The sequence below is a fragment of the Dendropsophus ebraccatus genome, chromosome 12, assembly GCF_027789765.1.
Source record: "Dendropsophus ebraccatus isolate aDenEbr1 chromosome 12, aDenEbr1.pat, whole genome shotgun sequence".
Classification (NCBI taxonomy): Eukaryota; Metazoa; Chordata; class Amphibia; order Anura; family Hylidae; genus Dendropsophus; species Dendropsophus ebraccatus.
Window position 1 is genome coordinate 86,471,646 of NC_091465.1, and position 72,089 is coordinate 86,543,734.

Sequence of the window (72,089 nt, forward strand, 5' to 3'; positions counted from 1 at the left end):
TTTGTGTTTTCTCTGAAAACTCATGTTTATTTGTCAAATGAGTTGCAGAATAAATAGAAATCTAAGAAATAATTTTTATTTGAAATAATAATTTTCTACTTTACTTTGGTCAGAGAACGCTCCCTTTGTAGCAATTACACCATTGCAGGCCTTTGGCATTCTAGCTGGTAATCTGCTGAGGTAATCTGGAGAAATGTCACCCCCCCCCCACACACACACACACACACACAAGTGTGATTGGCTTTATGGGCACTTTGTGTACCATACGGTCCAGCTGCTCCCACAACAGCTCATTGGGTTGAGATGTGGTGACTGCACTGGCCGCTCCATTACAGATATATTACTGGCTGTCTGCTTCTTTCCTAAATAGTCGTTTCATCATTTTGAGGTCATTGTCCTGTTGTAGGATGAAATTGGCTCCAACCAAGCGCTGCCCACTGGGTATGGCATGGCGGTGCAGAGTGATGGCCTTCCTTATTCAAAAACCCTTTTACCCTGTACAAATCTCCCACCTTACCAGCACCAACCCCCGGCCATCACATGACCTCCACCATGTATAACAGATGGCGTCAGGCATTCTTCCAGCATCTTTTCATTTCTTCTGCGTCTCACAAACCTTCTTCTTTGTCATCCAAACACCTCAAACTTGGATTCATCCGTCCACAACACTTTTTTCCAGTCTTCCTCAGTCCAATGTCTGTGTTCTTTTGCCCATCTTAATCTTTTTCTTTTATTGGCCAGTCTCAGATATGGCTTTTTCTTTGCCACTCTGCCCTGAAGCCCAAAATCCGGCAGCCGCCTCTTCACTGTAGACGCTGACACTGGCATTTTGCAGGTACTATGTATTGAAGCTGCCAGTTGAGGACCTGTCAGGTGTCTGGGGACTCTACTGTCCTTGTCTTGTTGCTGAGTTGTGCAGCCGGGCCTCCCACTACTTTGGTTAGAACCTGTTGGTGCTGTCCTCTGAAGGGAGTAGTACACACCGCTGTAGGAAATCTTTAGTCTCTTGGCAATTTATTTTACATGGAATAACCTTTATTTCTCAGAATAATAGACTGTCGAGTTTCACATGAAAGTTCCTTATTTCTGGCCATTTTGTGAGTTTACTTTAACCAACTAATGCTGCGTTTACACAAAACGATAATTGGCCCGATCGTACGATTAACGATGTCAGAGTAACGATTTTTTTTTCACAACGGTCAGCATTTAGACTGTACGATATATCGTACGGAAATTCGCTCTGCAATCGTTTTCCGATTGCTTAAGCCTATCCCACACATTGGTTAAATCGGCAAACGACTGTTTACACGGAACAATCTGCGAATTTTTTGCGAACAACGAACGACGATTTTAGAACATGTTGTAAGATCAAAATGAACGATTTCTCGTTCGTCGTTTGATCGTTCACAGCGTTTACACGTACGATTATCGTGCAAATTCGCATGATAATCGTTTCGTGTAAACGCAGCATTATGTAATGCTCCAAATTCTCAACAAGCTCAAAGGAAGGTCAGTTTTATAGCTTCTCTAACCAGCAAAACTGTTCTCAGCTGTGCTAACATACATTACTTGCACAAGGGTTTTCTAAATATCCAACAGCCTTCTTACACAGTTAGCAAACACATTGTACCATTAGAAGACTGCAGTGATGGTTGTTGGAGATGGGCCTCTATACACCTAAGTAGATATTGCATTAATAACTAGGCTTGATCGAACATCGGGAAAAGCTAGGTTTGATCGAACTCGAACCTAGCTGGACCTTCCGTATTTGATTGCTGATGTCTTTGCGGTCCGTGCAGAAGGAGGAGACATCCTGGGGACCGCCTTGAATTCCAGGATTCAGCCTGTTACCTAGGCTGAATTCCAGGCGATCCCGGGGCTGTCTCCTCCTTCTGCACAGACCATGAAGACATCAGCAATTAAATGCAGAAGGTCCGGCTAGGTTCCAGTTTGATCAAACCTAGCTTTTTCCGATGTTCGATCAAGCCTATTAATAACCAGACGTTTGCACCTAGAATAGTCATTTACCACATTAGCTATGTATATGGTGGATTTCTGATTAATGTTATTCATTTCAATGCTTCATTGAAAAAAACTGATCTTTACTTTAAAAAAATAAGGAAATTGCTAAGTGACCCCAAACTTTTAAACTGAAGTGTATGTTTACAGATGGAAAAAAAATGAAACACATCAAGAAAAGAACCTGCGAAACATGGAGGAGGCTCTGTTATGTGCTGGGACACTGTCCCTACTGTGAGACATAGAGGAGGCTGTTATGTGCTGGGACACTGTCCCTACTGTGAGACAGGGAGGAGGCTCTATTATGTGCTGGGACACTGTCCCTACTGTGAAACAGGAAGGAGGCTCTGTTATGTGCTGGGACACTGTCCCTACTGTGAGACATAGAGGAGGCTGTTATGTGCTGGGACACTGTCCCTACTGTGAGACAGGGAGGAGGCTCTATTATGTGCTGGGACACTGTCCCTACTGTGAAACAGGAAGGAGGCTCTGTTATGTGCTGGGACACTGTCCCTACTGTGAGACAGTGGGAAGGAGGCTCTGTTATGTGCTGGGATACTGTCCCTACTGTGAGACAGTGGGAAGGAGGCTCTGTTATGTGCTGGGATACTGTCCCTACTGTGAGACAGTGGGAAGGAGGCTCTGTTATGTGCTGGGATACTGTCCCTACTGTGAAACAGGGAGGAGGCTCTATTATGGGCTGGGACACTGTCCCTACTGTGAAACAGGAAGGAGGCTCTGTTATGTGCTGGGACACTGTCCCTACTGTGGGACACTGTCCCTACTGTGGGACATAGAGGAGGCTCTGTTATGGGCTGGGGCTGCTTTGCTGTATCTGGCACAGGGGGTCTTGAATCTGTGCAGGGTACAATGAAGTCTCGAGACTATCAAGGGATTTTAGAGAGAAATGTGCTGCCCATTGTCAGAAAGCTTGGTCTTCTGGTGCGTTTACACAGACAAATTTATCTGACAGATTTTGGAAGCCAAAGCCAGGAATGGATTTGAGAAGAGAAGAAATCTCAGGGTACTATTACACGGAACGATAATCGGCCGAATTGGCCCGATTATCGCTCTGTGTAATAAATGCAACGATCAGCCGATGACAACGATCATCGGCTGATCATTGATATAGGTTAGACCCTATTTTTGTCGGGCGTTGACCGCGCATCGCTACGTGTAATAGCGGTGCGTGGCCGGCGACTAACGATATACATTACCCATCCACGTTCCAGGGCTTCTCCTGCCGTCCGCTTCTCCCGGGGTCCCGTGCGCGCTCTAGCTTCACAGCGGCCTGTCAGCTGATAGGCCGCTCAGCCAATCACAGGCCGCAGCGGTCCCGGCCTGTGATTGGCTGAGCGGCCTACCAGCTGACAGGACGCTGTGAAGCTAGAGCGCGCACGGGACCCCGGGAGAAGCGGACGGCAGGAGCAGCCCTGGAACGTGGATGGGTAATGTATGCCAGTTTAGCAAGGGCTGCAAGGACATCGGTAACGATGTCCTTGCAGCTCTTGTCAAACGATTATCGGACCGTGTAATAAAGCCAGTAAACGAGCAACGATCTAGCCCTGCTCGGCCCGTGTAATACCACCCTTAGTCTTTCCTTTATGACCTGTTCTCTGTTTATAGTCTGTTCCTGGTTTTGAATGAAAAAAATCTGTCAGATAAATCTCTGTGTAAACACAACGCACCATTGGTCACAGGTCATGGGTCTTGCACCAGGAAACCGACCCAAAACAAACAGCTAAAAACATCCAAGAATGGCTAAAAGGAAAACATTATTCCTGACATAAATCCTATGAAATATGCCATCTGGAAAAGGCCCCTTCACAAGACAACTGGAGAGGAGTGGGCACACATACCTGTAGGGAGGGGGAGAAGTCTCTGACACTTACAGAAATTGTTTGATTGCCTCAAAAGGTTGTACTACAAAATGTTAAGTTAAGGCCGCCATCATTTCTATCATGAGTTTTATTTTTTAAATTCTGTTGACGTATTGTTAAAAAACAATGTCTGACTTCCATTGGCTTATTTTCCTAGAATTTTTATTTATTACTTTTGTAAGATTCAAGTTATTTCTGTGCCCATTGTGGGTTTTTTCTTTAATTAGACAATTTTTGTCCATGTGTGTACATCTTAAAGAAGTTTTGCTTGCTTTTTGCCCTTGTCTTGATCCTGGTACTGAATGAATATTTTCTGAAACTTGATGACTTCTCCCTGTAAGTAGACAGAGCTCTCTACATCCGAAAGATGGGAACTGCTTTGCTGATCTTTCTGCAGAACTGGAAGTTCTATCTCTTGATTCGGCTTATATGAGGAAGCCAACTTGGGCATGAACCCTGCATGGTACGTAGGCAGAAAACATAAGCATGGTTCTCTACAGCAGTGCTTCTCAATTCCAGTCCTCAGGCCTCACCAACAGGTCATGTTTTGAGGATTTCCTTAGAATTTCACAGGTGATATAATTATACTCAATGCATCAGGTATTATCACAGGTGTCCTTTGTATGGGATATCCTCAAAACATGACAATGTTGGTGAGGCCTGAGGACTGAAATTGAGAAGCACTGCTCTACAGGGCAAGGTTTGGAACTGTAGGAACTTTAGCATTGAAGACAATTTTGGAGACACCATCCTTGAGAATACACTTTCCTTGTACTGTGTCTTTTAAAGGTCTACAAGATGTCTACTCCTTGCTCAGATAGACTATTGTTCAGCAAGACTATACGTTCATGTTCAAAGCTATCAATTGCAGACAGGAGCGATCTGGATGGAATCATCCTGACTTGCTGAGAAGATCCTTGTGAGCTGGAAGCCTGATGACCTTGTTGCTCAATGTGAAAGTAAACCACATCCAATGGCTTTGTCAACTCTTCCTCAGCACTCCCGGGAGGAGCTGGGTTGGGCAGAACACATAGAGGAACGCTCCTGTCCAACTAAAGGAAAGACCGTCCAGGTTGTCTTCAGCCTGTATCATTCTCCCACATTCAGGAGGGGGGCCCAGGGGAGAAGGTAAGGATACTATTACACCAAGCAATCTTTCGACGACTAACAATTAACGATCTTAAACGACCGCTAAGGCAAACAACCCGAAATCGGTTGCCTAATTATGTGGAACGATTGTTAATTATGATCGATCTTGCGGTCGTTTAGTCGTCGATATTGCGTACATTTCAGCTGCAAATTCTTATTCCACCGAACGATCAAACAATAAAAATAGGTCCGGATCCTATTAATCGTTGCCTGCTATTACATGAAACGATTACCGTGTAATACCAGCCTTAGAGCGTGTGTCCTTCTGCTTAACCTCTTATATAGTGCAATGTGTAAGTGACCCAATGTTTAATTACATGCTGCAACAAAAAAAAAAAAAAAAAGGGTTAACAAGCAGAAGACAAAGAGATCTCTGCTTCACTGCACTGATAACCTCTGACCTCTGTTCTCCAGCTGCAAAGCAGGAAAGGAAAATGTGCAGAGCTCCCTGCAGAGGTCAGGGGTTATCAGTGTACCAGCAGTAAAGCAAATATCTCTGTCTTCTGAACTTTGTGTCGTTTACACACTACAGTACCAGTACCATCACAGAGCATAGACTGTATGTATATGGTGCTTTGTGTTGTGCGTAGGGGAGGGGGCCCCTTAAATTTTTTTTGCTATGGGGCCCCGTGAACCTGGCTACGCCCCTGTCTCCTCCGTTTAGCACAGCAAAGTCTGGAAAGTTATACCCCTGTCCCATGTTTTGCGGGTGGCACCTATTGTGAGGAAGGAGCTGAGATACAACTGGATTGGAGGTTTTATTTAAGATGAACCTTCCTGATGGCGGATGTCACCCAAGCATCTGAGGATGCCTTCTCCCATGTGTCTGCACAAGGCTCAGACTGGAGTAGGATAAACCTTGATCCGCTCCACCTGTATACATACAAATGGATATATGAAATGGCAAATGCAAGATGATTCTTCGATGGATTATCTTCTCCTCATTGTATGAGCCGTAAGGCTTGATGGGCAGCATTAGGCAAGGGAATAGAAGGTGAAGAAAAGGTCAGCACATCAATGTGATTGTCACACAGGAAATCTCTTGCTGTCTTCATACATGACATATTATCAGCTCATCTCTTGGAACTCCATCCTCAATAACATGGGACAGATCCGCAGAGCCTTGGCACCTAGGGTGGACGCAGTGGCCCTCTTGGCAGGTGACTTGGTAGCCACATGTGCTTTTTCACACAGAGAATCAGTGTCAGGTAATAAAGAGGAAGGCTTCTTGGAAAGATGCGCAGCTGCCAGATCCACCTTAGGCGGTAGCTCCCATTCTGCTGAGACATCAGGATGGAACTTGTATGTCGCTCTAAGCCAGAAGAGCAGTCACTATGAGACACACATATGATACATCAGAGGTGACACAAGATGGCGCTGGTGAGCTGTACAAAGGGTTTATTTGTTGGTGAGCAGATTTCCCCTCCTGAAAAATATCAGACAACTGCTCCTTACACCACCCCAGAACAAGCTGGCCTAAAACTGATCCTCATAGTCAGACAAGCAGGAGGCACACAGGCCTGGTCCCTGGGTACCAGGGAGTAACTGCGGACATTGTGTTCAGCCTTTCTCTTCCTCAGTGGACTGGACATCTGAGGAGAGAAAGACGCAAAGTCAGTAAGAAAACCAGACGTGTCCTGGATGGTTCCTGCCTTCAGATACCTTGTGCAGCAAAAGGAACCTCTGCCAGAGCACAGCCGCTATCTCCCAGTGACGCTACCAGGATAGAGCGAGCGGCACCTGCTGTCCCATACACAGACTGGTACACTCACCTGAATATATCTATATCATAAAAATCAAAGTCTGTCTGTCTGTCCTTCTGTCTGTCTGTCTGTCTGTCCTTCTGTCTGTCTGTCTGTCTGTCCTTCTGTCTGTCTGTCTGTCCTTCTGTCTGTCTGTCTGTCTGTCCTTCTGTCTGTCTGTCTGTCTGTCTGTCCTCTATAGACTTCCAAACGCCTAAACCGTTTGACCCCAAATTAGGCCCACAGATACATTGGGTGCCCGGGAAGGTTATTGCGAAGGTCCGGTCCCCGCCAGATGTACAGGAGGGGAGGGGGAGGGGAAAGAGCGGCGCCCCATAGAGATGAATGGGAAAATCTCCTCACTGCAAACACAGGTGACATAATTAGCTGCAGCAGACACGGCAGTTGGAGCCTTAGCAACCAATAGGATTACTGCTTTCATTTTCATAGGGAGCAATGGTTGCTAGGGAAGCTGCCTCACAACATCCACAGTAATAACTGGTAGATCCCCTACTCCATCTATACAGTACATGTATACAGGACCCCCTACTCCATCTATACAGTACATGTATATACAGGGCCCCCTACTCCATCTATACAGTACATGTATATACAGGGCCCCCTACTCCATCCATACAGTACATGTATACAGGACCCCCTACTCCATCTATACAGTACATGTATATACAGGACCTCCTACTCCATCTATACAGTACATGTATATACAGGACCCCCTACTCCATCTATACTGTTCATGTATATACAGGACCCCCTACTCCATCTATACAGTACATGTATATACAGGACCCCCTACTCCATCTATACAGTACATGTATATACAGGACCCCCTACTCCATCTATACAGTACATGTATATACAGGACCCCCTACTCCATCTATACAGTACATGTATATACAGGACCCCCTACTCCATCTATACAGTACATGTATATACAGGACCCCCTACTCCATCTATACAGTACATGTATACAGGACCCCCTACTCCATCTATACAGTACATATATATACAGGACCCCCCTACTCTATCTATACAGTACATGTATATACAGGGCCCCCTACTCCATCCATACAGTACATGTATATACAGGACCCCCTACTCCATCTATACAGTACATGTATACAGGGCCCCCTACTCCATCTATACAGTATATGTATACAGGACCCCCTACTCCATCTATACAGTACATGTATACAGAGCCCCCTACTCCATCTATACAGTACATGTATACAGAGCCCCCTACTCCATCTATACAGTACATGTATACAGAGCCCCCTACTACATCTATTCAGTACGTGTATACAGGACCCCCTACTCCATCTATACAGTACATGTATACAGGACCCCCTACTCGATCTATACAGTACATGTATACAGGGCCCCCTACTCCATCTATACAGTACATGTATACAGGGCCCCCTACTCCATCTATACAGTACATGTATATACAGGACCCCCTACTCAATCTATACAGTACATGTATACAGGGCCCCCTACTCCATCTATACAGTACATGTATACAGGACCCCCTACTCCATCTATACAGTACATGTGTACAGGGCCCCCTACTCCATCTGTACAGTACATGTATACAGGACCCCCTACTCCATCTGTACAGTACATGTATACAGGACCCCCTACTCCATCTGTACAGTACATGTATACAGGACCGCCTACTCCATTTGTACAGTACATGTATACAGGACCGCCTACTCCATCTGTACAGTACATGTATACAGGACCGCCTACTCCATCTATACAGTACATGTATACAGGAGCCCCTACTCCATCTATACAGTACATGTATACAGGAGCCCCTACTCCATCTATACAGTACATGTATACAGGAGCCCCTACTCCATCTATACAGTACATGTATACAGGAGCCCCTACTCCATCTATACAGTACATGTATACAGGGCCCCCTACTCCCATCTATACAGTACATGTATACAGGATCCTTCTCCATCTATACAGTACATGTATACAGGGCGCCCTACTCCATCTATACAGTACATGTATACAGGGCAGTATTACCAGCTGCTGCTGCTTCCCTAAGCACTAAACCTGAGGACGCCCCATCCTCACTCACCAATTAGCATCATGATAGATTGGTAGATAATAGCTCCAGAGGTCACATTTAACACCACCATATCAGACCTGATCAATACCACCATACTGTGAATGGATAACACCGCTATACCAGACCTGGCCAATACTGCCACACTGTGACTGGATAACACTACCATACCAGACCTGACCAATACCACCATACTGTGACTGGATAAGACCGCCATACCAGACCTGACCAATACCACCATACTGTGACTGGATAACACTACCAGACCTGACCAATACCACCATACTGTGAATGGATAACACCGCTATACCAGACCTGACCAATACCGCCACACTGTGACTGGATAATACTACCATACCAGACCAATACCACCATACTGTGACTGGATAACACCGCCATACAAGACCTGACCAATACCGCCATACTGTGAATGGATAACACCGCTATACCAGACCTGACCAATACCGCCACACTGTGACTGGATAACACTACCATACCAGACCTGACCAATACCGCCACACTGTGACTGAATAACACTGCCATACCAGACCAATACCGCCATACTGTGACTGGATAACACTGCCATACCAGACCTGACCAATACCACCATACTGTGACTGGATAACACCGCTATACCAGACCTGACCAATACCGCCATACTGTGACTGGATAACAACGCCATACCAGACCAATACCGCCATACTGTGACTGGATAACACTGCCATACCAGACCTGACCAATACCACCATACTGTGACTGGATAACACCGCTATACCAGACCTGACCAATACCGCCATACTGTGAATGGATTAATAATGGGAGATTATCCCCTATGCCTATAAATTCCCAGCAGACTAAAACTTAGCTTTTATTATGAACTTTAAAATGTTCTACCATGTGCTCAATCTTACAGTGGTGATTAAGCGATTTAAAATAGGCCAAGGTGTTGGTTACCTGTAGGCTCCGGTAGATTAACTACACATATATGCAGTAGACAAGTGGTTAACATTAGCAGCACCTCGGCCGTTGGTGCTAGACTGATGAACTTATTGTTCTATCGACTTGACAGTTACTTAGTGACGGGTGATAAGCACAAAACACACCCGTCACTCTAACCACTTATATTGAAAGAGAGGATTCCTGCAGCATCCAAATGCAAATGATGTGATTTATTCACATATCCGGGTACACAGAAGCAACGTTTCTTCTGTGTACCCGGATATGTGAATAAATCACATCATTTGCATTTGGATGCTGCAGGAATCCTCTCTTTCAGTGTTACTATTACCCACAGTGAGGATAGTGGGTTTTCCACCCTGCATCCGCCTTCTGTTTAAGCCGCTTGGGTGCAAACACCAAAAGGTGCTGTTGGACTTTCTTCTAATCTAACCACTTATATGTCTCTGTATAATTCTACTCCGGTAGTCACCAAGGAGCTACATTAGTTAGTCCCATCCGGGATTAGAGCCAGTACGCTCACTAAATGCGATTTTGTATACGCATATGCGAAGCCCACACCAACCACCCAGGTCTACATAAGAAACACTGTCTGCCTGTAACCTAACATGTTTCGCTGACAACTCGTCAGTTTTTTCAAAGAAATGGCAATTGCCATCCGGTGACTACCGGAGTAGAATTATACAGAGACATATAAGTGGTTAGAGTGACGGGTGTGTTTTGTGCTTATCACCCGTCACTAAGTAACTGTCAAGTCGATAGAACAATAAGTTCATCAGTCTAGCACCAACGGCCGAGGTGCTGCTAATGTTAACCACTTGTCTACTGCATATATGTGTAGTTAGTCTACCGGAGCCTACAGGTAACCAACACCTTGGCCTATTTTAAATCACTTAATCACCACTGTAAGATTGAGCACATGGTAGAACATTTTAAAGTTCATAATAAAAGCTAAGTTTTAGTCCGCGGGGAATTTATAGGCATAGGGGATAATCTCCCATTATTAGTACAATAAACGTGCCTCCTGACTGGGCTGGGATCCCCCCTCCCCATACTGTGACTGGATAACACTGCCATACCAGACCTGACCAATACCGCCATACTGTGACTGGATAACACTGCCATACCAGACCTGACCAATACCGCCATACCGTGACTGGATAACACCGCTATACCACACCTGACCAATACCACCATACCATGACTGGGTAACACTGCCACACCAGACCTTACCAATACTACCATACCCCCCTTCGAAAAGACACTAGGTTTTCTGGCAAGTCTGAACAGGAGGTGGAAGACTAGTAAAGAAAAAAATTTTAAAGTTGTTTCCTTCCCCTTGCTCCCTGGTGCTGCGCCCATGCAAGGTGCTGCCCTAGGCAGACCACGAGTGCCTAATGCTAAATACGACCCTGCAGGTACACAGGACACTACAGGTATACAGGACCCCAAACTATACACTACAGGTATACAGGACCTCCACCAACTCTATACTACAGGTATACAGGACCTACACCGACTATATACTTCAGGTATACAGGACCCCAAACTATACACTACAGGATGCAGAACCTCCACCAACTATATACTACAGGTATACAGCACCCCCACCAACTCTATACTACAGGTATAGAGGATCCAAAACTATACACTACAGGTATACAGGAACTTCACCAACTATATACGACAGGTATACAGGACCCCAAACTATACACTACAGGTATACAGCACCTCCACCAACTCTATACTACAGGTATACAGGACCCTCAAACTATATAGTACAGGTATACAGGACCCCCGAACTATATACTACAGAACACTACAGTTATACAGGACCCCAAAACTATACACTACAGGTATACAGGACCTCCACCAACTATACACTACAGGTATACAGGACCCCAAAAGTATACACTACAGGTATAAAGGACCTCCATCAACTATATACTACAGGTATACAGGAATCCAAAACTATACACTACAGGTATACAGCACCCCCACCAACTCTATATTACAGGTATACATGACCCCAAACTATACACTACAGGTATACAGGACCCCAAAACTATATACACTACAGGTATACAGGAACTTCACCAAATATATATTACAGGTATACAGGACCCTCAAACTATACACAACAGGTATACAGGACCCCCGAACTATATACTTCAGGAATATAAGATCTCCACCAACTCTATACTACAGGTATACAGCACCTCCACCAACTCTATACTACAGGTATACAGGACCCCCACTAACTCTATACTACAGGTTTAAAGGATCCCAAACTATACACAACAGGTATACAGGAGCCCCGAACTATATACTTCAGGTATATAAGATCTCCACCAACTCTATACTACAGGTATACAGCACCTCCACCAACTCTATACTACAGGTATACAGGATCCCCACCAACTCTATACTACAGGTTTAAAGGATCCCAAACTATACACAACAGGTATACAGGACCCTCGAACTATATACTTCAGGTATATAAGATCTCCACCAACTCTATACTACAGGTGCACAGCACCTCCACCAACTCTATACTACAGGTATTCAGGACCCCCACCAACTCTACACTACAGGTATAAAGAACCCCAAACTATACACTACAGGTATACAGGAATCCAAAACTATACACTACAGGTATACAGCACCCCCACCAACTGTATATTACAGGTATACAGGACCCCAAACTATACACTACAGGTATACAGGACCCCAAAACTATACACTACAGGTATACAGTAAGTCCACCAAATATATATTACAGGTATACAGGGCCCTCAAACTATACACAACAGGTATACAGGACCCCCGAACTATATACTTCAGGTATACAAAATCTCCACCAACTCTATACTACAGGTATACAGGACCCCCACCAACTCTATACTACAGGTTTAAAGGATCCCAAACTATACACTACAGGTATACAGGACCTCCATCAACTATATACTACAGGTATACAGGACCCCAAAACTATACACTACAGGTATACAGGACCCCCAAACTTTACACTACAGGTATACAAGACCTCTACCAACCATAAACTACAGGTACACAGGACCCCCAAGCTGTACACTACAGGTATCCAGGACCCCCACTACAGGTATACAAGACCTCCACCAACTAAACACTACAGGTATCCAGGACCCTCAAACTATAAACTACAGGTATAAAAGACCTCCACCAACTATACATTACAGGTATACAGCACCTTCACCAACTATATATTACAGGTAAACAGGACCCAAAACTATACAGTACAGGTATACAGGACCTCTAACATCTATACACAGCAGGTATACAGTACTTCACAAACTATACAGTACAGGTACACAGCCCCCCCCCCCCCCATTATACACTACTGGTAGACAGGACCTCCCTCAACTATACACTACAGGTATACAACCCCCCCCATTACACACTACAGGTATACAGGACCCCCTCAACTATACACTGCAGGTATACAGGATGGATGTTTGAAGTTTTTAGTTTATTTCTAATGTACATAAGCTACAATTTATATAAACAGTGCAGAATTGTCGGGTATATAGGGGCATATAGGGCTACTGGTGATTTCCCCTTAAATAAAAAAAAAAGGACATAGATTGGCCTCCTGGGCACCTTAGAATAAATCTAATTAACACACTGAAACTTTATACCCGAGCAGCGCCAGGTACATTTTCTAGTATTATATATAATACAGGAGTGCTGTAGGTGCCATACCGAGCAGGTACATAGCCAAGGAGGGAGCGTGGTTTACAGCTATAAATGTGTAATGCCCCAGGGACCAGGAGAATACGAGGTAGCACCTGACTCCATAACCCTTCATATTCTAGAAGGCGTAAATCATCCCATAAATCTCCACCAGCTACAGATCCACTGGGGACGGGGCTTTATGTAAGACTGGTGCACTTGTATATGTACTTGATAAGTTCCCACCAATATATCTATTAGGAGCTTTAGAGAGGCCAGAGGTGTAATAATCTGCAGGATATATCACTGTGAGGGTCTGTTCACATTATGGAAGTTTCAACTGTTTGACCCTTTGTGACCTACAATTTCTTTTGCTCTGATTATATCCACATCACAGTCTCTTTCATATATTGTCTGTAAGCCGTTCTGATCTACTTCATCTTTCCACATTGGATTGAGTAGAATCAACGCAAGTGGTCGACTATGGACGTTGCCGGATGACTAGTTGAACTTCTCTCTTGAGTTTCTGTTTCTAGTCCTAAAATTGGGACATGTTTCTCTTTATGTTATACCTCATAACGGGAATAGTTGATCACATCACATCTAAGTTTGTGATATCTTTATAGTACTTTAAAAATTTTCAATAAAAATTATTGAACAGGATTTTCAAATCTGTCAATGTCAATTCTGTGGCTGGATGGCGGATTACGCGTGAGACATCCTATTGGGATGGACAGAACTTCAGAAAAAATTCCATATTGTGAACAGACCCTATGTGTCAGGGGGTAAAGGAGCAATGTTCTGCAGATCTGTAGAGAGGTCAGTGGTGTAATAATCTGTAGGAAATATGGCTGTCTCAGGAGGTGGAGCAATGTTCTGCAGATCAATAGAGAGGTCAGTGGTGTAATATTCTGTAAGATATATCGCTGTATGTGTCAGAAGGTGGAACCATGTGTCAGGAGGTGGTCCATAGAGAGCTCAGTGGTGTAATATTCTGCAGGATATATAGAGGTATGTGTCAGGAGGTGGAGCAATGTTCTGCAGGTCTGTAGAGAGGTCAGTGGTGTAATATTCTGCAGGATATACAGCCGTATGTGTCAGGAGGTGGAGCAATGCTCTGCAGGTCCGTAGAGAGCTCAGTGGTGTAATATTCTGCAGGATATATAGAGGTATGTGTCAGGAGGTGGAGCAATGTTCTGCAGGTCTGTAGAGAGGTCAGTGGTGTAATATTCTGCAGAATATACAGCTGTATGTGTCAGGAGGTAGAGCAATGCTCTGCAGGTCTGTAGAGAGGTCAGTGGTGTAATATTCTGCAGAATATACAGCTGTATGTGTCAGGAGGTAGAGCAATATTCTGCAGGTCTGTAGAGAGGTCAGTGGTATAATATTCTGCAGGATATACAGCTGTATGTGTCAGGAGGTGGAGCAATGTTCTGCAGATCTATAGAGAGGTCAGTGGTGTAATATTCTGTAAGATATATCGCTGTATGTGTCAGAAGGTGGAGCAATGCTCTGCAGGTCTGTGCTCTCAGTGGCTGGATTAGGGGATTATATCGGGATTAGATGATTTCTCTCTTCTGATCTCTCATAATCCTCTTCTGGAGCCTTGTCCTTCATACTTTGTCAGCCAGATGGCAGAGTGGAGCAGCCGTGTTCTGTGAGTCTTGTGTAGGTTATATTCCTGTCTTCTGAGAGTTGTAGTTCCCCTCACTTTCCTGCGTCCATGATGGTGGTCAGCCTGCCTAGTTATGACCCTCTCTCACCTCTAGGATGGGGGGGCTCCTTCCTCTTGGTCCCGTTCTTCTCCACATCCTTACGTGCAGGTGCTGCTCAGGTGATGTCACGCTCACATGTGATGTCACGGATTCCCGATACTGCTGAAACGTTTGTGATTATGGCAGAAACCGAATCCTTCCACAATGACTCAATGACAAAACACGTGACTCTGCAATTTAGGGAAAGAGTCGCATTATTGGGGGTCAAAATGTATCCTCCACATAGTGATAAGTTATGGTGTCCTAATCACATGACAAGAACACGGTGTGAATAGAACCAGATGGATCCCGCTCAGTGTCGGACTGGCCCACCAGACAACCAGAGGATCCTCCGGTGGCCCCCAGCTTTAGAACCTGTAAAACACTGACTGACATGTCGTTTCCTACTGGTTCTTCATTTATGGGCCCCAGGATCATTTCCCCTGGTGGGCCCCAGATACCCCAGGCCGACACTGATCCCGATCCCTGTAGATTCTTTTCATGGCTGTGGATCTCTCTGATCTCAGGATCCTGTTGAGCTTCATGGGTTTTCCAGACACTATGGCTCCTTCTGATCATGGTGATCTTCCTGATCGCGGATCTTCCTGCTCTTGGGGTACTTCTGATCACTGAGGAATTATCTTTATAGCTGGAGTTTAAATAATTTCCCGTCCCATCGCTTTCCCATTTTGTTGGACTCCAATCTGCCGCTCAGGAAACGGAGGACAATGGTCGGATTCAGTGTAAGTTGTAAAATGATGATAATAACCGACAGTATCAAGATAATAACTGGCACTACAGACATAATAACCGACAGTACCAACATAATAACCGACAGTACCAACATAATAACCGACAGTACAGACATAATAACCGACAGTACAGACATAATAACCGACAGTACCGACATAATAATCGACAGTACAGACATAATAACCGACAGTGGCAACATAATAACCGACAGTGGCAACATAATAACCGACAGTACAGACATAATAACCGACAGTGGCAACATAATAACCGACAGTACAGACATAATAACCGACAGTACAGACATAATAACCGACAGTGCAGACATAATAACCGACAGTACCGACATAATAACCGACAGTACAGACATAATAACCGACAGTGGCAACATAATAACCGACAGTACCGACATAATAACCGACAGTACAGACATAATAACCGACAGTGCAGACATAATAACCGACAGTACAGACATAATAACCAACAGTACAGACATAATAACCGACAGTGGCAACATAATAACCGACAGTACAGACATAATAACCGACAGTGGCAACATAATAACCGGTACTACAGACATAATAAACGACAGTACAGACATAATAACCGACAGTACCGACATAATAACCGACAGTACAGACATAATAACCGACAGTGGCAACATAATAACCGACAGTACAGACATAATAACCGACAGTGGCAACATAATAACCGGTACTACAGACATAATAACCGACAGTACAGACATAATAACCGACAGTACCAACATAATAACCGACAGTACAGACATAATAACCGACAGTACAGACATAATAACCGACAGTACCAACATAATAACCGACAGTACCGACATAATAACCGACAGTACAGACATAATAACCGGTACTACAGACATAATAACCGACAGTGCCAACATAATAACCGACAGTACAGGCATAATAATCGACAGTACAGGCATAATAACCGACAGTACCGACATAATAACCAACAGTACCAACATAATAACTGGCAGTACCGACATAATAACCGGCAGTACCGACATAATAATTGGCAGTACCGACATAATAACCGACAGTACAGACATAATAACCGACAGTACAGACATAATAACCGACAGTACCAACATAATAACCGACAGTACAGACATAATAACCGACAGTACCAACATAATAACCGACAGTACCAACATAATAACCGACAGTGGCAACATAATAACCGGTACTACAGACATAATAACCGACAGTGCCAACATAATAACCGACAGTACAGGCATAATAACCGACAGTACAGGCATAATAACCGACAGTACAGGCATAATAATCGACAGTACAGACATAATAACCGACAGTACAGACATAATAACCGACAGTGCCAACATAATAACTGGCACTACCGACATAATAACCAACAGTACCAACATAATAACTGGCACTACCGACATAATAACTGGCAGTACCGACATAATAACTGGCAGTACCGACATAATAACCGGCAGTACAGACATAACCAACAGTATCATCATAATAACCGGCACAACCGACATAATAATTGGCAGTACCGACATAATAACCGGCACTACCGACATAATAATTGGCAGTACCGACATAACCGACAGTACCAACATAATAACCGAGAGTACAGAGATAATAACCGACAGTGGCAACATAATAACCGGTACTACAGACATAATAACCGACAGTGCCAACATAATAACCGACAGTACCAACATAATAACCGACAGTACAGACATAATAACCAACAGTACCAACATAATAACTGGCACTACCGACATAACAGACAGTACCAACATAATAACTGGCACTACCGACATAATAACCGGCAGTACAGACATAACCAACAGTATCATCATAATAACCGGCACTACCGACAGTACCAACATAATAACTGGCGGTACCAACATAATAACCGGCATTACCGACATAATAATTGGCAGTACCGACATAACCGACAGTACCAACATAATAACCGGCAGATCCAACATAATAACTGGCACTACAGACATAATAACCAGCAGTACCGACATAATAACCAACAGTACCAGCAAAATCGACAGTACCAACATAATAATGGGCACTACCAACGTAATAACCAGCACTACCAACATAATAACTGGCACTACAGACAGTACCAACATAATAACTAGCAGTACCGACGTAATAACCGTCATTACCGATATAATAACTGGCAGTACAGACATAATAACCGACAGTACCAACATAATAACCGGCACTACCGACAGTACCAACATAATAACCGGCACTACAGACATAATAACCGGCACTACCAACAGTACCAACATAATAACCGGCACTACAGACATAATAACCGAAAGTACCAACATAATAATCGACAGTACCGACATAATAACCAACAGTACCAACATAATAACAGACAGTATCAACATAATAAACAGCAGTACCGACATAGTAATCGGCACTACAGACAGTACCAACATAATAACCGGCAGTACAGACATAATAACCAACAGTATCAACATAATAACTGGCACTACCGACATAATAACTGGCAGTACCAACAAAATAACCAGCACTACCGACAGTACCAACATAATAATCGGCAGAACCAACATAATAACTGGCACTACAGACATAATAACCAGCTGTATGACATAAAAACTGGCAGTACCGACGACATAACCAGCAGTACCAACAAAATGGACAGTACCAACATAATAATGGGTGCTACCGATGTAATAACCAGCACTACCAACATAATAACCGGCACTACCGACAGTACCAACATAATAACCGGCACTACCGACAGTACCAACATAATAACCGGCACTACCGACAGTACCAACATAATAACCGGCACTACCGACAGTACCAAAATAATAACTGGCACTACAGACAGTACCGACATAATAACTGCCACTACAGACATAATAACCGGCACTACCGACAGTACCAACATAATAACCGGCACTACCAACAGTACCGACATAATAACTGCCACTACAGACAGTACCGACATAATAACCGGCCCTACCGACATAATAACCGGCACTACAGACAGTACCGACATAATAACCGGCACTACCGACATAATAACTGCCACTACCGACATAATAACCGGCACTACCGACAGTACCAACATAATAACCGGCACTACCGACAGTACCAACATAATAACTGGCACTACAGACAGTACTGACATAATAACCGGCACTACCGACATAATAACCGGCACTACCCATGGTCCAGGACCTTGGAGGCCTCAGGTGACCCCGGATCACACAGGGGCTGCATCCTGCTCCCCAGCATCACACTTAAAGGGACAAAGATGAAACAAGGACACAGAGCAGGAAATGTGGAGGAAGAGGCGGCAGTCGGTGACCTTTCCCCCACATGTGATGAGCGGCTGCTGGAGGTGTGTGCGGAGAAGAGGCCACAGATTGGTCGGGGGAGGCTGGATGCTGGGATCCCGGTGGTGAGGAGTGCCTGTGTGCCTGTGTGCCTGTGCTGAGCTGACACCAGAGAGCACTAGTGACGGGCGGTGATGGAGGGGCTGAGGTCTCCGCTGTGACCGGACATTTGATGCTCTCTCACCTCTTATTCTTTTCCTCTGGGTATAAACATGGCGGCCCCTCCTCCGCCTGGTGCGGTCACCTCCACCGCTCCATCCGTGGACTTTGTGCTGGGGGCCTCCGCATGCTGCCTGGCGTGTGTATTCACTAACCCTCTGGAAGTGGTGAAGACGCGGCTGCAGCTGCAGGGGGAGCTCCGTGCCCGGGGCTCGTACACACGCCACTACCGGGGGGTCGTGCAGGCAATGCTGGCGGTCGGTCAAGCGGACGGAGTACGGGGGCTGCAGAAAGGGCTGACGGCGGGACTGCTGTACCAGGGGATGATGAACGGGGTGCGCTTCTATCTGTACTCACACGCCGAGGACATGGGGCTGACCGAGCAACCGGGGGGCAACGTGGCTGCAGGGGCGATCGCTGGAGCTCTGGGGGCATTCATAGGGAGTCCGGCATATCTGGTAAGTCTGTGGCCACTGTGTACACCCAGCATAGTGAGGTCACCTGCAGTCCTATGTAACATTACCTGCAGTCCTATGTAACAGCACAGTGTACAGTCCTATGTAACATTACCTGCAGTCCTATGTAACAGCACAGTGTACAGTCCTATGTAACAGCACAGTGTACAGTCCTATGTAACATTACCTGCAGTCCTATGTAACATTACCTGCAGTCCTATGTAACAGCACAGTGTACAGTCCTATGTAACATTACCTGCAGTCCTGTGTAACATTACCTGCAGTCCTATGTAACATTACCTGCAGTCCTATGTAACAGCACAGTGTACAGTCCTATGTAACATTACCTGCAGTCCTATGTAACATTACCTGCAGTCCTATGTAACAGCGCAGATAACTGATATCTCTGAGTACAGATAATGTAGTAGTCACCTGCAGCCCTATGTAACACCACAGATAACACGGTGATATCTGAGTACATATAATGCAGTAGTCACCTGCAGTCCTATGTAACATTACCTGCAGTCCTATGTAACAGCACAGTGTACAGTCCTATGTAACATTACCTGCAGTCCTATGTAACAGCGCAGATAACTGATATCTCTGAGTACACATAATGTAGTAGTCACCTGCAGTCCTATGTAACAGCACAGATAACACAGTGATATCTCTGAGTACAGATAATGTAGATGTCACCTGCAGTCCTATGTAACAGCACAGATAACACAGTGATATCTCTGAGTACAGATAATGTAGTAGATGTCACCTGCAGTCCTATGTAACACCACAGATAACACGGTGATATCTCTGAGTACAGATAATGTAGTAGATGTCCCTGCAGTCCTATGTAACAGCACAGATAACACAGTGACATCTCTCGGAGTACAGATAATGTAGTAGATGTGATCTGCAGTCCTATGTAACAGCGCAGATATGATATCTCAGTACAGATAATGTAGTAGATGTCCCCTGCAGTCCTATGTAACAGCACAGATAACACAGTGATATCTCTGAGTACAGATAATGTAGTAGGTGTCACCTGCAGTCCTATGTAACAGCACAGATAACACAGTGATATCTCTGAGTACAGATAATGTAGTAGCTGTCACCTGCAGTCCTATGTAACAGCACAGATAACAGTGATATCTCTCTGAGTACAGATAATGCAGTAGATGTCACCTGCAGTCCTATGTAACAGCACAGATAACAGTGATATCTCTGAGTACAGATAATGTAGTAGTCACCTGCAGTCCTATGTAACAGCACAGAGTACAGATAATGGAGTAGTCACCTGCAGTCCTATGTAACAGCACAGATAACACAGTGACATCTCTGAGTACAGATAATGTAGTAATGTCACCTGCAGTCCTATGTAACAGCACAGATAACACAGTGATATCTCTGAGTACAGATAATGTAGTAATGTCACCTGCAGTCCTATGTAACAGCACAGATAACACAGTGATATCTCTGAGTACAGATAATGTAGTAATGTCACCTGCAGTCCTATGTAACAGCACAGATAACACAGTGATATCTCTGAGTACAGATAATGTAGTAATGTCACCTGCAGTCCTATGTAACAGCACAGATAACACAGTGATATCTCTGAGTACAGATAATGTAGTAATGTCACCTGCAGTCCTATGTAACAGCACAGATAACACAGTGATATCTCTGAGTACAGATAATGTAGTAGCTGTCACCTGCAGTCCTATGTAACAGCACAGATAACACAGTGATATCTCTGAGTACAGATAATGTAGTAATGTCACCTGCAGTCCTATGTAACAGCACAGATAACACAGTGATATCTCTGAGTACAGATAATGTAGTAATGTCACCTGCAGTCCTATGTAACAGCACAGATAACACAGTGATATCTCTGAGTACAGATAATGTAGTAATGTCACCTGCAGTCCTATGTAACAGCACAGATAACACAGTGATATCTCTGAGTACAGATAATGTAGTAGATGTCACCTGCAGTCCTATGTAACAGCACAGATAACACAGTGATATCTCTGAGTACAGATAATGTAGTAATGTCACCTGCAGTCCTATGTAACAGCACAGATAACACAGTGATATCTCTGAGTACAGATAATGTAGTAATGTCACCTGCAGTCCTATGTAACAGCACAGATAACACAGTGATATCTCTGAGTACAGATAATGTAGTAGATGTCCCCTGCAGTCCTATGTAACACCACAGATAACTGCTATGGAACTGAGCTGTAATTCCGCACACAAACTGCGGACAAGAGTGGAGCTGTTTTTGGAAGATAGCCGCCATGTTTTTCCAATCCTGTTACTGACATGTAGGGGGCGCCCATCACACCCCGACTGCGTTCCCCCTGTTATACATGACAGGCGGTGAAGCAGCTGTAGTGGTGACCATATTGGTGTCACTCAGCTTTTCCAGAGGCTGGTAGAATCTGAGCGGTGACCCCAGGACTGGTATTACGAGGGTGCTTGTTTTGGGGGTGACCTTCTGCTCGGTGCCAGGATCTGCACCCAGTGACGGCACACGGCAGCCATTGTGGTGACACAGAGCAGATCTGCAGCTCCCTGGCACCGTTGCCAGAGCCAATACCAGGGGAGGGGATCCTGTTACAGTGAGCGCCACCTGCAGACACCTCTGAGAGACGCTCACAGCGCCCCTTATCCTTACAGTGTATAGTGTCTCCATTCACTGACAGCAAGCAGAAATCCTGAACATGGTGACCCTATAGAAAGCACAAATGAAGAAGGGGGATTAAGGGGCCTCCAAAGTGATACCAGTCATTGTCCGCCCTGCACCATGTGACCTGTGTCTCTTGTCACGTCCTCTGTGTCGGTATTTCAGGCTGGAGGATGCGTCACTCGGTTGGTTTCCATGGTGACATAAATAGGAACTTCAGTCTGAGGGTGACCGTGGGGGAGGGGCAGCCATCCACATATATGGCTGCACTCACTATACCGCCATTATATCAGACAGCACTGACAGCTCCTCATATATGGCTGCACTCACTATACCGCCATTATATCAGACCGCACTGACAGCTCCTCATATATGGCTGCTCTCACTATACCGCCATTATATCAGACAGCACTGACAGCTCCTCATATATGGCTGCACTCACTATACCGCCATTATATCAGACAGCACTGACAGCTCCTCATATATGGCTGCACTCACTATACCGCCATTATATCAGACAGCACTGACAGCTCCTCATATATGGCTGCACTCACTATACCGCCATTATATCAGACCGCACTGACAGCTCCTCATATATGGCTGCTCTCACTATACCGCCATTATATCAGACAGCACTGACAGCTCCTCATATATGGCTGCACTCACTATACCGCCATTATATCAGACAGCACTGACAGCTCCTCATATATGGCTGCACTCACTATACCGCCATTATATCAGACAGCACTGACAGCTCCTCATATATGGCTGCACTCACTATACCGCCATTATATCAGACAGCACTGACAGCTCCTCATATATGGCTGCACTCACTATACCGCCATTATATCAGACAGCACTGACAGCTCCTCATATATGGCTGCACTCACTATACCGCCATTATAATACACAGCACTGACAGCTCCTCATATATGGCTGCACTCACTATACCGCCATTATATCAGACAGCACTGACAGCTCCTCATATATGGCTGCACTCACTATACCGCCATTATATCAGACAGCACTGACAGCTCCTCATATATGGCTGCACTCACTATACCGCCATTATAATATACAGGACTGACAGCTCCTCATATATGGCTGCTCTCACTATACCGCCATTATAATATACAGGACTGACAGCTCCTCATATATGGCTGCTCTCACTATACCGCCATTATATCAGACAGCACTGACAGCTCCTCATATATGGCTGCACTCACTATACCGCCATTATAATATACAGGACTGACAGCTCCTCATATATGGCTGCTCTCACTATACCGCCATTATAATATACAGGACTGACAGCTCCTCATATATGGCTGCTCACTATACCGCCATTATAATATACAGGACTGACAGCTCCTCATATATGGCTGCTCTCACTATACCGCCATTATAATATACAGGACTGACAGCTCCTCATATATGGCTGCTCTCACTATACCGCCATTATATCAGACAGCACTGACAGCTCCTCATATATGGCTGCTCTCACTATACCGCCATTATATCAGACAGCACTGACAGCTCCTCATATATGGCTGCTCTCACTATACCGCCATTATATCAGACAGCACTGACAGCTTATCATATATGGCTGCTCTCACTATACCGCCATTATAATATACAGGACTGACAGCTCCTCATATATGGCTGCACTCACTATACCGCCATTATATCAGACAGCACTGACAGCTCCTCATATATGGCTGCTCTCACTATACCGCCATTATAATATACAGGACTGACAGCTCCTCATATATGGCTGCTCTCACTATACCGCCATTATATCAGACAGCACTGACAGCTCCTCATATATGGCTGCACTCACTATACGGCCATTATAATATACAGGACTGACAGCTCCTCATATATGGCTGCACTCACTATACCGCTATTATAACAGACAGCACTGACAGCTCCTCATATATGGCTGCACTCACTATACCGCCATTATATCAGACAGCACTGACAGCTCCTCATATATGGCTGCTCTCACTATACCGCCATTATAATATACAGGACTGACAGCTCCTCATATATGGCTGCACTCACTATACCGCCATTATATCAGACAGCACTGACAGCTCCTCATATATGGCTGCACTCACTATACCGCCATTATATCAGACAGCACTGACAGCTCCTCATATATGGCTGCTCTCACTATACCGCCATTATATCAGACAGCACTGACAGCTCCTCATATATGGCTACTCACTATACCGCCATTATAATATACAGGACTGACAGCTCCTCATATATGGCTGCTCTCACTATACCGCCATTATATCAGACAGCACTGGCAGCTCCTCATATATGGCTGCTCTCACTATACCGCCATTATATCAGACAGCACTGACAGCTCCTCATATATGGCTGCACTCACTATACCGCCATTATAATATACAGGACTGACAGCTCCTCATATATGGCTGCTCTCACTATACCGCCATTATAATATACAGGACTGACAGCTCCTCATATATGGCTGCTCTCACTATACCGCCATTATAATATACAGGACTGACAGCTCCTCATATATGGCTGCTCTCACTATACCGCCATTATATCAGACAGCACTGGCAGCTCCTCATATATGGCTGCACTCACTATACCGCCATTATATCAGACAGCACTGACAGCTCCTCATATATGGCTGCACTCACTATACCGCCATTATATCAGACAGCACTGACAGCTCCTCATATATGGCTGCTCTCACTATACCGCCATTATATCAGACAGCACTGACAGCTCCTCATATATGGCTACTCACTATACCGCCATTATAATATACAGGACTGACAGCTCCTCATATATGGCTGCTCTCACTATACCGCCATTATATCAGACAGCACTGGCAGCTCCTCATATATGGCTGCTCTCACTATACCGCCATTATATCAGACAGCACTGACAGCTCCTCATATATGGCTGCTCTCACTATACCGCCATTATATCAGACAGCACTGACAGCTCCTCATATATGGCTGCACTCACTATACCGCCATTATATCAGACAGCACTGACAGCTCCTCATATATGGCTGCACTCACTATACCGCCATTATAATATACAGGACTGACAGCTCCTCATATATGGCTGCACTCACTATACCGCCATTATAATATACAGGACTGACAGCTCCTCATATATGGCTGCACTCACTATACCGCCATTATATCAGACAGCACTGACAGCTCCTCATATATGGCTGCTCACTATACCGCCATTATATCAGACAGCACTGACAGCTCCTCATATATGGCTGCTCACTATACCGCCATTATAATATACAGGACTGACAGCTCCTCATATATGGCTGCTCTCACTATACCGCCATTATATCAGACAGCACTGACAGCTCCTCATATATGGCTGCTCACTATACCGCCATTATATCAGACAGCACTGACAGCTCCTCATATATGGCTGCTCACTATACCGCCATTATAATATACAGGACTGACAGCTCCTCATATATGGCTGCTCTCACTATACCGCCATTATATCAGACAGCACTGGCAGCTCCTCATATATGGCTGCACTCACTATACCGCCATTATATCAGACAGCACTGGCAGTTATCACAATCACCTGTCCCTGTTTCCTGTAGCGACCAATCACAGCTCAGCTTTTGCTTTACCAGAGCATTGATCGGTTGCTATGGGCAACAGGGAGGGCTCTTCTCTCAGACCTCATTGATAAAGCTGCCCCAGAGGTCACATGACCGGTGCTGATTCTGGGTGAGGACTTTGTCACCCCAATATTCGCATTGCCCTCTCCCATCCCGATACATCTACTAACACCCCGCTCTGTTCCTGCAGGTGAAGACGCATCTCCAGGCGCAGACAGTGGCCGCCATCGCTGTAGGACATCAGCACAACCACCAGGTGAGACCAGAGGTCGAGATGTAACCTGCAGACCATCACACCCTGGACCGCTCTACAGATCTGCAGAACATCGCTCTGTCCTCTTTACCTCCTATTATACATAATCATATATCCTGCAGATTATCACACCCTGGACCGCTCTACAGAACATCACTCTGTCCTTTCTACTTCCTATTATACATAATCATATATTCTGCAGATTATTACACCCCTGACCTCTCTAGAGATCTGCAGAACATAGTTCTGCCCTCTCTCCCTCCTATTATACATAATCATATATTCTGCAGATTATTACACCCCTGACCTCTCTAGAGATCTGCAGAACATCGTTCTGTCCTCTCTCCCTCCTATTATACATAATAATATATTCTGCAGATTATTACACCCCTGACCTCTCTAGAGATCTGCAGAACATCGCTCTGCCCTCTCTCCCTCCTATTATACACAGTGCTATCTCCTGCAGATTATTACACCCCTGACCTCTCTAGAGATCTGCAGAACATTGTTCTGCCCTCTCTCCCTCCTATTATACATAATAATATATTCTGCAGATTATTACACCCCTGACCTCTCTAGAGATCTGCAGAACATCGCTCTGCCCTCTCTCCCTCCTATTATACACAGTGCTATCTCCTGCAGATTACTGTTGCTAATGGACTGTGTTAGGATACGAAGTCCAGTGGGGGTGGGGGCCGCGTCTCGTGCTCTCAGTGGTTTATTGATTGTGACACCGGCCGCTCCTCATCACCCAATCAGTAGTCCGATCTGTGATCCGGCCCCCGGGAATCCAGGGGAGTCAGGAGCCTGTACACATTACGCTGAATGTTTTTGTATCCTCCACTTTGTCACATTGAATTGTCACCTGCAGGTACTGAGGCTTGTGGCACATGCGATACCTATTGATGCTGGGGCCGTGCCAACAAACACATACTACTGCACTGCGCCAGACCAGCAAACTGCATAAATGCATACTACTCCATCTGTATAACCCAACTCCACAGTATAGTAATACATACCGCTCCACCTGTATAACCCAACACAACACTGCAAAAAATATACAGCTACACCTGTAAAAGCCAACACCACAGAATAGCAATACATACTGCTCCACCTGTAGTAACCCAACACAACCGTTTAATAATACATACTTCTCCACCTGAATAACCCAACACCACACTGTAGAAATATATACTGCTCCACCTGTAGTAACCCAACACCACACTGTAGAAATATATACTTCTCCACCTGAATAACCCAACACCACACTGTAGAAATATATACTTCTCCACCTGAATAACCCAACACCACACTGTAGAAATATATACTGCTCCACCTGTAGTAACCCAACACCACACTGTAGAAATATATACTTCTCCACCTGAATAACCCAACACCACACTGTAGAAATATATACTGCTCCACCTGAATAACCCAACACCACACTGTAGAAATAAATACTGCTCCACCTGTAGTAACCCAACACCACACTGTAGAAATATATACTGCTCCACCTGAATAACCCAACACCACACTGTAGAAATATATACTGCTCCACCTGAATAACCCAACACCACACTGTAGAAATATATACTGCTCCACCTGAATAACCCAACACCACACTGTAGAAATATATACTGCTCCACCTGAATAACCCAACACCACAGTATAGCAATACATACTGCTCCACCTGTAGTAACCTAACACCACAGTATAGCAATACATACTGCTCCACCTGTAGTAACCTAACACCACAAGCAGAAAGACTGCACATAGACCCCAAGAAAACCTCAACCATAATTAATAAGGATCCGCTGCCAGTAATAAAGACCCAGACCAACATAACTTTTATGCTGGGTGGTGATCGTTTTTTTAACCATACCAATAACCGTCAGGCGGGTAGTGCCAAACTCTTAGACCGAGGGGTGTAAGTGATATGCCTGCCGTGATATATAGTATAACAACAAAAAGAAACATAAAACCACAAAAAACAAGACCAAAAGGGAGGATGGGCGGGCAAACTGCTGCAGGTAAGTCCTGTGGAGACTGAGGGCAGGAAGAGGCAACTCAGGGGGCTAAAGGGATAGGGAGGGGCTAGAGAAAGGAGGGAAACCGGCCTATTAGCCACAGAGCTCATAGGAAACACCCAGGAGGTGTGCCTGCAAGGGGGGAGGGGGAGGGAGTAAGGGGAGGAGTTAAATACTAGAAATAACTTTAACCCTTTCCTGGTAGCTGCTAACAAAAGAGGTAAAGGAGGAAGACTCTGCAGTCAGTGTACCCCCTCCATACCCAGCCAGGTACCCTCCATACATACGGCGCTGCCCTTAATCCACACCACACTGCAGCCTGTCTCCATAACATATCCCTCTACCTACCTGGCAGTGTTCAGCTCTTCCATCCTCTACAGCCCTGTTGTATAGAAGAGGAGCACGGGGGTCAGATGGGGGGTCAGAAGCTTCCACCTCTGCCAGGAGATTCTCATTCCGCTCCCCTGTGCTCTCCATGTTCCGTTATACTGCCCTCTGGCTAAAGGAGCTGGGAGATGGGGGTCATGTGACCATAATCATGATATCATGATAGGTCCTTAACCTGATGTAAGTGGGGAGCCTACACTGGTGATGCTGGGCCGCTATTATCAGTGTAATCTCTGATGTCTGGCACAGGCAGGGACCCCGCACCTATCAGACCGGAGCACCTTGGTTTAGGCTGCTCTAGCGCTCGCGGTGCAGCATACATTACCCAGCAGTAGGGCTGGGCGATTAATCTAACAATTTGATTAATTCGCCCAAAATTTGAGAATTGATTTGATTTTTTATGAAAATTCGATTTTCAAAGAAAGAAAAATTGAGCGCTGCCCCTGCAGGGCAAGCAGTGGAGCTCAGGGCCCGAACTACAGTTTCCCGGCGGAAAGCCCCGAAAGTTGTTTTGATCTCGCTGCCCGCCATCGACAAAATAATATTGCCCGCCCGTCGTTCCGCCTGGACGCTGCTCCAGTGATGTCACTCGGCACTTATTCATAGGACAGACAGCCATAGCGGACGGCTGCACGCTCCTGCCCCGCCTCTGCACACATGCTCATAACGGGACGGGGGGGGGGGGGGCAGAGCCTGGCCGTCATTCACCCTGTTCTGCCTCCGCTGCACCTACTACTCCCTGCCACGGGGAACACCACCGCCACCCTGCCAATCAGCCTCCATCATCGTGCCAAATTCAAAAACCCACTGCTCCTGCCTCTCCCCGCCACCTGGGACACTGCTGCCAGGGGTACAACTCTCCAGGCCACCAGCAGCTGCCAACCTGCAGGGTACTCAAGGTATCCCTTTATATATACAGCACCAGGTCCGATACAGTGTACATAAAGGAGACTGCCTCAGTATACTGTGGTGATGCCCCGCCGTGAGGCTCGACCAGTCACTTGCCAGGTAGTGAAGTGTGACGCCACTCCAGTGGTGGTTGGTCGAGGCACAGCTCAGCCAGGTGTTATGTTGTTGTGACGCCAGTGCTGGTTGGGCACACAGGTATCCTAACAAAACACAACAATCACTGAACTCAGGGAGAACAGTGAAAAATTCCAATGGAGTACTCATTTAGGAGTCTCCATTGATTGTCCCATACAAAATTTGAATATGCAAAAAAGGGGTCCGTGGAGCCTCAGTTACGAGTCTCAAAACACGGGAATAGCCAGATATCCCTCTCTCCAGAGAAGGAAGCCCATTGCCAAGGGGTGCCTCCTAGTGGGGAGAGCACCAAACCACCCTGATACGTAGTCCCTCAGGTCCTCACTCTGTTGCGAGCTTTGGGACCTAAATAGGGAAACACCAGGGTGGCCCCTGTAAGTCAAAGTCTAACTCTGTGGCGAGTATAATGACATAAGACAAGGGTTACCAAGGCTAGGCATCCATCCACAGACTGCAGTTTCGGGGTATTTGCCCCTCGTCAGTGTGGAGCAGGATTCTGGCTACTGGGGCAATGATAAATAGACCAACAAAACACAACAATTACTGAACTCAGAACAGTGAAAAATTCCAATGGAGTGAGGACCTGAGGGACTACGTATCAGGGCGGTTTGGTGCTCTCCCCACTAGGAGGCACCCCTTGGCAATGGGCTTCCTTCTCTGGAGAGAGGGATATCTGGCTATTCCCGTGTTTTGAGACTCGTAACTGAGGCTCCACGGACCATTTTTTTGCATATTCAAATTTTGTATGGGACAATCAATGGAGACTTGTAAATGAGTACTCCATTGGAATTTTTCACTGTTCTCCCTGAGTTCAGTGATTGTTGTGTTTTGTTGGTCTATTTATCATTGCCCCAGTAGCCAGAATCCTGCTCCACACTGACGAGGGGCAAATACCCTGAAACTGCAGTCTGTGGATGGATGCCTAGCCTTGGTAACCCTTGTCTTATGTCGTCACACAGGTATCCTGGCACACCTGCTTTTATTTTGAGCGGGCTGGCTATACCTTTTCCCCTGTGGACAGTAACCTGCCGGGCTGTTTGGGGGTCCCTTGGGCAATTATCACAGTGGTCCGGAGTGGAATAGTGACCCACCCTGACTAATGGTACTGCCACCAACATAAAGAGGAGATAACCCAAGGAAAGTGTGATTACTGTGTCGGTGCTTGGTGAAGAACCACAGAGTCCCGTTAAAATACATATACTCTTGTTTACTATGAAGATACTTGATACAGAGAACATATAATACACTTTTGTCTTGATACATTGCTTTATACTTTAGAGTCCAGATCTGTACCAAGAGTGAAAAGGTGACACAGCCGTGCTGGCTGGGTTGTGTGATAAGAGACAGAAGAGGTTTCAGAAGAGTAGAGAGAAGGATGTTAAGAGAGTCCCAACCCAAGTAGTACTGTGCTCTGCCGGAACTTTAGAGGTAGAATAACTAGAATACTTGAAAGTTAAGAAAATACTTGTTCCTGTGTTTTGACTCCTTGTTCTTTGCACCACCTATTGCCCACCAGTGTCTGGTGACCCATCCTAAAGGGTGACACAAGCCCCAGAACTTGTTAGCTGGCATGAGCAGAGTGGCCAGAGTTCTCTGATTACACCCGAGCTGCGAGATAGAGTGCTTAGGCTTCTAGCAACTTTACTCTATCCGGATCAGTTCCTTTACTCCTTGTGAATACTGTCCTGCACCGTGTTACAATGTCCACGGCGTGGGTTACGATTATCCCTGACATGTCCTCTCTAGTAGAGACTTAAAGGGGTATTTCCCCCAAGAGCTAAAAAAATAAAATGCTCCCCCTGAGAATTTTGAGCCGTCTCCCGTCTTTCTAGCTGCTTCCGTTCCATAGTTACAAGTTATTTAAAAAGCCGAACTATATCTCACATGGCGTTGTCCAGAAAACTACATCTCCCATCATGCAATGCTTATGCAGAGCTGATATGCACAAGATATAGCAGAGCTGAATGAGCGATATATAGCAGAGCTGAATGAGCGATATATAGCAGAGCTGAATGAGCGATATATAGCAGAGCTGAATGAGCGATATAGCAGAGCTGAATGGGCGATATAGCAGCATTTGGTGCTGATGCTAGTGAGTCGGGGGGGTGGGGGGTGGCGGTGAATGACGGGGATGTGCCGCTGGCGATTGAGCTGCAGGGGAGAGCCACAGGTGACCTGAGGGAAGGAGTCGGGAGGCACTGATCAGCAGCAGCTGTCAGTGTCCTCACTCACTTCAATAGAGAAGCCGGCCTATTGAAGAGATGGAGGACACCTGATGCCGTCTCAGAGGGTGGGGGCCAGGAGCAGAGAGTGGAGACAGGTTGGACTGAGATTTGATGATTCTATGCGTTTGGTGGGGGTGAATGCAACTAGATAACAGCAAAACTGTGCAGAATCCATAATAAATTGATATTGGAAAGATGGAAAACTATGGGTGGGCAACGTATTAGTGCAAAAATTTTAGGGGGGAATACCCCTTTTACACTGCATGGTGTGTAATAAGGTTGCTTGAGGTAAAACTTTGTCTAGGTCTCGCATATACATGTGCTCCGCTCACTTCTAGACCACAACCCCGGACTGGGGACCTGGTAGGAGCCAGGGCCAAACTGCTGTAGAGAGCATCTTATCTTGCATCCTTCCTCTACAGAATCCAAGGTAAGAAGACCCCGCACTTCCTATACCCATGTAACTTCCTCCCTACAGCATATGTAAACTGTGCTGTGAGTGGTTGAGGAGTGCGTGTGTAAGATGTAAAGAGAAAGGTGATAGGTTAGAAGAAGAAAAAACTCTCATTGAAGTACAGATCCATGTGGTACATAAGAAAACAATAACCATTTAGTTCCTACAGCTGTGCAATATCTGGACACAAAGGGGGAGATTTATGAAGGGGTGTAAATATACACCTGGTGTAAACTGCCCACAGCAACCAATCACAGCTCAGCTTTCACCTCTGGTAAAATATAGGAGGAGCTGTGATTGGTTGCTGTGGGCAGTTTACACCAGGTGTATATTTACACCCTTTCATAAATCTCCCCCAAATACTTGTAACAACGACATATAGTGGTAAAACTTTGGTACTGCTACATTACCACTTACCTATTCCATGGGACGATTATCGGTCGCATAATCGTTAGCGATAAACGATTTCAAACGACCGCTATTGCGAACAGCCTGAAATCGTTCACCCATTTACATAAAACAATAATAGTAACTTATGATCGTTCTTGCGGTCGCCTTGTCACCGCTATTGCATTCGTTGCTACTGCGAACGTCAGAACAACGTATTATTCAATGCAAGCGGTTTGCGAACGAGCAATGATAAAAATAGGTCCAGGTCTTATTAAGCGATCAACAATTTCTCATTCGTTGTTTAATCGTTAACTGCTATTCAACCGAATGATTATCGTTTAGATCCGAACAATGTAACGATAATTTGAACGATAATCATCCCATGGGATAGGGCCCTTACTCTTTTAGGTACAGACTTTTGCGAAGGGTGTAACCAATAGCAACACCCATGGTGGGACACCTCAGTACAAAGAGTAATTATATACCGTGGTAGTGCAATGTCTGTATACACTGTGCCAGCCCTGGTGCTGTGTATAGCCCTGCTGCACTGCCACAGTATATACAGAGTCTGTATATACTGGGGCAGTCTCCTACATGTACACTAACCGCTCTGGTGCTGTGTATACAGACACTGACAGCTCTCCTCTCTTTGCCTCTATGGCATGGGGAGGGGTTACTGCACGAAAGAGTAAGGATAGGTAGAGGTAGATTTTAGCAAATATTGCTAAAGCCCTACCCAGCAGCCACCATCAGGGGACACTGTGCTCTGCTCATAGCAGTATATGACCCCAGTGGTTGGAGACAGGTGCACAGTGATGCTCTGCAGAGCATCTCATGTCTAACCCCACCCCCCCAAGCCAACAACTGCCAATCCTCTATGGCTGCAGATCTTCTCATCTCTGAATATTATTTGTAGTTATTAGAACTGAGTTAATCCTTAATCTCCATCTGACATCATTTCTTATGTTCAAAACCAAAGACAGAACGTTGCGACTGAACATCTGTACACTATATATATATAGATAAGTAGCTGTTCCTGTACTATAAGATGTGTGATCACATGTCTGATCACATGTCATTATATCAGTGATGTCATCCAGGGGGCGGGGCTGTGTATACCTCTCTATACTCATGATATACAGGGGGCGGGGCTGTGACTATCTCTCTATACACAGGATATACAGGGGGCGGGGCTGTGACTATCTCTCTATACACATGATATACAGGGGGCGGGGCTGTGACTATCTCTCTATACACATGATATACAGGGGGCGGGGCTGTGACTATCTCTATACACATGATATACAGGGGGCGGGGCTGTGACTATCTCTCTATACACATGATATACAGGGGGCGGGGCTGTGACTATCTCTCTATACACATGATATACAGGGGGCGGGGCTGTGACTATCTCTCTATACACATGATATACAGGGGGCGGGGCTGTGACTATCTCTCTGTACACATGACATACAGGGGGCAGGGCTGTGACTACCTCTATACACATGATATACAGTGGGCGGGGCTTGACTACCCCTCTATACACGTGACATACAGTGGGCGGGGCTGTGACTACCTCTCTATACACATGATATATGCAGTGTCCCAGAACAGAGTATCTATTTTTTACTTTGTCTCTGCCCCTTTATTATGACCAGTTCTGTTCTGGAAAGCTATGGTCCACTGCAAACTATGTGTATTGTGTCACCCCTCTCAGTATTCAGGTCTGCTATTCCATTCATTTCTTGTATGTATATTCAGTTATCAGTGCCTAAGGGTATTATGTCGCCCCCCCCCAGTGTTCAAGTATGGTACTTCTCATGTATATTTCACTGTATATGCCTAATGGTGTGATGATGCAATGGCTGGATGTCACATGACTGCCCCTGCTTCCAGGGTAGCTCCAATGGCCATCGAGCTTTGGCTGGGGAATACCATGTGACTTCCTCTCTGCCTCAGTCTTGTCTCCCACCTTCAGGGGGATAGGTTGTGTGTTGCTGCTGCTCCTGTGTCACAAGGCCGCAGCCCTGCGGTATCTGCTGCAGCATTACCAGAAGTGTTTCTGGCTGTGTTCTATTCTCAAGATTCTCATCTATTCTCCAGATCTGGGTTCCGTTCTTCAGTCATTCCTCTCATCATCTTCTCTAATCATCAGCAGCAAGTATTCATCTCAGTCTCATTCCACCCAGCATCTTATCCTCAGTATCACTACTACTCCCATCATTCAGCACACTACTCTCACAGCCTATTGCAGCATCACCCATTACTCTGCCTTATCCAAGTCCGCCTTATTCCCGGTTGCATCCGGAGAGACTGTTGCTACTAGTTACCACCGTTACAATAAATATACAACTACCGTTGTTTCTGAACCCTGGCATTGGTGTGATAATTGGTGCCCTGACTAAGGACAACGAAGAATCGCATGCCCAGTATTCCCGCATGGTCAGGAGCCCGGTTTCCAGCTGTGATCCCTTGTGCCTAAACCGTGACAACCCTCTAGCTAGCAGCTGCCCTGGTTCCTGCCCGCAACAACATCCTCTTAGCGGAGTGGCCCCTAGGGGCCCGGGCATCGCATATACCGGGGGTGGGGCTATGACTACCTCTCTATACACAGTATATAGCGGGGGCGGGGGCTGTGACTATCTCTCTGTACACATGACATACAGGGGGCAGGGCTGTGACTACCTCTATACACAGGATATACAGGGGACGGGGCTGTGACTACCTCTCTATACACATGACATACAGGGGGCGGGGCTTTGACTATACACATGATATACAGAGGCGGTGCTATGACTACCTTTATACACAGTATATAAAGAGGGGCGGGGCTGTGACTACCACTCTATACACATGGCATACAGGGAACGGGGCTGTGACTACCTCTCTATGCACATGACATACAGAGGGCGGGGCTGTGACTACCTCTCTATACACATGACATACAGGGGGCGGGGCTGTGACTATCTCTCTATACACATGATATACAGGCTGGTTGTCAGCAGTAATATATGAATAGCTGTTCCTGTAGTATACGATGTGTGGGTCTCATATGTGATCACATCATTGAATCTGTATATGTGTATAGCAGTGTATATGTGCATATACACAGCTATACACAAATTTCTATACACGGCTATACACATAGACACGGCTATACACACATATACAGATATACACAGATGTACACACATATACAGCTATACATGGCTATACACACATACACAGCAGTATATAGCAGTGTATATGTTGGTGTTAGTTTTGGTTGCCCTCGCCTGTCCTGTGCTTCCTCAGCTCTTTTCTTGTTTTCCTATCTCCTTCACCTTTGTCCCACACCGACGGAACGTGACACAGAGAAAACCCATTATCTCCTAAGGGGATCACGTGACTAATCCTATAGCCAGAGGAAAATGGATGACATCACCCGATAGCAGAGAAATACTGGAGCTGTGCAAATACTTCAACCATCAAGGGATTAAAGATCATGTGGCAGCAATGCCAGAGCAATGTTCTGCATATGTCTAAAGAGGACAGGGGTGTAATAATCTGCAGGATATATCACTATGCATCTGCCAGGAGGTAGAGAGGACAGAGCGATGTTCTGCAGATCTCTAGAGGGGACAGGGGTGTAATAATCTCCAGGATATATCACTATGTGTCTGCCAGGATACAACACACCCTAGCAGTATGGAGGAACAGTCACCATGATGAGGGACAGCCATGGGCAGGCTGGGCAGTGTAGTTCACCAGTCTTGTCACAGTTCATAGGCAGCAGGGGTTTCCACATATACCGGATACTAACCTCTCCTCTATATATACAGGACATCCTCCCCCATTAGAAAGGTCACTGGTGGCTGAGCAGGATCCTCCCCTTTTCTAGAACCTTCTATACATGACTGTATAATATCCTTACATACACTGCTCAAGAACATACAGGGACACCTCCTAGATGTGACTGAAATCTTCTCAGTGATACTTTGTTTTGTACAAAGCTGAATGTGCCGACACCAACATCCCACACACCTCATCACTGGAAATCCCATGTATTACCCAATGGTGGCCTGGAGGTGGCGTCAACACAAAATTACAATGGAAAAACACCCTCCAGGCTGATCCAACTTTGCTGTAATGTCCTTATACCAAGTGACATTGAGGCAGAGTATTGTGTGTGGCCTCCACGTGCCCGTATGATGTCGCTACAAGGCCCGGGCATGCTCCTGATGGGGTGTCTGTATGACCTTCCTACAAGGCCCGGGCATGCTCCTGATGGGGTGTCTGTATGACCTCCCTACAAGGCCCGGGCATGCTCCTGATGAGGTGTCTGTATGACCTCCCTACAAGGCCCGGGCATGCTCCTGATGAGGTGTCTGTATGACCTCCCTACAAGGCCCGGGCATGCTCCTGCTGAGGTGGCCGATGGTCTCCTGAGGGATATCCTCCCAGACCTGGACAGTCTGTTCTGCAACATGACGTTGGTGGATGAAGGCGACATGATGTCACTGATGGGCTCAATGGGATTCAGGGGAACGGGTGGCCAGTCAATAGCTTCAATGCCTTCTTCTTGCCCCCCCCCCATTACTGACCCACTGCCAGACCGCTCATGCTGAGGGATGTTGCAGGCAGCAGATCGCTCTCCACGGTGTCTCCAGACTCTGTCACGTTTGTCACATGTGCTCAGTGTGAGCCTGCTCTCATCTGTGAGGAGCACAAGGGGCGCCAGTGGTAAATCTGCCAATCCTGGTGTTTTCTGGCAAATGCCACGTGTCCTGCACGGTGTTGGACTGTGAGCACAACCCCCATCTGTGGACGTTGGGCCCTCATACCATCCTCATGGAGTCCATTTCTAACCGTTTGTGCAGACACATGCACATCTGTGGCTGCTGGAGGTGATTGTGCAGGGCTCGGGCAGTGCTCCTCCTGTTCCTCCTTGCACGAAGGCGGAGGTCGCGGTCCTGCTGCTGGGGTGTTGCCTCCTACGGCCTCCTCCACGACTCCCGGTGTACTGGCCTGTCTCCTGGTAGTACCTCCAGCCTCTGGACACTACGCTGACAGACGCAGCAAACCTTCTTGCCACAGATCGCATTGATGTGCCATCCTGGATGAGCTGCACTACCTGAGCCACTTGTGTGGGTTGTAGATGTTGTCTCATGCTACCACAAGTGTGTAAGCACCACCAACATTCAAAAGTGACCAAAGCATCAGCCAGAAAGCCTAGGTAGTGAGAAGTGGTCTGTGGTCCCCACCTGCAAAACCTTTCTTTATTAAGGGGGTCTTGCTGATTGCCAATAATTTCCAGCTGTTGTCTATTCCATTTGCACAACAGCAGGTGTCAGTGATTGTCAGTCGGTGTTGCTTCCTAAGTGGACAGTTTGATTTCACAGAAGTTTGATTTACAACTACAGTGTCATCCTCTCTCTTTTTTTATCTCCTGCTCAGAGCGTCAGTTCTGCCTTTGAGACTATCTACAAGAAGCAGGGAATCTTAGGACTTTGGCGCGGTGTGAATGGAGCCGTCCCTCGTGTCATGGTTGGATCTGCGGTGCAGTTGGCAACTTTTGCTAATGCCAAAGAATGGGTGAAAAAGCAGAAGGTAATGGAGAGCAGTCACCAGGGGTGTGGAGGGGAGTGGGGGGCGGTTATGGGGTCTCACTGTAATAATGTGCCTCTTGTTTCCGCTCCCCCAGTGGTTCTTAGATGACAGCTGGCTGGTGCCGTTGGCCGGAGGGATGATCAGCAGCATTGGCGTTGCAGTAGCGATGACGCCATTTGATGTGGTCAGCACCCGCCTGTATAACCAGCCTGTGGACAGCGAGGGCCGGGTGAGCGCAGCTCTGCAGTCACATGTATGGCTCCTCCTGTAGCGTCCTCCTAACTCTTGTTGCCTCTCCTCAGGGCCGCCTCTATCGGGGATTCCTAGACTGCTTCCTGAAGATCACACATAAGGAGGGCATCCTGGCTCTCTACAAGGGCATTGTCCCGGCCTACGTCCGCCTGGGGCCGCACACCATCCTCAGCCTGCTCTTCTGGGAGGAGCTTAGAAAGCTGACCTATTACTACCAGCACCACTGAGGACGGAGCCAAGAAGGACCTTACATCTGGGGCCCCATCTCGGGGCCCATATTATCTCAGGGTTCAGAAGGAGACTGAAGAGGCAAGGTGATGGCAACAAAAAGAAGCTGAGGTTTTGGTACATTGTGCCAAGATGGAGGCGAGCGATGGCGTCACAAGTGAACGATGCTGCAGATGCAAACTGAAAGTGTTCACCGTCTTATAGTTTAGTTATTTTTATAATAATTGGGGTGCTGGCGCCCCCCTGCACCCTCCCCCGGATTACAGGGTCCATATATGTGATGTATGTATTTCTCCTGCAGAGGACAGATCACTCCTTATCGCTGCAGGTTATAGAATCAGTACCAGTTGCAGTGCAGGGTTATCCTAAGCTGTGGAGCTCAGGATTACATGGTTGCAATAATAAATATGGCCGTCTGTATACTGCTCCCCCCCACCCAGGACTGGTGGTATACTGCTCCCCCCCACCCAGGACTGATGGTATACTGCTCCCCCCCACCCAGGGCAGGTGGTACACTGCTCCCCCCCACCCAGGACTGGTGGTATACTGCTCCCCCTCCCAGGACAGGTGGTACACTGCTCCCCCCCCACCCAGGACTGATGGTATACTGCTCCCCCTCCCAGGACAGGTGGTACACTGCTCCCCCCCACCCAGGACTGATGGTATACTGCTCCCCCTCCCAGGACAGGTGGTACACTGCTCCCCCCCCCCCCACCAAGGACTGATGGTATACTGCTTCCCCTCTCATGACAGGTGGTACACTGCTCCCCCCCACCCAGGACTGATGGTATACTGCTTCCCCTCTCAGGACAGGTGGTACACTTCCCCACCCACGCACCAAGGACTGGTGGTATACCGCTCCCACCCAGGAAAGAATCAGATCAGGGAGAACTATAGACACATAATATAAGTGCCTTGGGTTCTGCGCCCCTCCCCCCACTGAAGGGGCAAAAATAAAATCTTGTCTACCTGAAATCTGCTCAGTGAGTCGTGATTATTATTAGTAGTAGTAGATGTGGTGGTACTGTTATCATACAGTCAGGTGTATTATAAGGGAAGTAGTACTGTGCACTGTCCCTGGATAGTTTAGTCGATATGTGGTCGGGAAAGGATAGATATCTGAGGGTTGTTGGCGATGGAACGTATTCCGAGCAGAGACTGGTTACAAGTGCTGGCCACAAGGGTCTGTTCTACAGAATATGTCTGTAGTGACATAGGAGAAGGTTAGGAAAGAGCTTTCAAAAATATACATGATGGGGGAGGTTTATCAAACATGGTGTAAAGTGAAACTGTCTCAGTCGCCGCTAGAAACCAATCAGATTCCACCTTTCATTCCTCACAGACTCTTTGGAAAATGGAAGGTGGAATCTGATTGGTTTCTTGGGGCAACTGGGCCAGTTTCACTTTACACCAAGTTTGATACATTTCCCCATCGATGTGTTTAAATGTACAACCTAATATCAGATGGTATTACACCCCAGATAAACTGTCCCGTATGTTTGAAGGGACAACTGACCACCATTGGAGAAACTGCGGAGGTAGAGGCACCCTTCTGCACATATGGCAGTGCCCGGTAATCAAACCTTACTGGAACAACACGGTTCTCCCCATAGGGATCCCCCAGACACCCCAACTTGTCTTACTCTTCCTAAATATAGATCATATCCCATTTAAATATAGACGATTCATGCCAAAACAGTCTTGGCTAGACATTGGAGATCCACCACCATCTCGGACATACAAGAGTGAATGGAGGCTGTTACACTTATCACTATGGAAGAATCATAGCTTTAGGCTCTTTAAACATGAAAAAAATTCTCCATAACATGGAGTATGTGGAGGGCCTCTACCTATTTTAAAGATGTCTGAGATACCATGGTATTACACTGTCTATAACTATATGACCCTTTGTGACCTACAGTTTCTATAGCTCTGATTATATCCACATCACAGTCTCTTTCATATGTTGTCTGTAAGCCGTTCTGAGACTTTTCCATCGCTTCTAGTGATGGATCTACTTCATCTTTTCAAATTGGATTGAGTAGAATCAACGCAAGTGGTCGGCTATGGACGTTGCCGGATGACTAGTTGAACTTCTCTCTCGAGTTTCTGTTTCTAGTCCTAAAATTGGGACATTTTTCTTTTTATGTTATACCTCAAATGATCTCTGGAATACTTGTTATACCTCATAACGGGAATATTTTATCACATCTTTCTAAGTTTGTAATATATTGATATTACTTAGAAAATATCAATAAAGATTATTGAATAGGAGAAGGTTTAGTAGGTAAGGATAGTGATATAGGAGAAGGGTTGGTGAGTAAGGATAGTGATATAGGAGAAGGGTTGGTGGGTAAGGATAGTGACATAGGAGAAGGGTTGGTAGGTAAGGATAGTGACATAGGAGAAGGTTTGGTAGGTAAGGATAGTGACATAGGAGGTTTGGTGGGTAAGGATAGTGACATAGGAGAAGGGTTGGTGAGTAAGGATAGTGACATAGGAGAAGGTTTAGTAGGTAAGGATAGTGATATAGGAGAAGGGTTGGTAGGTAAGGATAGTGGCATAGGAGAAGGGTTGGTGGGTAAGGTTAGTGACAGGAGAAGGGTTGGTGAGTAAGGATAGTGACATAGGAGAAGGGTTGGTAGGTAAGGATAGTGACATAGGAGAAGGGTTGGTGGGTAAGGATAGTGACAGGAGGTTTGGTGGGTAAGGATAGTGATATAGGAGAAGGTTTGGTAGGTAAGGATAGTGACATAGGAGGTTTGGTGGGTAAGGATAGTGACATAGGAGAAGGGTTGGTGAGTAAGGATAGTGACATAGGAGAAGGGTTGGTGAGTAAGGATAGTGACATAGGAGAAGGGTTGGTGAGTAAGGATAGTGACATAGGAGAAGGTTTAGTAGGTAAGGATAGTGATATAGGAGAATGGTTGGTAGGTAAGGATAGTGGCATAGGAGAAGGGTTGGTGGGTAAGGTTAGTGACAGGAGAAGGGTTGGTGAGTAAGGATAGTGACATAGGAGAAGGGTTGGTAGGTAAGGATAGTGACATAGGAGAAGGTTTGGTAGGTAAGGATAGTGATATAGGAGAAGGTTTGGTAGGTAAGGATAGTGACATAGGAGAAGGTTTGGTAGGTAAGGATAGTGACATAGGTTTGGTGGGTAAGGATAGTGATATAGGAGAAGGGTTGGTGAGTAAGGATAGTGACATAGGAGAAGGGTTGGTGAGTAAGGATAGTGACATAGGAGAAGGTTTAGTAGGTAAGGATAGTGATATAGGAGAAGGGTTGGTAGGTAAGGATAGTGACATAGGAGAAGGTTTGGTAGGTAAGGATAGTGACATAGGAGAAGGTTTGGTAGGTAAGGATAGTGGCATAGGAGAAGGGTTGGTGGGTAAGGTTAGTGACAGGAGAAGGGTTGGTGAGTAAGGATAGTGACATAGGAGAAGGGTTGGTAGGTAAGGATAGTGACATAGGAGAAGGTTTGGTAGGTAAGGATAGTGACATAGGAGAAGGTTTGGTAGGTAAGGATAGTGATATAGGAGAAGGGTTGGTGGGTAAGGTTAGTGACAGGAGAAGGGTTGGTGGGTAAGGTTAGTGACAGGAGAAGGGTTGGTGGGTAAGGATAGTGATATAGGAGAAGGGTTGGTGGGTAAGGATAGTGATATAGGAGAAGGGGTGGTGGGTAAGGTTAGTGACATAGGAGAAGGGTTGGTGGGTAAGGATAGTGACATAGGAGAAGGGTTGGTAGGTAAGGATAGTGACATAGGAGAAGGGTTGGTAGGTAAGGATAGTGACATAGGAGAAGGTTTGGTAGGTAAGGATAGTGACATAGGAGAAGGTTTGGTAGGGAAGGATAGTGATATAGGAGAAGGGTTGGTGGGTAAGGTTAGTGACAGGAGAAGGGTTGGTGGGTAAGGATAGTGATATAGGAGAAGGGGTGGTGGGTAAGGATAGTGATATAGGAGAAGGGGTGGTGGGTAAGGTTAGTGACATAGGAGAAGGGTTGGTGGGTAAGGATAGTGACATAGGAGAAGGGTTGGTAGGTGAGGATAGTGACATAGGAGAAGGTTTGGTAGATAAGGATAGTGACAGGAGAAGGTTTGGTGGGTAAGGATAGTGACATAGGAGAAGGGTTGGTAGGTAAGGATAGTGACATAGGAGAAAGGTTGGTAGATAAGGATAGTGATATAGGAGAAGGGTTGGTGGGTAAGGATAGTGACATAGTAGAAGGGTTGGTGGGTAAGGTTAGTGATATAGGAGAAGGGTTGGTAGATAAGGACAGTGATATAGGAGAAGGGTTGGTGGGTAAGGATAGTGATATAGAAGGGTTGGTAGGTAAGGATAGTGACATAGGAGAAGGGTTGGTAGGTAAGGATAGTGACATAGGAGAAGGGTTGGTAGGTAAGGATAGTGACATAGGAGAAGGGTTGGTAGGTAAGGATAGTGACATAGTAGAAGGGTTGGTGGGTAAGGATAGTGACATAGTAGAAGGGTTGGTGGGTAAGGTTAGTGATATAGGAGAAGAGTTGGTAGATAAGGATAGTGATATAAGAGAAGGGTTGGTGGGTTGGACTGTATACATATAATGGTATGCTGTTCTGTATATATAAAGGTTTCCATCATGCCCTCCCTTTCCCTTTTTCCTCCTGTAACACATATAAAGGTTTCTATCATGTACTCCCTTCCCCTTCTTCCTCCTGTAATAAAAAAAAAAATTAAATTATATATATATATACAGTGGTACCTTGGTTTAAGAGTAACTTGGTTTAAGAGCGTTTTGGTTTAAGAGCTCACAGTTTTTTAAAATTGTGACTTGGTTTAAGAGCATTGCTTTGGTTTAAGAGCTCCCTGTACTGGGTGAAAGCGCGAGTGGAGGAGGGGCATAGTCTGCACAGCCAGGTCTACAGCACTGTACTATGATTCAGTAAGTCTCCCTCACCTTTCAAATCATAGGAGATCCACTTCAGACTGGGGCTTACATCAGAGGACAGGACTGTGGAGGTAATCTCTCCATAGCTGTAACCCCTCTCTCCCCGGACAGAGAGCGCTGCATGTATGTGCCCACATCTGCCCTGCTCATTCCTTCCTGCTCCCTGCAGTCTCTGTCCTCCCTTGTGTTTCCCATCCTCTCCATTACTGTACAGTAACTTATAATATCACAGATTCTGCTGTTTCTGAATGTTTGTTTCATTTGTTTTACAGGTTATTCAGAATAATAAATCATAACTTTTGGGCTGGGGAACCAATTGTCTGCATTTGTATGATTTCTTATGGGAAAATTTGCTTTGGTTTAAGAGTGGATTTGGATTACAAGCACGGTGCCGGAACGAATTATGCTCGTAATCCAAGGCACCACTGTATATGTATATGTATATATATATATATATATATATATATATATATATATATATATATATATATATATACACACACAGGAGGAAGAGGGTACATGATGGAAACCTTTAAATACATTACAGGAGGGAGAAACTGAACACAAGAACAAGGGGACAAAATCAGGGGTTATTGGGAAAAAGATCAGAAGCAACATGAGTTGGAGCAGTTGTACTGTGCAGTGTGATGTAGAGGTAGAGCAGTTGTACTGTGCAGTGTGATGTAGAGGTAGAGCAGTTGTACTGTGCGGTGAGATGTAGAGTTGGAGCAGTTGTACTGTGCGGTGTGATGTAGAGTTGGAGCAGTTGTACTGGGCAGTGTGATGTAGAGTTAGAGCAGTTGTACTGTGCGGTATGATGTAGAGTTAGAGCAGTTGTACTGTGCGGTGTGATATAGACCTGGAGCAGTTGTACTGTGCAGTGTGATGTAGAGGTAGAGCAGTTGTACTGTGCGGTGAGATGTAGAGTTAGAGCAGTTGTACTGTGCGGTGTAATGTAGAGTTAGAGCAGTTGTACTGTGCGGTGTAATGTAGAGGTAGAGCAGTTGTACTGTGCAGTCTGATGTAGAGGTAGAGCAGTTGTACTGTGCGGTGAGATGTAGAGTTAGAGCAGTTGTACTGTGCGGTGTGATGTAGAGTTAGAACAGTTGTACTGTGCGGTATGATGTAGAGTTAGAGCAGTTGTACTGGGCAGTGTGATATAGACCTGGAGTAGTTGTACTGTGCAGCCTCGGCTGTGTTGTGCTGGGTCTCCAGGTTACTGGGTGTTTTCCTTCCTCAGGTTGACATATGACAGGCGCAGAGCGTTGCCTCTTGTCCCGCTGGGCGTCACTCGCTCAGTATCACTTCTCCCCTCCCCCTCTACCTTGTGGATAACATCCAAATCTATTCCAGGGCTCTCAGAATCCGGCGCTGACCTCCCGGGCTCCACGTGCTGCGCAGGTGCCAGAGGCCGCCGGACACGAGGGAATCAGGACCTGTAAACAGACCTTATAAATAGAGGCGGATTATGTGATCGCGGCTCCCGGGAGGTGACAACCAACGGAGGACATGACGGGAGTGATACAACATATAATGGGCCCTGGGCCATATACACGTATAGGCTGGGTTCACACACAGTATATTTCAGGGAGTATTTGGTCCTCATGTCAGGTCCTCATTGCAACCAAAACCAGGAGTGGATTGAAAACACAGAAAGGCTCTGTTCACATAATGGTGAAAATTGAGTGGATGGCCGCCATTAAATGGCAAATATTTGCTGTTATTTTAAAACAACGGCCGTTATATTGAAATAATGGCCGTTATTTACTGTTGGCGGCCATCCACTCAATTTCAACATTGTGTGAACAGATCCTTTCTGTGTTTTCAATCCACTCCTGGTTTTGGTTGCAATGAGGACCTGACATGAGGACCAAATACTGCCTGAAATATACTGTGTGTGAACCCAGCCATAACATAGGAGTCTGTGTGTAGCTATAGGGTGGAGGTGACAACCAGCGGAGGACATGGCAGGAGTGATATAACATATACTGGGCCCTGGGCTGTATACACAAATAACATGGGAGTCTGTGTGTAGCTATAGGGTGGAGGTGACAACCAGCGGAGGACATGACGGGAGTGATATAACATATACTGGGCCCTGGGCTGTATACACATATAACATGGGAGTCTGTGTGTAGCTATAGGGTGGAGGTGACAACCAGCGGAGGACATGACGGGAGTGATATAACATATACTGGGCCCTGGGCTGTATACACAAATAACATAGGAGTCTGTGTGTAGCTATAGGGTGGAGGTGACAACCAGCGGAGGACATGGCAGGAGTGATATAACATATACTGGGCCCTGGGCTGTATACACAAATAACATGGGAGTCTGTGTGTAGCTATAGGGTGGAGGTGACAACCAGCGGAGGACATGACGGGAGTGATATAACATATACAGGGCCCTGGGCTGTATACACATATAACATTGGAGTCTGTGTGTAGCTATAGGGTGGAGGTGACAACCAGCGGAGGACATGACGGGAGTGATATAACATATACTGGGCCCTGGGCTGTATACACATATAACATGGGAGTCTGTGTGTAGCTATAGGGTGGAGGTGACAACCAGCGGAGGACATGACGGGAGTGATATAACATATACTGGGCCCTGGGCTGTATACACGTATAACATGGGAGTCTGTGTGTAGCTATAGGGTGGAGGTGACAACCAGCGGAGGACATGACGGGAGTGATATAACATATACTGGGCCCTGGGCTGTATACACGTATAACATGGGAGTCTGTGTGTAGCTATAGGGTGGAGGTGACAACCAGCGGAGGACATGACGGGAGTGATATAACATATACTGGGCCCTGGGCTGTATACACATATAACATGGGAGTCTGTGTGTAGCTATAGGGTGGAGGTGACAACCAGTGGAGGACATGACAGGAGTGATATAACATATACTGGGCCCTGGGCTGTATACACATATAACATGGGAGTCTGTGTGTAGCTATAGGGTGGAGGTGACAACCAGCGGAGGACATGACGGGAGTGATATAACATATACTGGGCCCTGGGCTGTATACACATATAACATGGGAGTCTGTGTGTAGCTATAGGGTGGAGGTGACAACCAGCGGAGGACATGACGGGAGTGATATAACATATACTGGGCCCTGGGCTGTATACACATATAACATGGGAGTCTGTGTGTAGCTATAGGGTGGAGGTGACAACCAGCGGAGGACATGACGGGAGTGATATAACATATACTGGGCCCTGGGCTGTATACACATATAACATGGGAGTCTGTGTGTAGCTATAGGGTGGAGGTGACAACCAGCGGAGGACATGACGGGAGTGATATAACATATACTGGGCCCTGGGCTGTATACACGTATAACATGGGAGTCTGTGTGTAGCTATAGGGTGGAGGTGACAACCAGCGGAGGACATGACGGGAGTGATATAACATATACTGGGCCCTGGGCTGTATACACGTATAACATGGGAGTCTGTGTGTAGCTATAGGGTGGAGGTGACAACCAGCGGAGGACATGACGGGAGTGATATAACATATACTGGGCCCTGGGCTGTATACACATATAACATGGGAGTCTGTGTGTAGCTATAGGGTGGAGGTGACATCAGGGACTACCCCAACATATAACCCCACAAAAAACATAGCGGGAGATTTATCAAACATGGTGTAAAGTAGATTTGGCTCAGTCGCCCCGGCAAACAATCAGATTCCACCTTTCATTTTCGAAAGAATCGGTGAGGAATAAAAGGTGGAATCTGATTGGTTGCCGGGGGCAACTGAGCCAATTCTACTTTACACCAGTTTGATTGATCTCCCCCATAGTGTGAAAGGAGTCTAACAACAAAAGCAGACACAGTGCAGAGCATCTCCCAGAGCTGCAGAGCATCACACAGTATAACCTCAGGTAACCTCAGCCTGAGTAGCTATCCCTGCAGATCATGAAATGGAAAGTGTCAGTAATAAGAATCCTAAGAGGAGCAGCAGCTGTTCTGGGGGTGAGCAGCGCCACCTGCTGGTGAGGAGAAGTCATTGCCTCTTATTATTCACACAAACTGCAATTAGTCCTAATCACTTCTATAATCCCTCTAAAGGGAACATTAAAGGGGTACGCCAATGAAAATCTTTTCCTTTCAAATAAACTGGTTTCAGGAAGTTATACAGATTTGTAATTTACTTCTATTTAAAAATCCCCAGTCTTCCAGTACGTATCAGCTACTGTATGTCCTACAGGAAGTGGTATATTCTCTCCAGTCTGACACACTGCTCTCTGCTGCCACCTCTGTCCATGTCAGGAACTGTCCAGAGCAGCAGCAAATCCCTATAGAAAACCTCTCCTGCTCTGGACAGTTCCTGACATGGACAGAGGTGGCAGCAGAGAGCACTGTGTCAGACTAGAGAGAATACACCACTTCCTGCAGGACATACAGCAGCTGATAAGTACTGGAAAACTGGAGATTAATAAATAGAAGTAAATTACAAATCTATATAACTTTCTGACACCAGTTGATTTGAAAGAAAAAGATTTTTGCTAGAGTACACCTTTAAAGGCTTAGAAAAACACAGCCGCTCTCTTCCAGAAACAGCGCCTCTCTTGTCCTCCGGTTGGGTGTGGTTTTGCAGCTCAGTTGCACTGAAGTGAATGAAGCAGAGTTGTACTACCACACACAATATTTTTCCTCTTTCAGCCCTTTTAATAAATGGTCCTTGTCGCACCTTCCCCCCATGTGAAAGTCTAGATGATTACAAACATATCTATAAATCGCTTTATAGTATTTATCAGAAATGGCTCCTTACCTCAGAAAAATGGCTACCAGGTGTCTCACTTCATTTAAATCTGCTATTCAGTGCCTGTTATCAGGGAAATTCTGTCTCTAGCAACAGCGGGATCAGAACACAATACAGGAAGTGGGGGTGGAGCTTCTCATGTGCTCTGTGCAGGAGAGAGAGGTAGAAAGCCTGGGCTGTACCTGCTGTAGTTTATTTACACTGTTCCTGAAAGGTAAATCATGGCTTTCCTCTTATCTCCACCCTCCATCCATAGCGTTCAGGACAGCTGCCCCTGGTGTACATAGTAGTGTACCTACGGCTATACATAGTGCTGTAGTGTAATCTCCTCTCCCGCTCCCTTTAGCTTCTCAGCAGCTGCTCTGTGCTTAGTGTAACCACTTCCTTGCTATGCTGCTGCTGTTTCTTTCTGCTTACATAACTCCTTCCAGTGACCCCTTTCCCACCAGGTGCCATTTATAGTAGTGTATTGTATATATCATCCCCCGCACAGTGCCAGCATGTTCAGTGCATTCTATGGTGTAGCAGTGAGGGGTAGGTGTTGTGCTGTGATTGGCAAGAGAAGTAAAGGAAAGGAAATCCTATATATATGTAGTATTGGCATGTGGGCCCAAGCAGCCATTTTATCATTGAGTTCCATTAAAAATACTGATGGACTGCCTCCCCTGGGCAGAAAACAGATCACGTACAGATGCAATACAGATCACCTGTGGACGCAATACAGATCATATACGGATCCAATACAGATCATCTATGGATGCAATACTAATAATATACAGATGCAATACAGGTCACCTATGGATGCAATACTGATCATGTACAGATGCTACACTGATCACATACTGATCATATACAGATGCAATACATATCACCTATGAATACTATACTGGTCATATACAGATGCAATCCTGATCACCTATGGATGCATCTGTATTATAATCCCTCTCCTCAGACTTCGGTAGTCTTCTACTCCCATACATTACAATAACTCTGTATTATGGCTCACAAACTGATCTAATAAAGGCCCAAATCTGCTGCTGTGAGACCTGTAACATCTAAGGCAGGGGTGCCGGGCCATCAGGACATGCTGGGAGTTGTAGTTTTACAATGGATGGAAAGGCACATGTAAGAGCAGGGATAATAATAGTGGCATAATAGGAGTGGTAGTATAATAGGAATGGTAACAATAGGAGTGGTAACTAAGATAGGAGTAGTAACAATAGGAGTGGTAGTTATGATAGGAGTAGTAGTTATAATCATTACTGAGGCCATGATATCATTCTACGGAGACTGCAACAAAAGCTGTAACATGACCCCAACAGGGCGGCTCTGAGGACAGCATTGTGTATATAGGTGATATATACAGGTGTGCCCTGACTACGAGGGGGTCTGACCTCAGCACATTACTATCACCAAGTCCCGGCCTTGCCCTGTCACCTGCAAATATTTACCTGCAGGAATCCCCCATGAAGGATCCTCCTCCACACCCACCTGGACAGGGACCTGCTGGACCAGCATTAACCCCATGGTCACCACAGCCCACCTGGACATAGACCTGCTGGACCAGCATTAACCCCATGGTCACCAGAGTCACCCTGCTCAGGGACCTGCTGGCCCAGCATTAAAGGGGTTATCCAGGGCTACAAAAACATGGCTACTTTCCCCCTACTGTTGTCTCCAGTTTGGGTGGGGTTTTGAAACTCGGTTCCATTGAAGTAAATGGAGCTTAATTGCAAACCACACCTGAACTGTAGGGGGAAAAGTGGCCATGTTTTTGTAGCGCTGGATAACCCCTTTAATTGCAAACCACACCTGACCTGGAGACAAGAAAGGAGGAAAAGTGCCCATGTTTTTGTAGCGCTGGATAACCCCTTTAACCCCATGGTCACCACAGCTCAACTGCTCAGGCACCTGCTGACCCACCATTAAAGGGGTTATCCAGCGCTACAAAAACATGGCCACTTTTCCCCCTACTGTTGTCTCCAGTTCAGGTGCAGTTTGCAATTAAGCTCCATTTACTGCAATGGAACCGAGTTTCAAAACCCCACCCAAACTGGAGACAACAGTAGGGAAAAAGTAGCCATGTTTTGTAGCGCTGGATAACCCCTTTAACCCCATGGAGACCAGAGCCCACCTGGTCAGGCACCTGCTGACCCACCATTAACCCCATGGAGACCAGAGCCCACCTGGTCAGGCACCCCCTGGCGTACTCGGCGGAAAATGCCGATTTGCGAATATTTTATTCGCAAATCGTCCATTTGCGTATAAAAAAATACGCAAATCGGCACTTTCCGCCGAAAATCATCCGTTCGCCGGATGATACATGTGGCCCTAAGTGTGTGGTACTAGGTGTGTCCGCTTCTCTACAGGCTGATAACTGAGAACAACAGCCTGTACTCACCTGTCCCCCATCCCATGGTAGACATGGCTGATACCAGGGAGTAATAGCGGAGCACATGGAGGGAGGGTGTGGGTGTACACTCCCTGGAGCCCATCACTTCTCCTATGAAGGTGACCACAATGGCTGGGCTCTGGCCATCCCCTATAGTGAGGGAGGTGGGGGTCCTCGGGGCTGTGGAGGGGCGTGGGCCTGTGGGGGTTAATGTCTGCCCCTTTGCACACTGGTTATCAGCTGCCAGGACTGCTCTGACCTTTATACTCTCATAGCAGCAGACAGGGAAGAGCCGGGATCCGCTGGCCATGGGGCTCCTCTCCTATGTGGCCTCCTTCCTGCCCTCCGTGCCCTGGAGCCTGTGGGGCAGCGTGGACTCCGTCCTACAAGGTGAGACCAGGGGCCACATACTAACCCCTTCCTCCCCACACAACACAGGGTATGGGGGTATATACCATATACACATCACGTATGTCTGATCTCTGTATATACTGCTTGTGGGGGATCTCTGTATATACTGCTTGTGGGGGGTCTCTGTATATACTGCTTGTGGGGGGTCTCTGTATATACTGCTTGTGGGGGTCTCTGTATATACTGCCTGTGTGATCTCTGTATATACTGCTTGTGGGGGTCTCTGTATATACTGCCTGTGTGATCTCTGTATATACTGCTTGTGGGGGTCTCTGTATATACTGCCTGTGTGATCTCTGTATATACTGCTTATAGAGGTCTCTGTATATACCCGCTGTGTGGTCTCTGTATTTACCACCTGTATATACCGCCTGTGTGATGTCTCTGTATATACCCCCCTATGCAATCTCTGTATATACTGCTTGTGGGGGGCTCTGTATATGCCGCCTGTGTGATGTCTCTGTGCGTGCCGCCTGTGTGATGTCTCTGTGTGTAGGCCCCCTGTGTGATGTCTCTGTGTGTAGGCCCCCTGTGTGATGTCTCTGTGCGTGCCGCCTGTGTGATGTCTCTGTGCGTGCCGCCTGTGTGATGTCTCTGTGCGTGCCGCCTGTGTGATTTCTCTGTGTGTAGGCCCCCTGTGTGATGTCTCTGTATATGCCGCCTGTGTGATGTCTCTGTGTGTAGGCCCCCTGTGTGATGTCTGTGTGTAGGCCCCCTGTGTGATGTCTCTGTGTGTAGGCCCCCTGTGTGATGTCTCTGTGTGTAGGCCCCCTGTGTGATGTCTGTGTGTAGGCCCCCTGTGTGATGTCTGTGTGTAGGCCCCCTGTGTGATGTCTCTGTGTGTAGGCCCCCTGTGTGATGTCTCTGTGTGTAGGCCCCCTGTGTGATGTCTCTGTGTGTAGGCCCCCTGTGTGATGTCTCTGTGTGTAGGCCCCCTGTGTGATGTCTCTGTGTGTAGGCCCCCTGTGTGATGTCTCTGTGTGTAGGCCCCCTGTGTGATGTCTCTGTGTGTAGGCCCCCTGTGTGATGTCTCTGTGTGTAGGCCCCCTGTGTGATGTCTCTGTGTGTAGGCCCCCTGTGTGATGTCTCTGTGTGTAGGCCCCCTGTGTGATGTCTCTGTGTGTAGGCCCCCTGTGTGATGTCTCTGTGTGTAGGCCCCCTGTGTGATGTCTCTGTGTGTAGGCCCCCTGTGTGATGTCTCTGTGTGTAGGCCCCCTGTGTGATGTCTCTGTGTGTAGGCCCCCTGTGTGATGTCTCTGTGTGTAGGCCCCCTGTGTGATGTCTCTGTGTGTAGGCCCCCTGTGTGATGTCTCTGTGTGTAGGCCCCCTGTGTGATGTCTCTGTGTGTAGGCCCCCTGTGTGATGTCTCTGTGTGTAGGCCCCCTGTGTGATGTCTCTGTGTGTAGGCCCCCTGTGTGATGTCTCTGTGTGTAGGCCCCCTGTGTGATGTCTCTGTGTGTAGGCCCCCTGTGTGATGTCTCTGTGTGTAGGCCCCCTGTGTGATGTCTCTGTGTGTAGGCCCCCTGTGTGATGTCTCTGTGTGTAGGCCCCCTGTGTGATGTCTCTGTGTGTAGGCCCCCTGTGTGATGTCTCTGTGTGTAGGCCCCCCTGTGTGAGGTCTCTGTGTGTAGGCCCCCTGTGTGAGGTCTCTGTGTGTAGGCCCCCTGTGTGAGGTCTCTGTGTGTAGGCCCCCCTGTGTGAGGTCTCTGTGTGTAGGCCCCCTGTGTGATGTCTCTGTGTGTAGGCCCCCTGTGTGATGTCTCTGTGTGTAGGCCCCCTGTGTGAGGTCTCTGTGTGTAGGCCCCCTGTGTGATGTCTCACATAATCATCATATAAAGGGGTGTGTCCTGGATATATACAGAGATCAGTCAGGCGGTATATACCATCTGTGTGATCTCCATGTAACATGATATAACGGTTCTGTCCTCTCTTCCCCCAGGTCTGGTCGGAGCCTGCGCTGTGTCTGTTCTGTACAACTTCATGAAGGTTCATCTGTACATCATGTGTCTGAAGTAAGAACCACGCTAACTAGTAACTGAGTGATCACTAACTAGTACCCACTGCTGACTATACTGATAGAGACTAACTAGTACCCACTGCTGACTATACTGATAGAGACTAACTAGTACCTACTGCTGACTATACTGATAGAGACTAACTAGTACCCACTGCTGACTATACTGATAGAGACTAACTAGTACCCACTGCTGACTATACTGATAGAGACCGCTAACTAGTACCCACTGCTGACTATACTGATCGCTAACTAGTACCCACTGCTGACTATACTGATAGAGACCGCTAACTAGTACCCACTGCTGACTATACTGATAGACCTCTAACTAGTACCCACTGCTGACTATACTGATAGAGACTGCTAACTAGTACTCACTGCTGACTATACTGATAGACTGCTAACTAGTACTCACTGCTGACTATACTGATAGACAGCTAACTAGTACCCACTGCTGACTATACTGATAGACAGCTAACTAGTACCCACTGCTGACTATACTGATAGACAGCTAACTAGTACCCACTGCTGACTATACTGATAGACAGCTAACTAGTACTTACTGCTGACTATACTGATAGACTGCTGACTATACTGAGACTGCAAACTAGTACTCACTGCTGACTATACTGATAGAGACCGCTAACTAGTACTCACTGCTGACTATACTGATAGAGACTGCTAACTAGTACCCACTGCTGACTATACTGATAGACCTCTAACTAGTACCCACTGCTGACTATACTGATAGACCTCTAACTAGTACCCACTGCTGACTATACTGATAGAGACTGCTAACTAGTACTCACTGCTGACTATACTGATAGAGACTGCTAACTAGTACTCACTGCTGACTATACTGATAGACAGCTAACTAGTACCCACTGCTGACTATACTGATAGACAGCTAACTAGTACCCACTGCTGACTATACTGATAGACCTCTAACTAGTACCCACTGCTGACTATACTGATAGAGACCGCTAACTAGTACTCACTGCTGACTATACTGATAGAGACTGCTAACTAGTACCCACTGCTGACTATACTGATAGAGACCGCTAACTAGTACCCACTGCTGACTATACTGATAGAGACCGCTAACTAGTACCCACTGCTGACTACACTGAAAGTGACCGCTAACTAGTCCTCAGTGACAACTACCTTGTTACAGACCCTTGATCACAGTATACTAATAGACCGCTAACTAGTACTCTCTATAGTGAGCATCCTTTTCTCACCCGCAGTGACCCGGATAGAGAGAAGAAGGCAACACAGCTGAGCTCCTCGTCTCGGCTCCGGGATCTGCTCCATCTCCTGCTCCTCACCTCCATCTTCTCCCTGCTGGGGCCCCGGGTCGGTGCTCTGGTGGTGTTGGAGTTCTCCCTACGTGCAGTCTCCATGATTCTGTCACTACAGAAGGTCTGTATAAGATGATGTTGTCATCCCCTGATAGAGACTTTGCTCCTCCTCATCTCCCTGTGACTAGAGGTGAGAGAACTTGCTGAACTGTTCGGGTTCAGCATCTGACTCCTGTTGAGCAATAGATCCCAGGGGGGTACAATACAATCTGATTACACTTACTGAGAAACTCTGAGAATACCCTGCTTTACCCTAGGTTTAAGGTATAACATAACAAAAATTGTGGGCATGCTATTAAAATATTGCTGCCTCTCGCTCCAATCGTGTTATTGTATCAACTGGTATACACCTGGGGTAACTGTATCTTTTCTGTGGCGCTGGGCACCATCCCCTGCTGGGGTTGTAAGGTATCCACGTTACCACGTACACAGTCTATATCAGAGTGTCCCGGTAGATCACTGGTTTTGTATGTGTAATTGTGAACACTCAGATAAAAAGAATCTATTGTGGGCCCCCGAAATGGACCGGGCAGGTTACCACCTATCACCCTAGCCAGGGTGAGATGCACGGTTGCAGCCGCTACCTGAGCGATTTGGTATACGCTCTAAATCTACAAAGTGAGTGTGCCAACAATTACAGTTATCCCCATTTAGTACGATCAAGAGGGGAAATAATTAAAACGCTATGGGGGAGATTTATCAGACATGGTGTAAAGTGAGACTGGCTCAGTCGCCCCCGGCAACCAATCAGATTCCACCTTTCATTCCTCACAGACTCTTTGGAAAATGAAAGGTGGAATCTGATTGGTTACAAAACCAGTGATCTACCGGGACACTCTGATATCGACTGTGCACGTGGTAACATGTGGATACCTTACAACCCCAGCAGGGGATGGTGCCCAGCGCCACAGAAAAGATACAGTTACCCCACAAGTGTATACCAGTTGATACAATAACACGATTGGAGCGAGAGGCAGCAATATTTTAATAGCATGCGCACAATTTTTGTTATGTTATACCTAATAAAAGTTAAGTTTTAAACCTAGGGTAAAGCAGGGTATTCTCTGAGTTTCTCAGTAAGTGTAATCAGCATCTGACTCCTGACGGCTGGAGAAGCTGGATGCTGTCCTAGGGAGTCCTGGAAAACATGGAGACAACCATGGTCATGGGGCTGCATCCAACTCCTCAGCCACCGGGAATCAAATCCTGAGTGTTTGGCATTTGACTCCCGGAGACTGTAGAAGTTTGATGCAGCCCTATGACTTATGTTGTCTCCATGTTTTCCAGGACTCCCTAGGGTGGTATCCAACTTCTCCAGCTGCCAGGAGTCAAATTCTGTGTGTTCAGGTTCGGGAAACAGTGCAGAGCCCGAAGATTCAGGATTTGACTCCCAGCGGCTGGAGAAGTTTGATGCAGCCCCATGACCCATGGTTGTATTCATGTTTTCCAGGACTCCCAGCAGGGCAGCTTCCAACTTCTCCAGCCGCTGGGAGTCAAATGAAAGCATTTGGTTTCGGGGGAAAAGTGCTGAGCCCAAACAGTTCGGCAACTTCTCTCTAACTTACATAGCAGAATTATGAATGCAGCTCTGGAGGTGACTGGAATGTGATTTGTCCCCCAGGGCGTCCAGAGTTCCCAGCTTTTCCTCCTCTGTCAGTTCTCTCTGGGATGCGGGGTGACCTGCAGCCTGGACTACCTGCATGAAGGGGCCCCTCACCGCACCTGGAATCTGCTGCTGGCGGTGGGGCTGTCGGGGCTGATCGTGTGGCAGACACGGAGGATGTGCCGGCATGTGGCAGTGATGTACCAGCTGCACAGCAGTAAGCGCTATTGTGGGGTCTGCCTGTCACTGCTGGCCTGTTGGCGGGACATCCCTGCTGTGCTGTGCCGGGCACTGAAGGTGGCCTTCCTGGTGTCGGATCTGGCAGCCGTGGCTGTCATCAACCGGGATTTCCTCAGCACAGCGGAGGCGGTGAGGTTCTGGACCCCACTCACCATCTGCTACACACTGCTGGTCATATACATGCAAGGTCAGGACCCCCATCATCTCTCACTTCTCTTTGTTGTTACCTGCTGCCCCCTGCTAATTCTCGTGTCTGTCTGGCAGAGGAGCAGCACCAGAACCCCACTGAGCAGATGGCTTACCAGACCGTGTTTGTCCGTATGGGGGGTCTCCTGATCCTGATGATGACGGTGGGGCGGTGGGCCGATATTCTACACATCGTCCTCTCGCTGGTCGGGGAGCTGTGGTGTCTGGTCCATGCTGGGGTCATGCTGCAGATCTGCAGACAGGAGGTGAGATGACTTTCTGCAGGACATACAGCAGCTCATAAGTACTGATTACAAATCTATATAACTTTCTGACACCAGTTGATTAGAAAGAAAAAGATTTTCGCTGGAGTGCCCCTTTAGCTTCTATAAGATTCTATTAGTTGTAATGACCATATATGAGCACTGGGTGGCAGCCACGCTCTGTATATTGTGCCGTCTCTCCTGTGTGATTTCTCATATTCTGCTTCCTTCCCTTCCTCTAGGATTATGCTGAGAGATTATCGCCCCCCAGAAAGACCCCCAGAACACTGAAGTCTGAGACCTCCCTGGAGGGATGAGAGCCCCCGAGGGTCGGCTAGTGACTGTATGGGGAACGGTGACGGAATGAGGGTAGAGACAGTGATGTGAGGAGCAGGGTGAGTGTCCCTGGATGAGGAGGATGATGGTGGCAGCTGAGGTGGAGAAACAGGTCCCATAGGGATCACGTCGTCATGTTCAGTCATTCTCCAGGCCTGTCACATCTGAGGAGTCGTTACATTGTATCCAGAGCGACACATTGTAACAAACAGGACATTACTGCTGTGTTTAGATGATACAGTTGTAACAAACCCTCAGCTGTGTGAGGAGAAGGTAGGACAGTGTGTACAAGTGACTGACAGAAGCCAAGATGGCGGTGAGGACGGCGCCTCGCTCTGCGCCATTTACTGTAATATTATTGTCTGGGAGCGAAAACTCTGAGAAATGTCATGTGGGTAAATAAAGGTTCTGCTGTATCTAAGCCTGTGATGTGGGATACGCTCTGCTGAGCTGCTGTACCACCATGAAGCCCCGTCTGTATACATGGCTTGTACCACCCCGACTGTCGGTATACACTGCCTGTACCCCCCCCCCCCCCCCGCGACTGTCGGTATACACTGCCTGTACCCCCCTGTGACTGTCAGTATACACTGCCTGTACCCCCCTGTGACTGTCGGTATACACTGCCTGTACCCCCCTGTGACTGTCAGTATACACTGCCTGTACCCCCCTGTGACTGTCGGTATACACTGCCTGTACCCCCCTGTGACTGTCGGTATACACTGCCTGTACCCCCCTGTGACTGTCGGTATACACTGCCTGTACCCCCCTGTGACTGTCGGTATACACTGCCTGTACCCCCCTGTGACTGTCGGTATACACTGCCTGTACCCCCCCCGTGACTGTCGGTATACACTGCCTGTACCCCCCTGTGACTGTCGGTATACACTGCCTGTACCCCCCTGTCACTGTCGGTATACACTGCCTGTAACCCCCCCCCCCTGTGACTGTCGGTATACACTGCCTATACCCCCCTGTGACTGTCGGTATACACTGCCTGTACCCCCCCGACTGTCGGTATACACTGCCTGTACCCCCCTGTGACTGTCGGTATACACTGCCTGTACCCCCCCCCCCTGTGACTGTCGGTATACACTGCCTGTACCCCCCCCCCCCCTGTGACTGTCGGTATACACTGCCTGTACCCCCCCCTGTGACTGTCGGTATACACTGCCTGTACCCCCCCCCTGTGACTGTCGGTATACACTGCCTGTACCCCCCCCTGTGACTGTCGGTATACACTGCCTGTACCCCCCTGTGACTGTCGGTATACACTGCCTGTACCCCCCTGTGACTGTCGGTATACACTGCCTGTACCCCCCTGTGACTGTCGGTATACACTGCCTGTACCCCCCCCCCCCCCCTGTGACTGTCGGTTTACACGGCCTGTACCCCCCCCCCCCCTGTGACTGTCGGTATACACTGCCTGTACCCCCCCCCTGTGACTGTCGGTATACACTGCCTGTACCCCCCCCCCCCCGTGACTGTCGGTATACACTGCCTGTACCCCCCCCCCCTGTGACTGTCGGTATACACTGCCTGTACCCCCCCCCCCCTGTGACTGTCGGTATACACTGCCTGTACCCCCCCCTGTGACTGTCGGTATACACTGCCTGTACCCCCCCCTGTGACTGTCGGTATACACTGCCTGTACCCCCCCCCCTCTGACTATCGGTACACACTGCCTGTACCCCCCCTGTGACTGTCGGTATACACTGCCTGTACCCCCCTGTGACTGTCGGTATACACTGCCTGTACCCCCCCCCCTGTGACTGTCGGTATACACTGCCTGTACCCCCCCCCCCTGTGACTGTCGGTATACACTGCCTGTACCCCCCCCCCCTGTGACTGTCGGTATGCACTGCCTGTACCCCCCCCCCCCTGTGACTGTCGGTATACACTGCCTGTACCCCCCCCCCCCTCTGACTATCGGTACACACTGCCTGTACCCCCCCTGTGACTGTCGGTATACACTGCCTGTACCCCCCTGTGACTGTCGGTATACACTGCCTGTACCCCCCCCCCCCTGTGACTGTCGGTATACACTGCCTGTACCCCCACCCCCTGTGACTGTCGGTATACACTGCCTGTACCCCCCCCCCCCCCCTGTGACTGTCGGTATACACTGCCTGTACCCCCCCCGTGACTGACTGTATACACTGCCTGTACCCCCCCCTGTCACTGTCGGTATACACTGCCTGTACCCCCCCCCCTCTGACTGTCGCTATACACTACTGTCTGTACACGCATGTCGCTATACACTACTGTCTGTACACGCATGTCGCTATACACTACTGTCTGTACACGCATGTCGCTGTACACTACTGTCTGTACACACATGTCGCTATACACTACTGTCTGTACACACATATACATGAGGCAGCGCTGTCTGTATGATGTTGAGATCTTCCCATTTCTCACATCTGGAGCCGAATCAGTAATCAGCCAGGAATCCGGGGAGGAAGTGACTGATTCCTTGCATAAACCCTTCCCTCGCCTGTGATTCCTTGCATTAACCCTTCCCTCGCCTGTGATTCCTTGCATTAACCCTTCCCTCGCCTGTGATTCCTTGCATAAACCCTTCCCTCGCCTGTGATTCCTTGCATTAACCCTTCCCTCGCCTGTGATTCCTTGCATAAACCCTTCCCTCGCCTGTGATTCCTTGCATTAACCCTTCCCTCGCCTGTGATTCCTTGCATAAACCCTTCCCTCGCCTGTGATTCCTTGCATAAACCCTTCCCTCGCCTGTGATTCCTTGCATAAACCCTTCCCTCGCCTGTGATTCCTTGCATAAACCCTTCCCTCGCCTGTGATTCCTTGCATTAACCCTTCCCTCGCCTGTGATTCCTTGCATTAACCCTTCCCTCGCCTGTGATTCCTTGCATTAACCCTTCCCTCGCCTGTGATTCCTTGCATTAACCCTTCCCTCGCCTGTGATTCCTTGCATTAACCCTTCCCTCGCCTGTGATTCCTTGCATTAACCCTTCCCTCGCCTGTGATTCCTTGCATTAACCCTTCCCTCGCCTGTGATTTTTCACATTAACTCTTCCTCCGCCTATCATTTCTCGCATTAACCCTTCCCTAGTTGCTGTCCGGAGCCAATCTCTGTACCCGAAGGGGTTAAGGGAATGTGATCCATGCCTGGGGACGGCTGTGCGGCATGTTATGGCAGACCGGTTACATCACACTGCTGTGTACACACTACATGGGGGGTAGCCCCGCCCCTTTCCGGGCACTGGTCCTCATTCCTAAAGACGGGTTTTACATGTGGCGCAAATTATCAACCTGCGAGGAATCCGACCTCCCGCCGCAGGAAATGGCGATGTAACGCAAGGCCGACTGGATATACGACACCGGAGGAAGGGGGGACTGCGACAAAACACAGATGTGAGGAGAGAACCAGGACCTCCAGACATAAAAAACGCACGAGTCAGCCAAAATGGAGATTTAAAGGGGATATCCAGGACTAGGTCAACTCAGGGTGTGTGTGGTATTACAGTTCAGCTCCATTCACTCCAGGAGCTGCAACCCCCACACCCAACCTGAGGATGATGGGGGCGCTCGTTTCTTAAACATAGCAGCCATGTTTTTCTAAGCCTGGACAACCCCTTTAAGTGACAAGTAATGGTCAACCATGTTTTTGGTAAAGAGAAAGGTATCGAGCATCTATACACGACCACCATAAATGTATGTCACCAGCCCAGGAAGGGGAGGGGGGCGGTTACTATGGCAGCAATGACGCCTTCTGGAACATTCACTGCATCCTGCAGCTACAAGGGAAATCTCCAGAATTGTTACGCAATGTATCAGCTCCCCATCTATATACAGCAATGTATCAGCTCCCCATCTATATACAGCAATGTGTCAGCTCCCCATCTATATACAGCAATGTGTCAGCTCCACATCTATATACAGCAATGTATCAGCTCCACATCTATATACAGCAATGTATCAGCTCCACATCTATATACAGCAATGTGTCAGCTCCCCATCTATATACAGCAATGTATCAGCTCCACATCTATAACCAGCACCAATGTATCAGCTCCCCATCTATATACAGCAATGTATCAGCTCCCCATCTATATACAGCAATGTATCAGCTCCCCATCTATAACCAGCAGCAATGTATCAGCTCCCCATCTATATACAGCAATGTATCAGCTCCCCATCTATATACAGCAATGTATCAGCTCCACATCTATATACAGCAATGTATCAGCTCCCCATCTGTATACAGCAATGTATCAGCTCCCCATCTATATACAGCAATGTATCAGCTCCACATCAATATACAGCAATGTGTCAGCTCCCCATCTATATACAGCAATGTGTCAGCTCCCCATCTATATACAGCAATGTATCAGCTCCCCATCTATATACAGCAATGTATCAGCTCCCCATCTATATACAGCAATGTATCAGCTCCCCATCTATATACAGCAATGTATCAGCTCCCCATCTATATACAGCAATGTATCAGCTTCCCATCTATACACAGCAATGTATCAGCTCCCTATCTATATACAGCAATGTATCAGCTCCCCATCTATATACAGCAATGTATCAGCTCCCCATCTATATACAGCAATGTATCAGCTCCACATCTATATACAGCAATGTATCAGCTCCCCATCTGTATACAGCAATGTATCAGCTCCCCATCTGTATACAGCAATGTGTCAGCTCCCCATCTGTATACAGCAATGTATCAGCTCCCCATCTGTATACAGCAATGTATCAGCTCCCCATCTATATACAGCAATGTATCAGCTCCCCATCTATATACAGCAATGTATCAGCTCCACATCTATACACAGCAATGTATCAGCTCCCCATCTATATACAGCAATGTATCAGCTCCCCATCTATATACAGCAATGAATCAGCTCCCCATCTATATACAGCAATGTATCAGCTCCCCATCTATATACAGCAATATATCAGCTCCCCATCTATAACCAGCAGCAATGTATCAGCTCCCCATCTATATACAGCAATGTATCAGCTCCCCATCTATATACAGCAATGTATCAGCTCCACATCTATAACCAGCACCAATGTATCAGCTCCCCATCTATATAGAGCAATGTATCAGCTCCCCATCTAAATACAGCAATGTATCAGCTCCACATCTATTACCAACAGCAATGTATCAGCTCCCCATCTATATACAGCAATGCATCAGCTCCCCATCTATATACAGCAATGTATCAGCTCCCCATCTATATACAGCAATGTATCAGCTCCACATCTATACACAGCAATGTATCAGCTCCCCATCTATATACAGCAATGTATCAGCTCCCCATCTATATACAGCAATGTATCAGCTCCCCATCTATATACAGCAATGTATCAGCTCCCCATCTATATACAGCAATGTATCAGCTCCCCATCTATAACCAGCAGCAATGTATCAGCTCCACATCTATATACAGCAATGTATCAGCTCCCCATCTATTACCAACAGCAATGTATCAGCTCCCCATCTATATACAGCAATGCATCAGCTCCCCATCTATATACAGCAATGTATAAGCTCCCCATCTATATACAGCAATGAATCAGCTCCCCATCTATATACAGCAATGTGTCAGCTCCCCATCTATATACAGCAATGTGTCAGCTCCCCATCTATATACAGGAATGTGTCAGCTCCCCATCTATATACAGCAATGTATCAGCTCCCCATCAATATACAGCAATGTATCAGCTCCCCATCTATATACAGCAATGTATCAGCTCCACATCTATAACCAGCACCAATGTATCAGCTCCCCATCTATATACAGCAATGTATCAGCTCCCCATCTATATACAGCAATGTATCAGCTCCCCATCTATAACCAGCAGCAATGTATCAGCTCCCCATCTATATACAGCAATGTATCAGCTCCCCATCTATATACAGCAATGTATCAGCTCCACATCTATATACAGCAATGTATCAGCTCCCCATCTGTATACAGCAATGTATCAGCTCCCCATCTATATACAGCGATGTATCAGCTCCACATCAATATACAGCAATGTATCAGCTCCGCATCTATATACAGCAATGTGTCAGCTCCCCATCTATATACAGCAATGTGTCAGCTCCCCATCTATATACAGCAATGTATCAGCTCCCCATCTATAACCAGCAGCAATGTATCAGCTCCCCATCTATAACCAGCAGCAATGTGTCAGCTCCCCATCTATATACAGCAATGTATTAGCTCCCCATCTATATACAGCAATGTATCAGCTCCACATCTATATACAGCAATGTATCAGCTCCCCATCTATAACCAGCAGCAATGTGTCAGCTCCCCATCTATATACAGCAATGTATCAGCTCCCCATCTATAACCAGCAGCAATGTATCAGCTCCCCATCTATTACCAACAGCAATGTATCAGCTCCCCATCTATATACAGCAATGTATCATCTCCCCATCTATATACAGCAATGTATCAGCTCCCCATCTATATACAGCAATGTGTCAGCTCCCCATCTATATACAGCAATGTATCAGCTCCCCATCTATATACAGCAATGTATCAGCTCCCCATCTATATACAGCAATGTATCAGCTGGATGTGCCCCCTCCTAGTGGACAGTCAGTGTAATAACCAGAACCAGACAGTAGCAATGAGCTGAGCTGATAGCTTTGGGATGTCTCCAGGCAATGAAAGGTTAACGCTGAGAGGGAGTCAAGCTCCTCCCCTCACAGAATGGTGGGAGGGGCTAACTCTGAAATCTGTAGAGTGTAAGCTCTGGGGCCAGCAGCCGCAGGAAATTTGTGTGGCCCATAAATACCATAACAGTCATATTATACCCAGGAGAAGATCGGATATCAGTTATATATCAGGAGGAGAATGGGGGTATTACCCGAATATATAAAGATGATGGGAGTATCACACGGGAGTGAGAATGATGGGAGTATCACAGATGGGGTAGGATGATGGGAGTATCACAGATGGGGTAGGATGATGGGAGTATCACAGATGGGGTAGGATGATGGGAGTATCACACGGGAGTGAGAATGATGGGAGTGCCACAGATGTGGTAGGATGATGGGAGTATCACAGATGGGGTAGGATGATGGGAGTACCACAGATGGGGTAGGATGATGGGAGTATCACACGGGAGTGAGAATGATGGGAGTATCACAGATGGGGTAGGATGATGGGAGTATCACACGGGAGTGAGAATGATGGGAGTATCACAGATGGGGTAGGATGATGGGAGTATCACAGATGGGGTAGGATGATGGGAGTGTGACAGATGAGTGAGAGAAGGTAGGATGTGTATGTTTCTCAGGATGGTTGGCGGTGGCCCTGGCAGGGAAAGTGCTGTATCAGGCTCAGGAGGTGTTGGCAGGGAGGGCGCCCCGGGCTCCGCGTCTCTGGAATGTGGTGGGAAAAGTGTCTGAACCCGAACAGAGCTGAGTCAGGAGGATCAGGAGCCACATCCTGCACCGTCCCTCCCCTACCCATACAGTCACCTCTCCCCAGAGATAATAGATTGTATATCCCCAGCCTGACATGGCTGATACAGAGAGTAATAGATTGTATATACCTGTCCTACAGTCACCCCTCCCCAGCCTGACATGGCTGATACCAGAGAGTAATGGTGCGTTTACACAGGCAGATTTATCTGACAGATTTTGGAAGCCAAAACCAGGAATGGATTTGAAAAAAGGAGAAATTTCAGTCTTTCCTTTATGACCCATTCCCTGTTTATGGTCTGTTCCTGGCTTTGGCTTAAAAAATCTGTCAGATAAATCTGCCTGTGTAAACACACCATTATAGATTGTATATACCTGTCCTACAGGTACCCCCCTCCCCAATCTTCCAGTACTTATCAGCTGCTGTATGTCCTGCAGGAAGTGGTGTATTCGTTCCAGTCTGACACAGTGCTCTCTGCTGCCACCTCTGTCCATGTCAGGAACTGTCCAGAACAGCAGCAAATCCCCATAGAAAACCTCTCCTGCTCTGGACAGTTCTTGACATAGACAGAGGTGGCAGCAGAGAGCACTGTGTGTGACTGGTCAGTGACTGTACACAGCCTCCCACACCCTGAGGCTGGCTAGGACTGTGTACACACTGTAGGCAGGTACACCCCCCATCTTGCCTGCACCTTTTATGGGTAAGATAAGATTGGAGGCTGGGCGACGGCAGGGCGGGGCGTGGCCGCAGGCTGGCTGATGTAGAAGAGGGGCGTGGCTGGAGGCTGGCTGATGGCAGCACGGGGCGTGTCTAAAGGCTGGCTGATGTACGAGAGGGGCGTGGCTGGAGGCTGGCTGATGGCAGGACGGGGAGTAGAGGGGCGTGGCTGGAGGCTGGCTGATGGAGGGGGCGTGGCTGGAGGCTGGCTGATGGAGGGGGCGTGGCTGGAGGCTGGCTGATGGCGGGGGCGTGGCTGGAGGCTGGCTGATGGCGGGGGCGTGGCTGGAGGCTGGCTGATGGCAGCACGGGGAGTAGAGGGGCGTGGCTGGAGGCTGGCTGATGGCAGCACGGGGAGTAGAGGGGCGTGGCTGGAGGCTGGCTGATGGCAGCACTGGGAGTAGAGGGGCGTGGCTGATGGCGGGGGCGTGGCTGGAGGCTGGCTGATGGCAGGGAGGCTCAGCCTCTGACCTCTGTACAATGCTCCGCAGGATCTGAGCGCAGACACCGGGATCCTATTGTTCTGAGGACAGCAGCCCACCCAGCAGCCAGGTAAGACACTGACCCCCAGTCACCTGACCCCGGGGGGTGCCATCACCGCCTCATGTGCTGTGTGGAGTGTCAGCTCTGCAGGTCAGGGCTGCTACACTCCGGGGATGACTCCACCATTGTTCCTGATATATATCAGTGACTACTGGCTGAGGAACTACAAGTCTCAGCATGCCAAGCAGTGCCAGCCCCCAGCAGTAAGGAGATCATTAACCTGTGTCCATCCATCCGGGACCGGGAATGTGTAACCGAGCGACCCCCCCAGATGATAGGAGCCCCGGGGGGCCGGACTGATCCCCCAACATGATAGGAGCCCCGGGGGGCCGGACTGATCCCCCAACATGATAGGAGCCCCGGGGGGCCGGACTGATCCCCCCAGAAGATAGGAGCCCCGGGGGGCCGGACTGATCCCCCAAGATGATAGGAGCCCCGGGGGGCCGGACTGATCCCCCCCAGATGATAGGAGCCCCGGGGGGCCGGACTGATCCCCCCCAGATGATAGGAGCCCCCCGGGGCCGGACTGATCCCCCCCAGATGATAGGAGCCCCGGGGGGCCGGACTGATCCCCCCCAGATGATAGGAGCCCCGGGGGGCCGGACTGATCCCCCCCAGATGATAGGAGCCCCGGGGGGCCGGACTGATCCCCCCAGATGATAGGAGCCCCGGGGGGCCGGACTGATCCCCCCAGATGATAGGAGCCCCGGGGGGCCGGACTGATCCCCCCAGATGATAGGAGCCCCGGGGGGCCGGACTGATCCCCCCAGAAGATAGGAGCCCCGGGGGGCCGGACTGATCCCCCCAGATGATAGGAGCCCCAGGGGGCCGGACTGATCCCCCCAGAAGATAGGAGCCCCGGGGGGCCGGACTGATCCCCCCAGATGATAGGAGCCCCGGGGGCCGGACTGATCCCCCCCAGATGATAGGAGCCCCGGGGGGCCGGACTGATCCCCCTCCCCAAATGATTGAACACAATCTGTCTGTATAACGGGAACCAGATATGATATTATAACCAGATATTATATACAGAGGGCTCAGAGTTCTATATACTGCCGACTCAGAGTCTATATACTGGAGACCCAGAGATGTATATACTGCAGAGGCCAATCTGACATCCACACCCATTGCTTGATAAGGAATATACATGCAATGGTGGGAGGGAAATGGGACTGTCCAACCATCTCGTGTGTACTGTGCAGTATACACTATATACAGGAGGTGCGGTGCAGTATACACTATATACAGGGGGTGCGGTGCAGTATACATTATATACAGGGGGTGCGGTGCAGTATACATTATATACAGGGGGTACGGTGCAGTATACACTATATACAGGAGGTGCGGTGCAGTATACACTATATACAGGGGGTGCGGTGCAGTATACATTATATACAGGGGGTGCGGTGCAGTATACATTATATACAGGGGGTACGGTGCAGTATACACTATATACAGGAGGTGCGGTGCAGTATACACTATATACAGGGGGTGCGGTACAGTATACACTATATACAGGGGGTGCGGTGCAGTATACACTATATACAGCCATTGCGGTGCAGTATACACTATATACAGCCGGTATGGTGCAGTATACACTATATACAGCCATTGCGGTGCAGTATACACTATATACAGCCGGTATGGTGCAGTATACACTATATACAGCCAGTGCGGTGCAATATACACTATATACAACCGTTGCGGGGCAATATACACTATATACAGCCGGTGTGGTGCAATATACACTATATACAGCCGGTATGGTGCAGTATACACTATATACAGCCGGTGCGGTGCAGTATACACTATATACAGCCGGTGCTGTGCAGTATACACTATATACAGGAGGTGCGGTGCAGTATACACTATATACAGCCGGTATGGTGCAGTATACACTATATACAGCCGTTGCGGGGCAATATACACTATATACAGCCGGTATGGTGCAGTATACACTATATACAGCCGGTGTGGTGCAATATACACTATATACAGCCGGTATGGTGCAGTATACACTATATACAGCCAGTGCGGGGCAATATACACTATATACAGCCGGTATGGTGCAGTATACACTATATACAGCCAGTGCGGTGCAGTATACACTATATACAGCCATTGCGGTGCAGTATACACTATATTCAGGGGGTGCGGTGCAGTATACACTATATACAGCCGGTGTGGTGCAATATACACTATATACAGCCATTGCGGTGCAGTATACACTATATTCAGGGGGTGCGGTGCAGTATACACTATATACAGGAGGTGCGGTGCAGTATACACTATATACAGCCGTTGCGGGGCAATATACACTATATACAGCTGGTATGGTGCAGTATACACTATATACAGCCAGTGCGGTGCAATATACACTATATACAGCCGTTGCGGGGCAATATACACTATATACAGCCGGTGCGGTGCAGTATACACTATATACAGCTGGTGCGGTGCAGTATACACTATATACAGCCGGTATGGTGCAGTATACACTATATACAGCCGGTGTGGTGCAATATACACTATATACAGCCGGTATGGTGCAGTATACACTATATACAGCCGGTGTGGTGCAGTATACACTATATACAGCCGGTATGGTGCAGTATACACTATATACAGCCGTTGCGGTGCAGTATACACTATATACAGCCGTTGCGGGGCAATATACACTATGTACAGCCGATATGGTGCAGTATACACTATATTCAGGGGGTGCGGTGCAGTATACACTATATTCAGGGGGTGCGGTGCAGTATACACTATATACAGCCGGTGCGGTGCAGTATACACACTATATACAGCCGGTGCGGTGCAGTATACACTATATACAGCCGGTATGGTGCAGTATACACTATATACAGCCGTTGCGGGGCAATATACACTATATACAGCTGGTGCGGTGCAGTATACACTATATACAGCCAGTGCGGTGCAGTATACACTATATACAGCCGGTATGGTGCAGTATACACTATATACAGGGGGTGCGGTGCAGTATACACTATATTCAGGAGGTGCAGTGCAGTATACACTATATACAGCCGGTACGGTGCAGTATACACTATATACAGCCGGTACGGTGCAGTATACACTATATACAGCCGATGCGGTGCAGTATACACTATATACAGCCGGTATGGTGCAGTATACACTATATACAGCCGTTGTGGGGCAATATACACTATATACAGCTGGTGCGGTGCAGTATACACTATATACAGCCAGTGCGGTGCAGTATACACTATATACAGCCGGTATGGTGCAGTATACACTATATACAGGGGGTGCGGTGCAGTATACACTATATTCAGGAGGTGCAGTGCAGTATGCACTATATACAGCCGGTACGGTGCAGTATACACTATATACAGCCGTTGCGGTGCAATATACACTATATACAGCCGTTGCGGTGCAGTATACACTATATACAGCCGATATGGTGCAGTATACACTATATACAGCCGTTGCGGTGCAATATACACTATATACAGCTGTTGCGGTGCAGTATACACTATATACAGCCGGTATGGTGCAATATACACTATATACAGCCGGTATGGTGCAGTATACACTATATACAGCCGTTGCGGTGCAATATACACTATATACAGCTGTTGCGGTGCAGTATACACTATATACAGCTGGTATGGTGCAATATACACTATATACAGCCGGTATGGTGCAGTATACACTATATACAGCCGTTGCGGTGCAGTATACACTATATACAGCCGATATGGTGCAGTATACACTATATACAGACGGTGCGGTGCAGTATACACTATATACAGCTGGTGCTGTGCAGTATACACTATATACAGCTGGTGCTGTGCAGTATACACTATATACAGCCGGTGCGGTGCAGGAAGCAGACGGTAATGAGTTTCCTTCCTGACACTTTGATGACTGTTTATAATTTGTGATTGTTTCCAGTCGGCACCGCAGTCAGTATACAGGACCCGCACTATACTATATACTGTATACAGGACCCGCACTATACTATATGTTGTATACAGGACCCGCACTATACTATATACTGTATACAGGACCCGCACTATACTATATACTGTATACAGGACCCGCACTATACTGTATACTGTATACAGGACCCGCCCTATACTGTATACTGTATACAGGACCCGCACTATACTATATACTGTATACAGGACCCGCACTATACTATATACTGTATACAGGACCCGCACTATACTGTATACTGTATACAGGACCCGCCCTATACTGTATACTGTATACAGGACCCGCACTATACTGTATACTGTATACAGGACCCGCACTATACTATATACTGTATACAGGACCCACACTATAGTATATACAGAAGCCATCCTGGGGCCAGGTGTCTTCTTCTCTACATAAGACCGGGCCCTATGATCTGGATGTAGCAGTGCTCAGCGTCCTTCCTCCCAGCGCTCCATGAGTTAAGTCTATGAAGAGTAAAGAGGAGGACACTGTGGACTTTGGACATTTGCTCAGGATCTTGGTCTTGGGACTTGTGTAAACTTCTCAGAACTCCCCTGCAGGCTGCAGTGTGTATACAGTATATACTGTACTGTGCGTGTGGGCTGCGCACTCACCTCAGGGGCCACAAGATATTATCACCAGGCAGAGGTCACATTGTGTATATGGTGACAAGTGCCGACGTCTCCGACACTAACAGTAAACACACACACACCCTGGCACATCCGGTACTGACACAGCGCTGAGCACATGGGGGGCACTGCCCATCTACTATACACAGCGCTGAGCACATGGGGGGCACTGCCCATCTACTATACACAGCGCTGAGCACATGGGGGGCACTGCCCATCTACTATACACAGCGCTGAGCACATGGGGGCACTGCCCATCTACTATACACAGCGCTGAGCACATGGGGGGGCACTGCCCATCTACTATACACAGCGCTGAGCACATGGGGGCACTGCCCATCTACTATACACAGCGCTGAGCACATGGGGGCACTGCCCATCTACTATACACAGCGCTGAGCACATGGGGGGCACTGCCCATCTACTATACACAGCGCTGAGCACATGGGGGGGCACTGCCCATCTACTATACACAGCGCTGAGCACATGGGGGCACTGCCCATCTACTGTACACAGCGCTGAGCACATGGGGGCACTGCCCATCTACTATACACAGCGCTGAGCACATGGGGGGGGCACTGCCCATCTACTATACACAGCACAGAGCACATGGGGGGCACTGCCCATCTACTATACAGAGCGCTGAGCACATGGGGGGCACTGCCCATCTACTATACACAGCGCTGAGTACATGGGGGGGGCACTGCCCATCTACTATACACAGCGCTGAGCACATGGGGGGGGGCACTGCCCATCTACTATACACAGCGCTGAGCACATGGGGGGCACTGCCCATCTACTATACACAGCGCTGTGTACATGGGGGGCACTGCCCATCTACTATACACAGCGCTGTGTACATGGGGGGCACTGCCCATCTACTATACACAGCGCTGAGCACATGGGGGGCACTGCCCATCTACTATACACAGCACAGAGCACTTGGGGGGCACTGCCCATCTACTATACACAGCGCTGAGCACATGGGGGGCACTGCCCA

At 47.4% G+C, this 72,089-nt stretch overlaps 3 protein-coding genes and 1 long non-coding RNA gene across 5 annotated transcripts in view; 3 read left to right on the top strand and 1 right to left on the bottom strand.

Annotated features, from left to right (window-relative positions):
• Nucleotides 1-5,793: 5,793 nt before the first annotated feature.
• LOC138769203 (uncharacterized) lies at nucleotides 5,794-20,058 on the bottom strand. Its single transcript, XR_011359222.1, has 3 exons — nucleotides 19,651-20,058; nucleotides 15,320-15,501; nucleotides 5,794-6,640 (listed from the first exon to the last, which is right to left on the bottom strand). It is a non-coding gene; the product is annotated as an uncharacterized lncRNA (long non-coding RNA).
• Nucleotides 19,553-40,236, top strand: SLC25A34 (solute carrier family 25 member 34). 2 transcript variants are annotated; one of them, XR_011359221.1, is made up of 6 exons: nucleotides 19,553-20,083; nucleotides 26,603-26,668; nucleotides 38,629-38,781; nucleotides 38,876-39,010; nucleotides 39,084-39,949; nucleotides 40,015-40,236. XR_011359221.1 is itself a non-coding variant. In XM_069947500.1 (5 exons), exons 1-5 carry the CDS (start codon nucleotides 19,679-19,681, stop codon nucleotides 39,258-39,260), a joined length of 936 nt encoding a protein of 311 aa, XP_069803601.1. In that variant the 5' UTR covers nucleotides 19,553-19,678; the 3' UTR covers nucleotides 39,261-40,236. The 2 variants fall into 2 exon arrangements, 1 of the variants encoding a protein (XP_069803601.1); XM_069947500.1 differs by having other exon boundaries at nucleotides 39,084-40,236.
• Nucleotides 40,237-51,632: 11,396 nt separating this feature from the next.
• On the top strand, nucleotides 51,633-58,195 carry TMEM82 (transmembrane protein 82). The gene is made up of 6 exons (XM_069947481.1): nucleotides 51,633-51,750; nucleotides 53,711-53,783; nucleotides 55,033-55,207; nucleotides 56,768-57,176; nucleotides 57,254-57,441; nucleotides 57,681-58,195. The coding sequence occupies exons 1-6, from the start codon at nucleotides 51,669-51,671 to the stop codon at nucleotides 57,753-57,755; spliced, it is 1,002 nt and encodes a 333-aa protein (XP_069803582.1). The 5' UTR covers nucleotides 51,633-51,668; the 3' UTR covers nucleotides 57,756-58,195.
• An 8,170-nt stretch (nucleotides 58,196-66,365) lies between these two features.
• Nucleotides 66,366-72,089, top strand: part of FBLIM1 (filamin binding LIM protein 1) — a 15,283-nt gene continuing 9,559 nt past the window's right edge. Inside the window, exon 1 of the mRNA XM_069947185.1 lies at nucleotides 66,366-66,479. The gene's annotated coding sequence lies outside the window, so the exon portion shown is untranslated. The remainder of the gene's footprint in view (nucleotides 66,480-72,089) is intronic.

What these genes read in the sequence shown, in the direction of transcription:
- SLC25A34 (XM_069947500.1), top strand. Translation starts at nt 19,679, where the DNA reads ATGGCGGCCCCTCCTCCGCCTGGTGCGGTCACCTCCACCGCTCCATCC. An exon ending in TAGGGAGTCCGGCATATCTG is followed by an intron (nt 20,084 to 26,602) that starts GTAAGTCTGTGG and finishes CTGTTCCTGCAG; the next exon opens with GTGAAGACGCATCTCCAGGC. An exon ending in GACATCAGCACAACCACCAG is followed by an intron (nt 26,669 to 38,628) that starts GTGAGACCAGAG and finishes TCTCCTGCTCAG; the next exon opens with AGCGTCAGTTCTGCCTTTGA.
- TMEM82 (XM_069947481.1), top strand. Translation starts at nt 51,669, where the DNA reads ATGGGGCTCCTCTCCTATGTGGCCTCCTTCCTGCCCTCCGTGCCCTGG. An exon ending in GCTGGTCATATACATGCAAG is followed by an intron (nt 57,177 to 57,253) that starts GTCAGGACCCCC and finishes TCTGTCTGGCAG; the next exon opens with AGGAGCAGCACCAGAACCCC. An exon ending in TGCAGATCTGCAGACAGGAG is followed by an intron (nt 57,442 to 57,680) that starts GTGAGATGACTT and finishes CCCTTCCTCTAG; the next exon opens with GATTATGCTGAGAGATTATC.